This window comes from Arachis hypogaea, chromosome 9, assembly GCF_003086295.3.
Source record: "Arachis hypogaea cultivar Tifrunner chromosome 9, arahy.Tifrunner.gnm2.J5K5, whole genome shotgun sequence".
Lineage (NCBI taxonomy): Eukaryota > Viridiplantae > Streptophyta > Magnoliopsida > Fabales > Fabaceae > Arachis > Arachis hypogaea.
In genome coordinates, this window is record NC_092044.1 from 14,563,279 (window position 1) to 14,624,226 (window position 60,948).

A 60,948-nucleotide genomic window follows, 5' to 3' on the forward strand; every position below is an offset into this window, starting at 1 on the left:
CTTGTTGATCTTCATTAGTCATGAAACAGATTTGTGCTCTATCTTCGGAGTCTTCTTCCTTATCTGAGTCAATCTTGAGATCCTCCCAAGGAGGCATAAGTCCTTTTCTTTTTTGGTTCCTTTGAGTTGCCACCTCTGCTTCTTCCTTTGAGTTTCATCATCCTTCTAAGTTTTCTAGCAAAATATGCAAACCCGTAATCTTATAAACAGTTATTGGATTCATCATCTAATAATTCAGTGCAAGATTTAAGAGCCACTCTCCCCTCTTTTTTTTTATCATTTTTTTTCATATGCTAGTAACTTTTCTCTCAACTCATTACAGGTTATTTCACTTTCCACTCTCTTGTCAAGCTTCTCAAGATTTTTCTCACTAGCATCTGTTCAGAATGAGCAATCCCATAGCTTCCAAGCTATTACTGATGATAAAGAATGTCATCAATTGATTCTCCTTTTTTCATAGAAAACATCTCATACTCTTTACTCAACATGTCAATGTTGGTTTCTTTTACTTGTGTGGTGTCCTCATTTGTGACGTGATACTTTATCCCAGATTTTCTTTGTTGTTTTGCATCTTGAATCCTTCCGGTATTCTTTGAAGCTGATTACACAGTTCAGCATTTCTTTTGTCATCTTCATACCATTTTGCTTCCATTTGGGGAGAGACAATATCACCAGCGCCATCTTTCATATGGATTTGAGGACCATTTATGATTATCTTCCACATGTTGTAATCCACTGACTGGGAAAAGATCTTTAGTGTTTCTTTTCAATGGTTGAAGTTTTTTTTTGAAGAATGGAGATCTGTTGTTGGACTGTCCTTCTATCAAAATATAAGCCACTGAATTTGAACTCATGTAGTTCGCCATCAGGATCTTTTCCTCCAAGCTGTGAAGCTTGATTTCTTTGAGACCAAGCTCTGATACCAATTGATGGTTATCAGTGGCTAAGAGAAGAGGGGGTTGAATCTTAACCATCTTTTTCTGAATGTTACTTTCTGCTTTTAGAATTGCTCCAGGAGATATTTCTGCTTTTTGTCTCATAATTGGTTAAGAGACATTTTCATTTTGTCTCGTAATCGGTTAGGAGATATTTTTCAATTTTGTCTCCCACGAACAGAAACAGTAAAGGAGTAGAAGAGAAAGAGAGAATCACACCCAGAAGTATCATGGTTCAGCTGCTCAGTGCAATGCAGGCTACATCCAGTCTCCATCTCAACTGTGACAGAATTTCACTATAATTAAACTGATTACAGACACCAATTCTTCCCTAGGAACTCCTATCCAGGACAAGTCCAGAATCTATTCCTAAAACTGAACTTGACTTGGTCACCTACCAAGCTTTCAACTGCTAAGTGCTAACCCAACTTGCAAAGGGATCCCCTCAGGATCATGATAATAAAATAGAAATACATACAAAAAATTTCTGAGATAATAATGGCTTTTTCTTTAACTCTCTGCCTTTTTTCTCTCATTGGTTTTTTTCTTACAAAATCTCACATTTTGTCTTTTACTAATGAAAGACAGACAGACTCACTGAGAAAAAGAAATATTCAATGGAAGCCATGAAAGAGAAGAATAAACAGCTCCAAGAGCTATGGGAATCCAAACGTGTGCTCTCACTCCTTGTCTCAAGCCTTGGCCGTTCACCCTTATTATAGATGGGGAAGCTTCCAAGGTTGAAACGGTTGAACCGAGCCAATCTTTTTCTTCATCAAACTAAAACCGGTTCAGCCAGAGAGAGAAGAGAGGAAATTGAATGCTATAACCAACATGCAATTACCTCTGTGTCATCCCTTCTCACCAAGCTTCATCAATTCGAGCCTTACATCTTGACTTGCTTCCCAAGAAGGATTCATGGCCCTTGATGAGTGCTTGATGCTTGACAGCTCCTCCTGCTCTTATCTTCTGCCTCTTCCTCCACGTAGCTACAGTAGCTACCTCCTATGGTGGTTGATCAAAAGTAGAGACAAGCCATGCTTCCAAAAGATTTTCTTCCTCTAACCGAAGTGATCTCTTCTATTTTTGGGTATGGAGAGCTTGAGACTTCCTCACCACTTCTTACCATAAGTGGCAAAGATCTCAGCCACACCATACTTCAGATTTTCTTTTTCTTGATGCCATCATCACAATGACTTCTTGCTTGCTTGTTGCTTCACTGCTACAGTGCCTTATCTCTGATAGCTTGTTTGTTCTTCTTCTCTGTGACATGACCGAAACTGATTAGGGAAGAGAGAGAATGCTTTCAAAAAAATAAAGAAGGAAATTAAAACAATTACACTCAATTAAAACCCACTTCGCTCTTTCATGCTTTGTAACGTGTGGAAACTTTAGTTGCCATCAAATCAATTACAATTTCTCTCTCCTGCTACCAATGCATTCATTAAATCCATTTAATCAAAATTTGAATTCCACCCAAGTGAATAGGTAACCGAACCATGTTTCATCCAAAATGAACCCCTTTGTTTTGTGATCAACGTATGGCTTCCTTGGATTCCTTTTTTCATCATTTATTTTATCAACGTGGACTTGAGGTTTGGGCTTTTCTTTATTTCAAGATTCAGCCACTTTGTGTTTGAATTAATTTGCTAAAATAATATTTTAACTAAAGTGGGCTGCTCTACTATTTTTGGCCTAATCAACATAATAATAATTCAGCCATAATGATTAAAATATTTTTGTACCAAAGGCTGAATATTTTTTCAACTTATTGGGTTTATTTCAATCTCAAAATTCAGCCACTTGATCTATTTAATTTGCACAAGGCTAAATTAATTCATTAATCAAAGTGGACTTGATTAGCTTTTTGGCCCAAATAAAATAATTCAGCCACAATGTCTTAGAACATTTCTGAATTTCTTCAACATATTAGGCTTGTTGAATTTTTAGCCCAAACACAAAATCTGCATAACAAAATTATTAATCAACAAATGTGAATTAAGATTTAATTTAATAATTTTGTAATTTATTACTTTTAATAATGTTTGTTCATCGTCAACATAATTTTAGAGTTTTCCAAACTCATCACTTGCCATTGTAAAATACTTCTCTTCAACAGCTTGAATCTCACTCATATATATATAGAATTTTTCTCTTCATAAACTGTGGCAAGTAACAAAGGTTTTTTGCATTTACATATCTCTTCATAAACCGTGGGAAGTAACAAGGTTTTACGATCAAAGTTCTCTCTTCATAAATTGTGCTTAGTTACCACGGTTTATACTCATCTTGGTCAATTCATAAACCGTGCTTACCTACTACGGTTTATGTGCAAAAAGTAAAACGTGGTAACTTACCACGGTTTACATAATAATGAATTAAGACACGTAAATAAAGGAATTTTAATTGTTGTATTTGAGTAAAGATTTTTTCCAACCATTTTATTTAGATAAATTGCCCTAATAATAAATTTAATTTTGATGTACTGATAGTGTAAAGTAGTTTTAGACGCACGTGCATCTAGTTATGTAATATCACATCAATAAAAATAACTACCTTTCATATTAACCACATGAATAATCATCCAAAAAAACGAATGTGATTGTATGACTGCATAAAATATTTTATATTATCAGTGTATCGAAATTAAAATATATACCAATATGCCTAAGTTTTACTAAACTGATTATCTGAAATTTGAATTTTCTATCTCAACTTCTTAAAGTATCTCCAATAGAGTATTTTTAAAGTATTTTTATTTTTGATATTTTTAAAAAATGAATTGATTTAAAATTAAAATTTATATTAGAGTTAATTGATAAAATAAAATTGATATTATTTTAGATACAATATTACTTTAATAAAAAAACTAATAAAATTTTACAATTTATAAAATTTTGTTAATAAAATAATTAAAAATAATATAAAATTTTAATTAAACTAAGATTAAGCATCAAACAGACAACTTTTATTTTTAATTTTAAATTACTATCTATAATAATTTATAGTTTTATAAATATTTATATATAATTTTATAGAACTTAAAATAAAATTAAAATTAGATCTAATATTGGATATGCTCTTGGTATTTAATTTATTGAATACCCTAATACTTGGTCGATAGCTATTTTATATGCAGGTTAAATAGTATTATTCTTTATTAATGAAAGCTTGTTTCCATGAGTAGTACCCATCTATACCTTATCTTATTTTAGGCTCCCAGATACGTTGCTGAAGGACATTCATAGTATCTTGACTCAATTTTGGTGGGAACAGCATGGAGAGGAAAGACGCATGGTCTGGATTAGCTGGGATAAGATGACAAGGCCGAAGAGCGAGGGAGGTTTGGGAGTGAAAGACCTGCGAGCACATAATCTAGCTTTGCTAGGCAAGCAATGTTGGAGACTCATAACCCATCCTAACTCTCTCCTAGCCAGAATTTTAAAGGGCAGGTATTACAGGTATGGGGATTTACTAAGTGCAGATAGATGAGTATTACCTTCCTGGGGATGGCAGAGTCTTCTCCACGGACGGAGTGTGGCAGAAAAAGGCACAATCTGAAAAGTGGGGGACGGCGAGTCCATTCGGATCTTTAGAGACCCCTGGCTTCCTTCAACCTTCCCATATAGAGTTTCATGCGACATCAATTCCAGCCAAACATCAAATCAAATGACACTAGTCAAGGACCTTTTCTCTGAAAATAAAGAATGGAACCAAAGGCTTGTCTCCGAGGTCTTTCCCACTGAGGTAGCACAACAAATTCTAACAATATTCCCAGGAGAAGGACCAGACAAAGTTCAGTGGCTATTCAATAACTCCAAATGCTACGACGTTGCATCCGGATACCGAATTTCTTACCTGTTCTTTCATGAACCAATTGATCTATGCCCAGCTTATATGCAACAAAGAGGTATTTGGGCCCAGCTATGGAACCTGCTCACACCCCAGAAGATTACAATTTTTCTTTGGAAATGTCTTCACGGAAGAATTCCAGTCATGCAACTGACCCATCAGAGATTCTCCAATACACCTGCAACATGTCCACTGTGTCAAGAAGAGAGCGAAACAATAACTCACTGCCTATTTCTATGTCAAAATGCAAAATTAACATGGAGGAAGATAGAAATGGAAGCATGTGTACCTTTCTCTAACTCAACCACCTTCTTCGATTGGTGGAGTTCAACAACAAGCCTTCTGGATAAGTAACCAAATGGGAGTAGCAAGGTTCTCCTTGTAGCAATTTTATTGTGGCATATATGGAAAGACCGGAACCGAAGAGTGTTTGAGCAAGGTGCTGGTGCTACCCCTCCGAAAGAGATTGCCACTAGCGTTATTAGAGATCACCAAGAAATTCTTGTCTGCCCCCTGCGCCCCTCAAGAATAGATTAGTTTTTCTCTTCCCCTTTTCCATTTAGTGGCTTACTGTTCGTTTACTTACCTGCGCGTGAAGTGAAACTTTTGGGAGAACCCCTTTCTTATGTTTTTACGGTTATGTCCTTCAATTGGGACAATACCTTTCTTTTTTTTATTGGTGAATAAAAGTAAATGACTGTCTTTGAAAAAAAAAAAAAAAGAAAGCTTGTTTCCATGACCAGACAAGAAAAGGAAATGTTTCCCACGTGCACCACGTGCAAATTAATTATTTAGAAGTTAAAACTTATTATAATTCTCTAAGGATAATAACGTGCGTATAGGAAAATTTATCCTAAAAAAAGGTGCATAGGAAAAAATAAATGAGAATCTCTAACTTGCTTCTTTTAGCGGTAGTTCATTTGCATCATTCACCTTTTCTTTAGTTCTACTATCCATTTAATGCGTATTAGAGAAAGTGATCAATTAAATATTCAAGCCATGGCCCCACTAATCCTCACCTTTTGTTATAATTATTGATAAGGCAAGCATAATCAAGTGCTAAACTTTTATTCAAAGATAGCGAAATTAGGATGGTCTAAAAGTTAGTTTATTAATCTGATTAAACAAGTATGGAAAGTTTGAATTCTATTTTATATATGCATATAGTAATTTATTGATTAATAAAAAATTCTTAAACAAAATTTAGTATTACAACATATTAATCATTAATATATCGAATTGAAAGATAGTGTCAAACAAAAATAACTTTTATTCAAAGATAAAGCCAAGGATCCCAAGAGATTTTGTTTAACATATGCTTGAATTTCTTTTTTTTTATTATCTATTCTTTGCTTTTCATTTCTTAAAAGAAAAATAAAGGTTAACACAGTAGGTTGTGCACTTGTGCCTAAGTGCATCCTAGCTAATTGATATAAGAGAAAAATTTTAAACAGATTTTTGATAATTATTTTAAAAGATAACGAGATATTTAAAAATTTTTTTTAGTTTTTTATCTTTATTTTTGTAAGATTGAGTAATTTTTTTATTAATATTTTTTTGTATTAATAAAATAAATCTACATAACATATTAAACTGTTGATTTATTCGTTAAGAACCAATTAAAATTGACAAATTTATTTTTATTATGGCGAATCTTATTATTTTTTAAGGATAATTGTTAGACTCATTTAGTTTTTTTATTATTTTTTTAAATATATTAGTTAAATTTATTGTGTAAAACTAAAAAATATTAATAATTTTTAAATTATTTTTTTATAAAAATTAAATAAAAAATATATTAGTGATTAATCTATTATATAAATATATTTTAAAGAGATTATTAATAGAGAAATTAATTCTAGTTTCATAAAATTAAATATTAAAAATAAAAAAATATTTTTTTATTAAAAATCTTGTGATGCTTAAAAAAAATTATGAGAAACCAAGATGAGTATTCCTCTTAATATAATGATTAGTTTAAAGACATTAATCCATTTTAATGCTTTGTTGGGTAGAAAAAGGAAATACAAATGCCCAAACTCTGACCCACGCATGAATATTCTAGTTAAATTAAAGGAAACGTATAAAACCAAAACAAAACAAAACCGAGAGAAAACTTAGGCACTACTATATATAAAACTTCCTATAAAAAATGTGCATTCTATTTTGTAATATATGTCACCAATAGATCTAAGGGAGAGAAAATAAGGCAAATTTTATGAAAAAGAGTTTTTTTTTTTAAGAGAATGAATAAAAATAAAATAATAATTTTTTTATATAAATTTAATTATTTATAAAAAAATGTATTCTTTTTATTATTTTTTTTCTCTATCATAACATGTATCTATAATTATGGGTTGAGATTTTAGTATTTGCAAGTGATTTTCTGGTGTGATTATTGTTTACACTTGAATCGAATGGCCATCAAATGGATTTATCGATTTTTGGTCGAACACCAATTTGATATCGGTAATATTAAGGAAATAAAAAAACATAACTTAAATTTATTTTATTTAGTATTTATTAATTAATAAATATTAAATAAAATAAATTTTAACTATTTTTTATTAATTTTTTTAGTAATCAAATATTTTCAAATATTAAACATATATCATATCGCATTTATATCCACTAGCAAAATGTGAAAATGTTCCAAGTGATAGGGCAAATCTAGGAGAGTGATTTAGGGGAAAATGGAAAGATAGGTATTAAATTGGCACTAGTGATATTTTGTTAGCGATTTAAGTCTTCTTTATGTATTTGGTACTTCGTTCCTGGAGATAAAATAGAAATGAAGAAATGCGAAAGGTTCATGCTCTGATCTTGGAGTATATTTGATTTCATTGCCGTGTCATAATGTCATTATGGAGTCGAAATATTAGAGATATAATTAATTAATTATAGATTCGTATTCGTTATATATTTGGGAGAATTATCGATAATTACTACCAAGAATCGACAATCGGAAGGCCAGAGCAAGGTATAGATTTGGCCCCATGCTATGAATTAAGAATGCTGTGTTACTTAGAAAATAGTAAAGAAGGGTTCGGTATAAGGAAATAGAAATATATAATGATTATTATCTTTGAGGATACAAATCGTGCCACGTGAATGATACTATTTGATGGAGTGTAGATTTTGGCTGTGAATGCTGATAGCAATTATGGAGATGATTGACATGAGGCTCACTAGAAAGATATATATGGGTGTTCCGATAATTAAAGAGAAGAAAGGTGTAGGCATAGACACTAGCGAGTGGTTTTATTTTTTTATTTTTTTTATCAAAAATGAGAAGACTTGAACCAATAATTTTTTAGATAAATACGAAGAAACTATACCATTTGAGATATAATTTATTGGCATGAGTGATTTTATTTAGATTTAATTATTTTTTATCTTTATAGTTTTATTAAATTTATAATTAAATTTTTATATTTTTTTAGATTAAATCTTTATATTATTTTTTATTTTATAATTAAATTATTTTTATGTTAAAAATATTAAAATTAATAGAATATTTTTTTAAAAAAATATATAATTAAAGATCTAATTAAATTATTAATTACGAATATTTTTAATTTATAAAAAAATATTTAATTAATTCTAATATTTTTTTTATTCTAGAAAAAACTTAACTACAAAACCTTTTAGTTTGGTAAGAATTCAATTAAAAAAAATAAAAATATAAAAACTTAACTACAAATTTAATAAAACTATAAGAATCAACAAAATAATTAAACTTTTTATTTACAAGTAATTTTAAATTTTTCCTTCGTTTTCTTGTTTCTATTTTATATTATTCCGTGTACTCATCATTTTTAATTTTTTTTCACATTTGTGAGTAGTGTGTTATTTTGATACTTAAAAAAAAAATTAACTATACATAAAGTAGTGAGTGTAGAATTATTTTAAAATGGAGTAAATAATTAATTTTGTCCAGCGTTAACAAAATTGATAATAAAATATTTAAATTCATATTATATCTATAAAATATTAATTTTATTTGACAAAAATATCTAATTATTATGAACTATTTTTTAGATTAGGTTTAATGTTTTAGCCGATCTAAAAATGTCCTATGTGTACAAATAGAAGAATCATTTAAGAAAAATTTGATCGATTCGCTATTCATCTTACTACAAAAAGAAATATTTTGGTCAAGTGAAAATCCCTCTCCCAAGTGAATGGATCAAGATCAACATAAATAGAATCTTTGTTAGTAACTCGAGACTAGCATGATGTGGTAGAATTTGCAAGAATGATCAAAGCAGAGTTACAGAGTATATTTTTTTTGGTCTTATACATTACATAACACATCCACTCACACACTACTACTACTAACATAAATTTTGGTCAAGTAAAAAATTTTGGTCAAGTGAAAACCCCTCCCCCAAGTGAATGGATCAAGATCAACATAAATAGAATCTTTGTTAGTAACTTGAGACTAGCATGATGTGGTGGAATTTGCAAGAATGATCAAAGCAGAGTTATAGAGTATACTTTTTTTTTTTGTCTTATACATTACACAACACATCCACTCACACACACTATTACTACTAACATAAATTTTATATTTCTCATTGAAGATTCGAACCTGGGTGCAGCTCCCAACAAGATAAGTGATGCTGCCATTGATCCAAAGCCTCTAGCTGCAAATTATAGAATATTCTTAAAGGACTACACATAACATGAGATTTGAGCTTAAAAAAAATTATACTAGACTTGTTCTAATATTGTTTTCAATCTTTCATTTGAACTAGAAAAAAACAAGAAACATCCCAATCAACTGATAAAAAAGATCCTCCTTATGATATAGAAAGATTGGATATTACTATTCAAACATATGTATATGAAAGGAAATAAGAAAGCTGAATTCCTTGCTAAAAAGAGTCTAAGCATGGATCTTGGTTCTCTTTGTACAAAGTTTTGAGGTATCATTGTAGATTATGAGAGAGGGATCACTTTATTCTGATGAGTTAATACTCAAAATCGTTCCTGAAAGATATTCTGATTTTCATTTTGGTCCTCGAAAAATAAAATTAATCAAAATCATCCCCGAAAGATACATAATTTGGTCACGTTAGTCCTTCCGTCATTTGGTTGATAACGTGTCACGTTAAGTGCCACGTGGCACATGATAACATGGTGGGTGATGCCACGTATCACGACATGATTGGTTGACGTGTCAGATCAGTGACACGTGACATGCCACGTGTCAGGTCAGTGATACGTGGCATGCCACATGTCACTTGACATGTAAAAAAGTTATTTTTAATCAAAATAGTCCTTGAAAGTTCAGACGTAAGTCATTTTCATCCCTAAAATTTTAAAAAATAATCAAAATTAGTCCTTATATATATTTTTTTTAATTTTTTCTTGATAATATTAAATTTGAAATATTTTTTGATATTACTAATTTTAATAGAAATATAATTGACAAACAAAAAATTAGTAATTATATCTTTTCTTCTTAAAAATTTTGTCAATAAAATTATCTCTCTCCTTTAAATCTTTTCAAAATCTCTCTTATTCTTTTCTATTCTAAAACTTTTTTCTTACATTATCACATTTTGCTAGAATATATATATACACTCAAAATTGAAATGTATGTATGTGTTAACCTAAATAAAGTTATATGCTCAAAATCAAAATTTATGTATTAAAAAAATGAAAAAACTACCATTTGTACCCATGAATTTTGCGAACGTTGACAAAAGTACCCATCAAACAAGAAAACTAACGTTGTACCCATGAAAGATGGGTTCCATGTAACAATAGTACCCAAATCGTAATTTTTCGTTGACCTTTTAATAAAATTCCCAAATTACCCCTTCTATCTTCTTTCCCAAATTCTAAATTTCACAACTCTCATCCTTCATCTTTCTCTGCTGCTGCCAGCCACCAAAATATTAAAAAGATTAAAAACTGTGGATTATTAATTATCTGAGATTATTGTTCAAATATTATGAATTTGTAGATCTGGTGCAGAAAAAGAAAAAGAAGTTTGAAATAAAATAAAACATACATTTGGTTTCTTGGTGTCACTGTGGGAAGAAGAGGCGCAGAACCAAGAGCCTTTGGGAATGGAAGGAAGGATATGTCGGAGATAGAAGATGTGATAGCGTCGGTCGCATTTGTTGCATAGGAGAAGTTTTGCTGGGAACTCACTGAGGAGCAGCACTTGCTGATGATGTCGAAGGTGAGCTTGGGAGTGTGGGTCCTTCTTCACCCTGCATTTTCTTGGCCATTTCTTCGATCATAATTGACATGTTCAGAAGCTCATCCTCATCAATGTACCCCGCCACCATCATCCCTCCTTGTTCTCCAATACTCAAAGTAAAACAAGATCCTTCAACAATAACGTTACCACCACAACCCTTCTTCTACAGATTGACGACGTTGAGAAGTGTTTGGAGTCACCGTTGGAAAGAGAACGTGGCACTGGCCTCTTGTTAGCTCTGGTTGCTGAATTCTGCTACTTATTGCTTTGGAATAAGGAGAACAACAATATTCAGGTTGAAGAGGTTGAAGAGTTTGACAAGGCTGTGCTTTCTTAGTGTTGTTGTTGCATCCGAAGAAGAAAGAAACAACAATGGTAATGATATTAAAGTTGATTTGGATTTAGATTTGGAGAACAAATTAGGATTGGAATAAAGAGAGATGGAGGTTGAGGATAAAGGTGGGAGAAAAACATCAGGTGCTTGGATCTTGAGAGAATGGTGACTGGCGGTGGTAGAGGAAGACGAAGGATGAGGGTTGTGAAATTTGGAATTTGGGGAAGAAGATAGAAGGGGTAATTTGAGAATTTTATTAAAAAGTCAACGAAAAATCACGATTTGGGTACTATTGTCACAGGAAACCTATCTTTCATGAGTACAACGTTAGTTTTCTTGTTTGATGGGTACTTTTGTCAGCATTCGCAAAAATTATGCCTACAAATGATAGTTTTTCCAAAAAAATTATATAATCTATCTCAAACATATGGAACATACAAAAATTATATAATCTTTTACTATTATAAATTTAAACTAATTAAATTTAGAAAGTTCTAAGAAAAATTGAATTTATTTTCAAATTCCTTATTTAAAAAAAGTAAAATGACACTTCTTCGACTCTTGAATAACATCACTTATAAATTTAGATGCGATAATCACGTAATTAGTTTAATAATTTCGTTTGTGCTTTTTATAGTTGTTTCTTGTAAATATTTAAAAAAAAGAAAAGATTTGGATCTCTTAATAGATCTATTTGACTCAAACCAAATAATTTGACAACTAAGATATTAACGCTGGTAACGAATATATATTATGACCAGATTAATATTTTCTTTAGTACTTTCATATAGTTAAAAATATTTAATATTTTGTGTGTTTCATATGTTTGAGATAAATTATATAATTTTTCTTTTAATACATAAATTTTGATTTTGAGCATGTAATTTTGTTTAGGTTAATAAATACATACATTTTAATTTTAAGTATATATATTTTAACAAATGTGATAATGTAAGAAAAATATTTTAGAATAGAAAAGAGTAAGAGAGATTTTGAGAAGATTTAAAGGAGAGAGGTAATTTTATTGACAAAATATTTAAGAAAAAAAGATATCATTACTAATTTTTTGTTTGTCAATTATATTTCTATTAAAATTAGTAGTATCAAAAAATATTTCAAATTTAATATTATCAGGAAAAAATTAAAAAAATTATATAAGGACTAATTTTGATTATTTTTTTAAATTTTAGGGATAAAAATGACTTATGTCTGAACTTTCAAGGACTATTTTGATCAAAAATAACTTTTTTACATGTCAAGTGATGCCACGTGTCACTGACCTAACACGTGGTGTGCCACGTGTCACTGATATGACACGTCAACCAATCATGTTGTGACACGTTGCATCACCCACCACGTCATCATGTGCCACATGGCACTTAATATGACACGTCATCAGCCAACTGACGAAAGGACTAATGTGATCAAATCGTGTATCTTTCGAGAATGATTTTGATTAACTTTATCTTTCGAGGACCAAAATGGAAATCGAAGTATTATTCAGGGACGATTTTAAGTATTAACTCTTATTCTAATTTGTTTCTTTTATATAATTTTTTTAGACACTTTAGTCCTGTTTGTATACCAAAAAAAGAATATTTTTAGATTTTTCCAAATCCTTCCTTCAAGTACTATAAATATAGAAGTTAATACACTTTTAAAGTATCTTAACTAACTTTAATCCTTACACCTCTTAAATTATATTGAATTGCGCGTTGAGTTTCTTGTAGATACATTTCACTCTTGTGAAAATGCTACTCCGAAGTTAGGAGATTTGCCATAGCCTCATGTTTCGATTCAACAAATTTATGTCGATCACTATGAGAAATAATCCTAATATCCCGTACAAAAAATTAAAATGAACATTTTAACACTTAGAAATATAAATTAATAACGAACTACTAAATAATATTTTTACTTCTCATGTCACGAATATCTGAAATATATACCATTCTCTTTCTCTTCCGAAAGATTCATCCTCGAATCTTGCTATTGGAAAAGATAGGGATAAAAATAGAAAAGATGTAATAATATTTTTTTATTAGGACATATGAAGAATAAATACAGAATCTGAAACCTAAAATCTGATATCAAATATGAAACCAACGATAATCAAGAAGACAACAATTAAAATTGAATAAAAAAGATAATTAAAAATGGATAGATTAAAATTGAATGAGAAAGAATCACTCTACTTTTTATATAGTTTCTTGATATAATAAGAAAGTGACTCACTTCACCTCACTTGTACACACTATAGTCCGTGATAAATTGAAGTTGAATTGAAGGAAATCACGACACATTCTATTCAATTTTCTGAAGCAATAAGTGAAGAACTCACTCAATCTCACTTGTCCACACACCATTATTTTATCTTGAAATCAAAAAGTGATTTTTCATTCCTCTCATTTTTTTATGGTTACAATAATTTAGGAGGTATTTATACACCTCATATTAGGTTAAAGATAAAATTCATAAGCCCACTAAAATGAACATTCTAATACATAAAAATATAAACTAATAGCTACAAAATAATATTTATACTCTTCATGTCCAAATATTTGAAGCATGTATCACTCTAAGCTCCATAATTCACTTCTATCACCACCTTAAAAATCTCAATAACAGACACACAACCACTATCAACATCTCCAACAACATCATCAAAACAATATAACACAACAGAAGAGACACCTCACCTTCACTAACACCACCAAGAAGTTAAAATTAAACAAAAATGGTGAGAAATTATCACCTAGGTTGCTCTCTTCTTCTCCTTGGTCAACAACCTTTACCTCCACTCCTGCAAAGTATCTCTTGGCTTTGCTTTCTCTGTGAATAGAAACATCCCTTCCTGTTCACTTTCAATTTCTATACCATACACTGACTCTCAAAACATCCACCTTTTCTTCTCCTTCATCCTCGCCTTCGAGCTTCACACCTTCCTTAAATTTATATTCAGATTCAAATAAAATTAAATTCAAGAATTGTTACAATTATAGTTATAGTACGGAGCCGTAGCGGTGGTTGTTGTTGCTCATGGCAGCAGTGTCGTCGAGGTGGGGATTGGAATTGTACTCAGAATTTCCTCCTCCAATAATCTTCTTCTTCGCTAGTGACTAAACCCTCCCACCTGCTCCTCGTGATTGTGTTTCTCCTTCCTTTTTACTTTGCTCATTCGACGATGGGGGTGGCCGTGGTCCCCTCTGTCATGGTTGTCACCCTCTCCGGTAGCCCTTCTTCTCCTTATCCTTCTATTTCTCTCTGTCTCTTCTTCACTCTCTGTCTCTCGCTCCCTCCCTTCCCCCTTTTATGTGAATGGGGTCTCAGCACCTGAGATAAGAGCAATTGTTGTGGATGGGAGTTCAGCATCCGAGATAAACTCACATGTGTATATAAGTCATAGTATTCAAGAATTACATGCATTACAACCATTTTTTCCACTTTTGTGACTTTTTAGACGCGTGAATTCGAGTTCCTTCAGAAAATATGGTCCCCCGACAATATGTCTACAAAGGAGACATCAACAGACTGAATGCTACTTGGCACGTAACTAGAGCTTTAGACTTTGAGGTTAGTAGTTTAACCTTTTTTTATTGTTAGTAGATAATAAGTTTAGATGTTTAGTCTTTAGTAACTTAGTTAATGGAGTAGGTATAGTGAGTTAACTAAGTTAGGAGATCTACATTTGTTTCTTTGGTATACCTAGGATCGTTGTATAGTTTGTATAATTGATTGTAATTACTTAAGTTAAATAAATAAAATAGGTACCTAATTGCGAGTTAAGTTAAATAAATAAAATAAGTGTGTCTCATTTAACCTGTTAGTCCAATAAATAGGTATCTGTTACATTTAATATAAATGCTTATCTAGGTGAATTATAGGTTTTAGCAATGTTTAGCAACAATTAATGGTTTAGATGTAATTAATACACACTAGTAAATATTTTGGGAATTGCAGAGACCACTGTTACTATTGTCATGCCGTGTGACCTTGGATCTCCTGCTGCTGGTCATCCTGTTGCCCTATATAAGAGAGGCTGGATTTGAACATGCAGTAGAGTTGAGAAATTTTATATTTGACAATTCTTTGATCTTTACATTTGTCGAGTGGTGGAGGCCCGAAACCTACACGTTTCACCTTCCATAGAGTGAGGCTAGCATTACGTTCTAGGATGTTGCCCTCCAAGATCTCTGTAATTGTGATTAATTTTGCTTAGTGTTATACAGAATTGCATAATGTTGATTTAATTTTTCTTAATTTTAATACTTATATCAGTTAATTTCACCAAAGATGATGCTAAATTTGACGGCTAAGAATAATTTGGTAATGTTTTCAATGTGTGAATTCCTATTTCTCTTCCTCCTCCTTGTCCTCTTTCTCAAAAACTAATATGTCAAAATTAGTGATAGAATTGATACTTTTTTTTGTTGGATAAAGGCCACTCATCTAGCTCTATAGCATCACCAACTTCTTATGCATCAAATCTTTCTTATGGTTTATTTATTCTAGCAGCTATTGTTTTACATTTTTAGTTTTTGCTTTCCTTTGGAATAGTAATTTGTTAGTTTAGATAGGAGATTCTTATGTTTTTGCTTTCATTCATCAATTAAACTATATATCTTTGAGTTTTGGCCTTGAGATTTTAACTAACGTACCTTCTATAGTTGTTATAGTGTTATGACAAACAAAAAAGACAAAACTTTAAGGTGAAACATCTCAATGAAAGAAATCTCTATGGACAAGAAGAGCAAATTGGATTAGGGTAATTGTTTTGTTATATTTGCCATAAGGTAATTGATTTCAAAAAAGTTGGGAAGTATGTCTTCTGGAGCGAGCAACATGGAAGCATGATCTTGCATGATATTTATGTATTAAGGACCATATGTTAAGACGTGTTATTGAAAAATCATATTATCTTTGATATTTTATTTTTTTATTATGACTTTTGATTTTTGATGACTATGTATGTATGAATTATAAAAATTATTTGTTCCAACCGCCATTTTAAATAAGATTAAGCTGTTATTTTTATCTGATAAAAATAGCATAAAATTGTCAATTTAATTAGATAAAAATGACAATTAAAATTATCATTTTGAATGATATAAAAATACTATTTTAATTAGGTAAAAATAGTGGTTTTAACTACCATTTTAAAAAAGCAAAAACTGCCATCTAATGGATAAAAAGATGGCGTTTTAGCTACCACTTTAAACAAAAAATTACTATTTTACTCAGTAAAAATGGCAGTTTTGACCGCCACTTTAAACAGAAAAAATTGTCATTTTATTCGGTAAAAATGACGATTTTAAACTGCCGTTTTAAATAATAAAAAAAATTGTCATTTTGTCTAGTTAAAATGGCGGTTTCGACTGCCGTTTTAAGCATAGAAAAAATCGCCATTTTAACCATGAAAATTGTGGCACTTTTTCAAAAATTGTTGTAATAACTAAATGACGCTTAGAATTATGGTGATTTTTCTTAGCCGCCATTCAAGATAATAATGACAGTTTAAACTGCCATAATAACCCAACAAAACTGGTATTTTAACCCAAATTTTTTGTAATATACTATGTGGTGGTGATGATGATGATGATGATGATGATGATGATGATGATGATGATGATGATGATGATGATTATTATTATTATTATTATTATTATTATTATTTTTAATATTTTTGTTACTATTGTGATTATTATTATTATTATTATTATTATTATTATTATTATTATTATTATTTTTTGTAGTGTACTACTATTGCTACTATTATTATTGTTAATATTATTATTTATTATTATTATATTATTAATTTTTTTGTAGGATACTTGAAATTTATTGTCCAAAAAACTTAATCCGTCAGAAACTTATAATGAATTCCATCACCTTTTACGAATTGGCGAAGTGAAAAGATATTCTACACTGTTGCGTGCTTTGGAGGAGTAATGGAGGTCGAAAACTCATACCTTCTACTTTCTTGTCGGCGAAGTGACGGTCACCCTAAAATACGTCACACATATTCTTGGCCAGCTGGTTAATGGCGAGCCCATGACGAGCAGAATGGATAACAATCACTCGTTCTTGGTGGAGAACTGCTTAGCAATATTTGGTAGGCAGTCCGGTCCGCACGATCATACGTTGGAGAAAGTAAACCTAGCATGGGTTCGGCAATGCAGAGACACCGAACCATTAGACACCCAAAAGTCTATCGAGCGGTATATTTGGACTCACATATTATGCTTACTTGAAGCTGTTGTGACTCTAGACAAGTTAACCAGTTTTGCCAACTCAAATTTTTTACCTCTTCTTTGAAATTTTTATCGCATTCAAATTTACTCTTGGGGAGCAGCTAGTTTGGCACATCTATACAGGACGTTATATTGTGCATCGTGATACAACTGTAAAAAATGAATGGTTCTCTTATTTTGTTTTTTTTTGGCACGGGAGCTTATGTTGTGGATAACACCCGTTCCTCGCGATGAACTTCCATAGTTGGTGTTCCAATTGGGTAACGGTAATAGTTATCGTCATTATTATATTTAGGGCCAGTCTAGTGTACAAATGAAAGTTGAAAAATATTTAAAGAGAATTTGGTTACAAGACACGTGTGACATTTATTTTGCATAATAGAGGAGGTTGGTAGCATTTTGATTTGGTGCAGGCTTAGCTTGACTGAGCCTACCTGACGCAGTTATGTAGTCTAAGTGGTTGATAATGAGTTGCATGGGTTGGTGGGTTATGTTTTGGGTCTTTTTTTACATGGGTATTTTGGGTCGTTATGAATTTTTCTGGTGAGAGGCAGTTTGGGTTTTTATTTCAACCTCAGTCTGCATAGGTAATGGTGGCAACATAATTATTGGGCTTGGAGGAGTGGTGATTGGTGTTATGTTTGGGCATTGGTTGGGACAAAATTTAAGAGAATTAAAAAACATATGATGTGTTCTAAACGAAAAAAAAGATGTGATCTTAATATGGAAAAAAAGAGAAGGTATAATGCTATGAGGGAATGGTTTATTTTACCTAGCCGATTTGTTAAAGGTGAGCAGCTGCAAGGTAGGAAAAGATTCATTGTGACTGATGATAAGCCAAACGTTTGTCTAGAATTTCTAAAAAAAATTGCTTCGTCAATAGTATAGTTCTAAACCAGCAAATGACCTTAATCAAAGTTTAAATGATTGTCACAATTCAAATCAATAAAAATCGGGAGTTTTAAGTCCCAAGTCATTCTCCCATGAAATCGCAGTGAGGTGTACATATCATTGGCTATGAGGAAAAATGGGGTTGTGATAGCAATTGACAAGAAATTAAATTACAAGAAATTAAAGAAGTAATAAAGGTAATTAACTAAGAAAATGAAAGGAGATTCAAATGCTAAAAAGGGCTAAGAGTCAAGGTTTTCTATTTTTGTCATTGACCTCAAACATAGTAATTATGAAGAGTTAATCCCACTTAGTCAACCCTAATATTGAGGATAAGTCAAATAGGCATAATTGATCTTAATCCATAAATCCTAACCAACTCACTAATTAGCTTAGTGAAAGACTAGTGTTAGTGGAGACAAAATCAACTAGCAATCCTAAATCACCAATCAATATTGGACATCAATAACTCAAGGTCACCTAAGTACTCAATCCCGAGCCGAGAGGGTGAAAAACCACTCAATAACTAAAAGAGGTATTTTATCAAACACTTAGAGGGCATATAAACAAAACATCATAAATTGCATGAATTATAAAAGCTATAACTATCAAACTCAAGAAAATAAGAAAGATAACTCAAGTAAGCATTAATAACATGAAAAATATCAAAATTGTATTAATAAAAAATCAAAATTCACAAGAGTGCATGAAACTAAAATAGAATAAAATAAAAAACTAACAATAAAATCTAAGTGAATTAAGAGAGTAGAACAAGAAAATATAAAAAAAACTAAACTAAATCAAGATTAAAACCTAAAACTAGAGAGAAAACTAAGCTAAAATCCTAGAATTCTAGAGAGAAGACATAATAAAAAAACCTCAACTATGACTATTTGGTTCATCCCCATTCAATCCTTGGTTCAATAGCATAAGAAATGAGTTGGATTGGGTCCAAAATGGGCTAAAAATCACGAATCACGTGCTGCATTAAATGAGGCACGCGCTCAGACGCGTGCGTACGCACACAATGGTGTGTGTGCATGCACAACTTAATGTTCAATATAGACATACGCATATCATTTTGAAGCCTCGAATGTTAACTTTCTAATGCCACTGGAACCACCTCATTTGGACCTCTATAGCTCAAGTTATAGACATATGTCTTGAATTCTTCCACTTTGCATGTTTTTCTTCCACTTCTTCAAGTCATTCTTGCTTTCAAAATATTAAATCACTCAAACAAACTTATCAAGACATCAAATGGGAGAAAAGTGAATTAAAATTGGCAATTCTAAGAAAAAATATGTTTTTACAATTAAGCACAATTAAGAAGAGATTCACAAAAACATGCAATTTCAAGGAATAAATGCAAGGTAAGTTGATAAAATCCACTTTTTTCAAGCAAAAAAAATCATACAATATGGATTTATCAGTGACACACAATTAAGAGAAAAAATATAAGTTTAAGATCCGGATCAAGTCGGGTATGGGAATTCTGTTTTGGGTTTAGGTCTGGGCCAGATTGGTACCCCGGGTCGGTAACAAAAAAAAAAAGAATAATGGACTCGGAATAAATGCTTCCTAAATATTGGTGTGTATTTTTTAAGGTGAAATAAATGGGTTCTGAATTTGAATGGAAAAAAATTGGAATAAGGTTGTTATTAAAGTTGGAAGGAAAATAAAAAGTGGTCAGGACCCTAGGTTGCTCTGATGAGTTGACCACTTTTTCAGATTGTTGCAATCAATTGTTTGTTGTTGTAGCAGGTCATTATTTTGGATTGCTGGCAGTGCAAGAGTGGAATGTAACCTCGTTGTGGTGGTGTTGTGGCTTTGCGTCGGTTCGACGTGGTGCTGGCGACGTCAGATGCGATGGTAGGAGCAAAAAATCGGTAAGCCAAAAAAATTATTCATGTTTATGAGTACAACCACTTCGTATTTCCAGTACAATGCTTTCATTGTGGATTTCATTGTGGATGCATTTAGTTGTAGGTACTTGAGGATTTACATTATTGTAGGGTTCGGCCAAAGTTGTGTATTTTTTTATGGTTGAAAATATATGGTTATGACTATGTATATGGATTGTTGTTGGTAGGGTGGGTGATGTATGATTTTCACCTTTAATTTGGAGTATCTAAGATTTTCATGGGTGTGAAAAAATGGTTTGTTCATTACAGGATAGATACTTAGGTTGGGTTCGTGTAGTTTAGGATCTTTAATGGTATTCGATCTGGGAGAATAATAGTTTGGTTGGTCTTTTCTCTGTTTAAACAGTTTCTATTCAGTAGTTATGCCTTTTTTGTGGACTAAAATATACCCTCCTTTGGAATAGTTGTGGTTGATATTTTGAATGTAGAGTTGGAACAATTATTTTGTACAATACTCTGTTTTATATGTTATCAGGCCAGAACGTTGCACAGATTATTATGATGGATTTCGAGTGTATGTTCAGCATTGAGGTGGAAGACTGGGATGGGAGTAGTTCCAACAATTGTCGCAAACATTATTGTGCGAGTGACAACGAAAATGACAACGACAAAGACTTTGAGTGTCGTAGAGGTCATGATGGTAGCAAAAAAGGTGACAAGGAACTCGAAGATGGTAAAGGATCTAGTGGTGCAAGTGATGCAGGAGATGATGGGTTTAGCCGGATACTCATTGCAGAGGACTTATTGGGTAGAGAGTTTGCTGCAGAGGATGATGTTTATGCTGCCTACAAGGAGTTTGCTAGAATATGAGGTTTTGGAGTTTGGAAGGGAGATGTAGGACGTGTTAATGGGATTTTGGTTAGGAGACACTTTTTTCTGTAATTGACAAGGTATCGAACATCCTAAACACTATGACTGTCCTGAGCGAGTAAAGGAGGAGAAGTTGGAGAGTTAACCAGACTGCAAGGCCAAGTTGAAGATCTACTATGATGTGTAGCATAACGTGTGGAAGGTCAGGACCATCATTGACGAACACAACCACAAGCTTGCTCCGATCATGTTTACACATTTCCTTCCTAGTTATCAGAAGATGAGTGATGTGACAAGGCACAAGCAGTGTGGTGGGTATGACATGCTTTGATTTACAAAGCAGGATTTGTATAATTATGTGCACGGGCAAAGGCTTGCTTGAATCTGTGATGGTGATGTGTAATGGTGATGCAGCAACAACTATCAGTTACTCGGAGGGTAAGGCAAATACTTATTTGAATGACAGTGGCACGCTACACACGGACCCTGGATAATCATTTGGGAAGCCTATTTTGGGCTGATGGTGAGATGATGTTAGATTATTAGTTATTTTGTGATGTTCTGGCATTTGATTTGACGTATTAGTCTAATAAATACAAGAAACCACTTGTAGTTTTCTCCGGGTCAAATAACCACAAACAGATACCCATTTTTGGTTTCGCGTTGCTAGAGGATGAAGATGTTTGTACTTACAGTTGGGTGTTGTTGAACCTACTCGATGTTCTGGGACAAAAGAAGCCGTGTGTAATGGTCACAGATGGGGACAAAGCGATGCACGCTGCAATTATGGAGGTGTTATCGACGACGAGACATAGACTGTGTGGTTAGCACTTAGAAAAGAATTGTGTTCAAGGGTTAAAGATTCAGAATTCCGCAAGGTTTTTAAGAAAGCTATAAATGTAAACTTTTAATTAGAGGACTTTAAGGAGTATTCGAAGACGTCAATTGAGTCACTTGGCCTACATGATAACAGTTGGGTTCATAGCACATACAAAATTAGAGAAAGTTGGGCGATGGCATACCTTAGGGGAACATTTTGTGCGGGATACAGAACAACTTTAAGATGTAAAGAAATCAATGCTTTCATAAAGGATTTTCTTAGATCAACTGATAGCATTTTAGAGCTTGTGCACATCTTATATTGGGTTGTAAAAGACTACCAGAATAATGAAGTGACAGCCGAATTCTATTCCACCTATTATACTCCGGTTCTGATGACTGGATTTGATTCAATCGAGCTGTTTACATCAAAGTTGTATACACAAGCAGTTTTTAGAGATGTAAAGAAACAAATTAACGGTGTCGCAACATTATTATTGTGGGGCAGGAACAGCATTAGCACGATGAGTGTGTACACATTTTCAAAGATGGGAAAACCTAGTAGAGTACATAAGGTGTTGTATGACCCGAATGAGCAAAAGATTGAGTGTGAGTGTTTGATGTGGAATAGTAAAGGGATCCCCTGTAGTCATATCTTCTGTGTGATGAAGTATGAGGGCTTGGAACGAGTACTGCAGGGTCTTATTTTGAGCAGATGGTGCAAGGATGTAAAGGATTGGAGATCGACACCACTTCAACGTAAAGAGGGGAATGAAAGACGTTTGCTTAGATATGGCACCATTTGTGCAGCAATAAGTTTGGTTTTAAAACTTAGGTCTGAAGTGGCTGCAGAGTTTGTAATGGCTAAAGATGGCACTGCGAGTTTCGCTGAAGCACTTCAGCGGAGATTGTATGAGAAGGTCGAAAGACAACTTGGTCTGTTGCCACTGTCCGAGATCAAGGACCTAGTGGTAGCAAAAACAAAGGGAGCTCTCAAGAAGGGCAAGGAGTCTGAATCGTGTAGCCAATGTGAGATTGGAACGAAGAGACGATATTGCACCAACTGTGGTGTTGTTGAACATACCAAGAGGACATGCACGTGGGACCTGGGACAAGGTGTTGGTGGCACTTCTGATGGAGCATCAACCAGGTTCGGGGATTGTTCGTCGCATGACCTAAGTGTCGTATCGCATCACTCTCGACGGATTATTGTGAAACCGCTGTGCTTAGTAAGTCGAGTTACTTCGTTGTTGGAACCACTGGGTTAATTACTATGTGGCATATTCGTAAACTTGCGCTGATTTTGTATGAAAATATTCCTATTAATTCGGATTATTAATGTTGAAGCTTTGTCATAGTCTCTTATACAAGACATATATAACACTAGCACTTCGACATAAGGGTGTTCATGGTTTAGTTTTAAAATATAAACTCAACTGAAAAATATAAAGTAACTTGGAACAAGAAAAACTAAATTACAGGGGTTAAAATATTTAAAAAAGATAAATAGATTAAAAAATAATAAGAATAGAAAAAGAAAAGAAAATGGAGTTTGTATCAGATTTCATGAAAATGCAAAGTGAAAATAGAGTGAGAAGAGAAAATCTGATTAGTAATTGAAGTCAAATGAGAAACTAGTTTTGTTTGTTTTAACACCAAACTCGACTATAAAAACTGGTTTCTCATTAACTATTTTTTTATAAAAAAGACTATAATTTCAATTCAGTTTTTTACTTAAAGGAACTACTTTATTTAGTTTAATTTTAGTTTAGTTTGGTTAAACTAATTTTTTGAACACCCCTGCTTTTATATTGTCATGTCAATATGGATTGCTGAATTGTAGGGCCTTTGGTCAGAGAACGAAAACTCTGATCACACTATTTTAACTGTAGTAGATGGGAATACATCGTCCATCATTCATGGATGTTGCAGTCCATTTTGTCGTCCTTCTACTGGTGTTGAGGTAGTGGGGGCAACTTCTTCCTAGTATGGCAACACATATCCAGCAATTTTATGCTTCTCAAACTTGATCGGGGCACATAGAGGAGTCTCTTACACATGCTGCCACCCCTAATATATCGAATCCTACAAGGTCCACAAACGAAGAATTGTTTGAGCAGTGGTTGTTACAGGTATAGTTTGAGAATTAAATTTAGTTGTATTTTTAATGTCCTTTTTTATTGATCGTGAGTTGTAATAATTATTGTTTGAGCGTGTGTTTTTTTTCGCCTTGTTACAGAATGTGGTTGGTAAGTCTTCTTCTAGCAAAAGACATGGGGGCATCCTCAAGTAGTGAGAAAGATTGCATCATGAGTCAAACACATGGTTGACTTTCTTTTGAAAGGATGGTTTGTTACAATACATGATGAAGATAGCATACATGAGTTGTGTCAGGGTGAACCTCTTTTATACTATGTAAGGATGGATGTCGACTGAAAACCCAATATGCAAGCATGTTTAAAGTTACTTGTGTAAGACCCAACTTGGTTGGAGGTGGCATAATGTTCTGGTTGACCGATTTTGAGTTTGTATTTTAATATAGGAAAAAAGACATATAGGTCCCTGACTTTTTAAACTTTTGACAAATACATCCCTGACAAAATTTAAATACAAAAAAGTCCCTGACTTTAACAAACGAAGGACAATTTAGTCCTTCTGTCTATTTGCCTCTCATACACCAAACAGAACTGGCTGACGTGGCTGAAACGGTGTCCAGGTGTCCGTTACGGTGCCACACTGGAAGGGGAATAAAGTTTGAAGGACAAATAGGTCCTTGAGAATTTTTTTTTCAAAATTAATAAACTCCTTTCCTAAATTCTCTCATTTACCTCTTTCCATTTTTATATTTCTCTCTACTATTTTTACTCTATATATAATTATATTTTATATTAGTAATTTGATAAATCAAAATATGTCATTTGATATTTTTACAATTAAAATATTTTAAATGTAAAAGTTTACACATTAAATTATTTTAAATTTTAGATAACGAATGTTAAAATTAATTATTAATAAAAAATTAGACTTTTTCATATAAAAATAATAACTAAAAATCTTATTATTTAGTTTTTTATCTACGGATATCTTGGTCTTCTTAGTCAGAAACTTTTGTCAACTTACGACTTTTTTGTAAAAGTAGTTTGATTTTATAAATCTTTTGTGTCATGCATAATTTATACTGTTAGAACAAAGTGAACTATAATTTAAAAAAAAATATTCTCGTAATGTTATTATGGATAAAAATACTAGTTCTAATATAATACACAAATGCATTAATGCTAACTTAATACATGAATGATGCACAAATGAACTAATGTTAACTTGATGCATAAATGAACTGATGCTAACTAATGCCACTGGTATGATAAAAAATGAACTAATGCAATTTAACAAATTCTAATATAATACACAAATGCACTAAAACTGAACTAATGCAATTTAAGAAAAAAAACTAGAAACAGAACAAGCCCAATTTCTGCAATTTTAATACAAATAATTTAAATTGCCGAATACAACAAGTTAACTAGATTTCAAATTACAGGCATAATTTTATAAACTAAATTCTCATAATAGAAACATAATAGAAGCATAATAAAAAAAATTTCTCAAGGACCTATTTGTCCTTCGAACGTTATTTGCAAAATGACGTCAAGGACTTATTTGTCCTTCAAACTTTATTTTCCTTCTAGCGTGGCACCGTAATGGACACCTGGACACAGTTTCAGCCACGTCAGCCAGTTCCGTTTGGTGTATGAGAGGCAAATAGACGGAAGGACTAAATTGTCCTCCGTTTGTTAAAGTCAAGGACTTTTTTGTATTTAAATTTTATCAAGAATGTATTTGTCAAAAATTTAAAAGGTCAGGGACTTATCGGTCTTTTTCCCTTTAATATATTTGGGTTTGAGTTTACATCGTACTTTATATATTTTTGAGTTGAAATATCATGAAATTATTGTTTGATTAGGGGTTTTAGTTTTTTTGTTTGATTAGATTTAATATTGTTAGTTAATCTGAGCTGATAATGGGCCTTGTCACCTTTATAGTTTTTGTATGTATTTTTATAAGGCTTCCAGAACCAGACTTCATTAACATACAAAACAACACCATGATTATTATGCAGTCTTGTCATAAAGGATCCTCTGATCTTTAACAAAAAGGACATCTGATTAAAACAGTGACAGGATAACAAAAAAATAATGCAAATAAGCATAGTGTTTGAATTTGCAGTAGATTATGTCTTTTAACCAAAGAGAACATAAAGATTTCAAAGGCATGCAAGAACTTAAGTGTCGCGATAGTGTTGTATCTTATTTTGGGTAAATTCTGTTCCAATCAAAAGGCTTCGTGTATACAACGAAGGATCGTAAAGTTATAAAAAAAGATGTTATAATTACAAGTATGAATGCCAGTTTCTCAGTTTTTCTTCCACCAGTTGCGTATAGTCTTCTTTTCAAGAGTCTACTGAAGCAATCAGTGGCCGACCAAAAAAACCAAACACCCTAAAGGATTCTTTAAAAAAATTACTTTATGGGTTGTGTTTAAGCTAAAAAAAATTTTTCAAGGAGCCCTCTGTTGCCAATGTGCAACTGCTTTGGAGACAACTTCCCATGCCATTTCGTTGTGTGACTTCAGAATGAAATCCACAGCTAAGCGCATTCGCATAGCATTGTTGGTGTGCTAAAACAAACATAGAGTTACCAAATAGATTAACAATTACTGAGAATGTAGTTCATGATGAGTACAATATTATTTAAACTTGTGTTTGGGACTGGATGACAGCATATACCTATACTCCATAATCTTGCCATAAGTGCTCTCAAATTATCCATTGAGCAATCCAAACACCGTAGTCATGTTGTTGAGGCAAACATTTTAGAAATGGTGTTAATATTGTTAGTTTAACCACTTGAAAAGAGATAAGAGGAATGCTATATATAAGCATGTATGAACAACGTATGAAATATGAGGTAACATCTTACGAGTCCCCTTCTTGTTGAGGCACCTTCGGCTCTTCAAACTCAAATGCGAAAAATCTAGGACGTGGCACTCCTCAAAGTATAGTGCCTATAAAATGCGTTGAGGTCACACAGTTTAGGTTACTGTAGAACTTAAGACGTGTGATTGCGGGCTCTTAGAAAATGTGTAACTTACGACACGCATCATCCCTGTCTTCCTTGCATTGGCTTCAACCCGATCCTAAAGTGAGTCAAGGTAGATCCACTTCATGCGTGGCATGTCAATGATCATAAGGTAACGGTTCTGGTCGCACCACATCAGCTGATAAATCTATCCGTATAGTCGTTCCAAAGTCTTTGTGTAGTCCTCTACACCCAAGTTATAAATGTACAAAAGTGAATACCGTGTAGGTACCCTCATTGCATGGTCAACCTTACATCGCATGTATTTATTCCATAAGGATGTCAGGTTCCCAGACGTGAGGCATCGACCGTCAAGTGTTGCTTGCTATTAAGTAGAAACACAAAAGTCATTAAAATATTTGTTCATCATGGGATATGACAGACTGTTAGATACAGAATTTTAAAATATGACTGACCATAATACTCTAGGGAGGAACCAACAATGTCGTTGCGAAGTACTTGTGAGTATACAAACACCAACATTTAGTACCTGTAGTGTAAACGCCACACAAAAATCGAGAGAATAGAATTTAATTCCATAACAATTTCATATTTTAAATGGATGGAATGACATATAAAATTGGCTACGGGCACCCACATCATCAACAACCTCCCTTTTTGGGACAAGAGTCAAGAGTGCTCCCTGGCTAGCGATACAGTCACTGACGCCAATCAAAATCTCGCTGTCATTAACATGAACACATACAAAAATCAACAAATTTAAGCATGCATTATAAATGTAATACTTGAGATAGGGTATGTGCATCAGGGTTATATTAACAAAAAAATGTGTAAGGGTTTAACCGCTTGCATAGTGTGTGGTGGGTTACCTCTTCGAAAGATCTTTGCAAAAGATGTAAGTAGCCACCGCCAACTCTATTCCAGATACATTCATGTCATTGTCAGGACAAAAAGCAAGGTTTAGGAACTACAATATGTATAGCAAAATAATTACGACCACAGCCAGAATGCAACATAATTCGACGATGAGAGTACTGATGGTATGAAAAATAATTACCTATATCATCGCCTTTGGAATGCCTCGACTTTCATACTTAGCGAGCTTCCGACGTTGACGATACTGTCTAATTCTGTCGAAAGTACGTCACACTTTTGCCTTTCGGATAGTACCCTGAGCTGCATCTCAGTGTCGACACTAGTGTGCAGTGGGGATGTGCTTTGAACATTGTTTGACATCATATAAACCTAAATTAGGGCAAAGGATTGTGTTATGAGAATGACGTCGGATAGATAAGGGCTAAGTGCTTTAATTGTAAACAAATCAAAGGTCGTTGTATCACACACCACTTCTGGTGAGTTAATCAATGGGACCTTCTTGCGAGTTGGGTAAGGATGCATTGAGGATTTATTCTTTCTCTTGGTGATAAATGGAATGTGGTCGACGGTGAAGATTGTGTCAATTGTGGGATGGTATGTCAGATCGCGCATGCGTTGTGCCCTGGCAACGACTGTAGTTGGTTGGCTTCTTGGTCATCAGAGTCCCTTTCTTGTCAGCGGCAATGAAAATTTTTGTCGTGTGAGAGTATTGATTACATCTCGCATCTTGGTCACAACCGCATCCTGCGAGAAATGTCATCCAACAATCTTCTGATTTCAGAGTGCATCCCCGATACACTTGTTACCATGCTGATTGCTACGGGACTGCAATCCTTCAATTCATTGTGCATTTCAGTTTATAAAGAGAGAGGCCTCGTTACTATAGACTTTGATTAAAAGATAAATGACTATGCTAAGTTGGTTGTGTGCTTGAAATGAAGAGCCGTAGCTGGCAGCCGAAATGATTGGTTCATCGTCGTCCTGAGGAGAAACCCTGCAAGTTCATTTTCAAGGGAATTTGTCAACTGGTTTATGCATATTATCTGAAACTAACACATAGAACCAATCAAGGAAGATTGGAATGACCTAAAAGTGCATGGCTTGCTACTTTTTTGTGCATAGGACGTGGAGCATTTTGAACTTGAACAATGCTAACGCAATGGAAACCCATTTGGTTTTTCGCCCTCTTTGTCACTCGACTTCTCACCAAATGAGAGACGACAGGATTGCTTGCATCAAACATGAACTGAAATGTCAGCCAACATGTAGCACGATAGTTTTTGGAATGGATTCCAGGGTTCGTCGGACATTACTATTATGGTTTCTATCTAAGTGGATTCGGGAATGGCATGTGAGGCTCCTAACCCAGTGGGAACCCCAATACCTCATTCGATTAGGGGAACACAATATCTCAAATTCTTGTTTTGAATAGTTTTTGGCCGTAGGCCTAAGTTACTCAATGGGTTCATATGGTTTCTGAAATAAAATTCAAATTTTATCGGGCCATGCCCTACTATGAAAACCCTACGACGGGTTCAAGGATAACATTTTTTGGGTCCAAAATTTTTTTCATTCAATTGTCTTCACCCATGTTACCTTAAACATTTCTTACTTTTCATTTGGACCAATCGTCAACTATGCCCACAAAAAGTCCACAGTCGCTTAACCATTATCAAGGAAGTATTGTGTCCAAGGGCTACTGGAAAGACGTGACTGTTGCAAAAAAAAGGCATTAACATGAGTGTGGACAAAAGGGTAAAGAATCAACTCACATGGAGTCAATGCACGCGTGACTTTTTATGGAAGGGTTTCTGCCAACGAATGATCAACGTGCCGTGCCTCACGAAGCCATTACCGAAGCATAAGACTCTCCCACCTAGCACAACTTGTCGTCTTGCTTCATTAGATTTCCATGTGACAATAAACAGTTCTTTGCATTTTCAATGTCAGAAGGGGTTTCAAGTCTTCCTTGCTATTGTTACTGACTGAAAGAGGAGGAGAGAATAAGGATATTCGTCCTCCTCTGTGATATGTCCTCACGCTATTTTTACCCTATTTTTCCATCCCATTAGGTGACCACAATTTTACTTTAACAAGAAAATTCACACCCTTGGACTAAATTTTCCCTTCACATTTCTGTAAATTGGCACTTACAACCGTGTAGAGCCAAGCCAATGTATGGATGTCCAAAATCATCTTTTTAATTGGCCTATTTCTCGAGTACAGCTACAATATGAAGCTTGTATTGACAATCAAATTGTCATGTCATCCTGGCTTGAATGGAAGAAGGAGAGTTGGCACAAAACCATATTGTAGGGGTGTAAACTAATACGACATCACATATGGGGGCATGTTCTAGTTTAAGCAAAATTTTTTTGTGCATCGTTATTATTGGAAAGCCAAATTCATCATTGCAGCAAACGATATTGAGGTTGTTTGTATAAATACCGAGTCTCTGCTACCAAACCACAATGAAAGATAATTAGGCTTAGCTCCATAACATCTCACCACCCGTATAGGCTTACAAAATGGCAAGGACGAATAGAATAACCAAGATGGCAACTATTAAACCTCCTATACATTATGTGTGAAGGTCTACGACACAATTTAGGCAATTAGATGACATGAGTGCAAATGACGTATATTTTAACAATTTTTGTTAAGAAATTTTTTTATGCTTAATAATATAACTTATTGTTGTCATATATATTAATGTGCAATTTATATGACGGTCATATATGGGAGTTATGGTTCCTGATGACCTATCCTAAAATCTGTAAATGGGTTCCACAAAGTCTCTGTTGTTGTTATTCGAGTGTATAAAATGGCACCCAACAGACGAGTGAGATGCCAATTCAGGCTTGTACAACTTCCATCAGAGGAAGCATTCTAGATTGAACATCCATATTTTCTACAGATAGAGATTATTCCCCTGAAAAATACACCTCATCGTATCATTACAAGAAAGTGAAGAAGTTGCTATAGAAGAAGTAGCCTATTGCATTTGTTTTGTATTTCTTGTCTTTATTGTTGTATGTTTCTTTTTTACTTTTGTGCCTTTGATTTTATTTTTAGACGTTTCTTTTAATTTTTGTACGTTTGATTTTATTTTATTTTTAATGTACGTTTCTTTTTCTTTTATTGCATACATAAAAAAGTTAACATACATAGATATGTAAAAAGGTTATATAAAAGGTATACAATACACTAGTTATCCTATTAACCCTATTGACCTCCAGTAGAGCTTGGACCTACGTGTTGAGGACATCGACTACGGCTATGTTCCTCTCGTCCACATAGAGCACACCGACAAAGAGCGCGTATATCTCGCAAATCCATATCATTCAAGTAGTGGCTTGACTTCGGTTATACTCTAGTCGCGCACCTCAATGTCCAATTGCCCATCACCTTCGCTTTATCATATATAGGCCATGTAGATGGGTCACCCATCGATATAAACTCTCCTCTATAGACCTTAAAAATTTCTGACATCTTGTACATGTCATGTACATATAATTGGCAATCAAAATGCTGGTTGGTTCAACATGTAAGAATGTGGCGACATGGAAGTGACTCGACCTAGAAAAGATCATAATCGCAAAGTCATTGCACAAGATTAATAATGTATATAAAATCATCTCGCATTTTGCTAATCTCAAATATCTCATTGTGCCAATCGAATTGGTTCACAACTATGTTTCCTGCACATTTAAAACTTTCTCAACTCATTGAGTGGCAAATTTTAAATATGTGAATCTGTCGCTCATGAGCGTCGACAATCTATGTACTCTACCAAATTCGTGTCATATGACCCCAATGATGACCCTCATCAAATGCCAACACCCATTTCTCAACACCGATCTCATCGCATCATTAAGTATATGCCTCACCCCATTATTTGAGTCTTTGGTAGTTTTTTTATATTCTTGCTCCATCGTAGAATAGCCTGTAAAACAAACGATGTTATTATAAGCAGATACTACAAATTACTAAGAATAAAACCATAACAGTAAATTCAAATACTTATATTAACCACGAATTTATGCAAGTATGGAGTCTTAAACCTCCTTAAGAAGTTGGATCCAATGTGTCTGATACAAAACATGTGCCGTGCTCTTGGCCGTAACCAAGCACCATTACTACAAGCTACTGTTGCATTGATGGAGTTATGACGGTAAAAAATAATGCCCATGCTGACTCGAGTAAGAACATATCTTCGCAAATTAATAAGAAAAAACTCCCACACATCTTGTGTCTCACCCTCCACGATGACAAAAGTAATCAGAACAATATTTTGGTTTCCGTCTTGTGCCACTGCAACTAAAAGTATACCTTTATATATTCCGTGAAAGTGTTTGCCATCAACTTGCACCGATGACTTGCTGATGTATGAAAAACGATCCAACACAAAACTCACCAGTAAGTGTACCGGGTCGCATCAAGTAGTAATTACTCACAAGAGTGAGGTCGATCCCACAGGGATTGATGGATCAAGCAACTTTAGTGGGTGATTAGTTTAGTCAAGCTAACATTGGTGAGTGATAATTAATGCAGCAGAAAGTAAATGACAAGAAGATTTAAAGTGCAGAAAGTAAATTGGACAGAAACTTAAAGAGCAAGAAATGTAAATTACAGAAACTTAAATGACAAGAAATGTAAATTGCAGTGAATGTAAAGGGGAGTGGGTTCTGGAAATTAAAGAAATCAATAGATCAAGCAACTGAAAATTTAAATTGCAGGAAGAATAAAGGAAATTGGGTGCTGGGATTCAAAACTGAGCAAGAAAATATAAATTGCAGTGAATCAGAGAAATGTAAGATGAAGGAAATTGCAGAAGAACTAAAACAGAATTTAAAAATTGCAAAAGAAGTAAAACAGAAACAATTGAGATTATATTTTTAGATTCATGAAAACAGAAACAAAAGAATCAAAAAGAAACTCAACGATGGAGAGATCCAGAAGAATTCTCCAATCAGAGTTCCAAAATCACAACCAGGAAGTGGAAGTTGCAGAAGAAAGTAAAATGAAAATGGAAAACAATCTCAGATTTGATCTCCAATCCTTCAAATTCAAAAAGAAAAATTAAAAGAGAGCTCTTTATTCTACTCCTACTGCTCCCTATTGGAGCCAGCCTTCTTACAAAAATGAAAATGATGCCTTATATAGGCTTTTTACAAAAATGAAAATGAAATTAAAATTGAAAACAAATTACAATTTAAATAAAATTCCTAATCTAGCTTGTTCTTGTGCCTTTGGGTGATGATGTGGCCTTTGCTTGCTTTGAATTTGAAGAGAGATTGGTCCGGTTGGCCTTGGTTCAATTGGTTTGGAGCATGGGTCAAGGTTGCTTGGTTCAAGTTGGTTTGAGGCATGAGGCAGCTCCCAGTGCCATGCTCGGTTAACTAAGGCAACCGAGCACTCAAAATTGCTGGTCCCAGGCTTGTTTTGGTTCATGTCAGGCATTTTTCATAGCGCTCGTAAGTAATTTAACTTAGCGCTACAAGTCTTGGGGAGGCTTCCTCTTCGAACCATGGTGGCTTCAATTTGAACCAATTTCCTCTTCAAAGTAGCGCTCAGTTGACAAAGCCAGTGCAGTGCCCTTGCTTGGAATTTGAGAGTCCCTTGTTCGAGCCTTGGTGGTTGCATTATCCTCTCCATTTTTTTGAACACTTGAGAGAATAAAGTGTGATCTCTCACTTTTAATTCTATAAGTGGGACCAAAATTAAATAGGAGAGAGAGAACAATGAATGGTGAGATTGAACACTGGACACCATCCAGTTTTTTTCCCACGGGAGAGGATCCATTCCCCATTTAGTGTGCTGCGCCTTGCATTTTTTTTGGGAGAGAGCACGATAAAGTTAAAAAAGTTAACTGAGCGCCCCTTTGAATCAAGCTTCCTTGTAGCGCTCAGTTTGGTTTCTCAACGCAGCGCTGTGGCCTTGCTCCCTTTCTTGGGCGCTCCGTGAATTCAATGAACGTAGCACCCTTGCTTTAATGAATGCTGGGCTAATTTACTAAGTAAATTTCATGCATGCTTCCATTGGTGTAATTGATTAGTAATGCCAATTAATTCATTTAACGCCTTGGTTCATCCATTGGCATTACTAATGAAATGTTTCATGCATGCATGCTTATATTTACTTAGTAATGCATTAATGTTGCATTCATTCAATTATTTCTCAATTAAATGCATGCATGCTTTGTTAATGCCTTGAACTAATATTACTTGCATGCATTCATTAGCTTTATTAGCCAATTGATGAACGTTAGTGTTCACTTGTGCAACGCCATAGTTTATTGGCTTATATGCATGCATAAGGCATTAATGCATGCCATGGCTTCATGGTCATGGGACATGCTTTTAAAAGCATGGCCTAAGGTATCAAAGTGTGTTCTAACTTCAAAGTGTGTCCCAAAACTCTTTTTTTCTCTTTTTTAGTTTATTTTGTGCTCTTTTGATTCTTTTTCTTCTTATTTCCTACAAAGTTTATCAAATCAAAAGATCAAGGAAATATACCATTTAAACACAAAAGAATGCAATATTTAAACAGTAATTATCAATTTCTTGTATGAAAAAGCATAGAAAAACATGACATGATGACATGTCATCACATGCAGTGTATAAATAAATGTTATAATACATGGATAGAAGCTCCAAAGTACCCGATGGAGAACTCTTACACCATTCATCTCATCACTCTCATGATAAACAGGGAGAATTTTTATTTGAATACGAGACCTGGACATCTTGGCGCACATTGATGTTAACCACATTGGCAAAATTTGATAAGAACTTCCCAATCATTGGAAACTTTTGCTACAGACTTTTGCTTTGTCAACCAAGTCTTGTGGTAACTTACAGTGTAGTTGAACCTAGATTGAACTGCTACAATAATATATTTCACCTTTATCGATGGGTTTGCTTCAACCAATGGCTTGCTAGCATCTGCAATCATGTCAAAGTGCAACTTGAGATGATATTGTGAAATCATCACCATGGTGCACGTTTAGGGTTTTAATCACATTGGCAAAGTTTGATAAGAAACTTTCCAATCACTGAAAATTTTTGCGACAAACTTTTTCTTAGCCAACCAAGTCTTGTGGTAACTTACAGTGTAGTTGAACCTGGATTGAACTGCTGTAATAATATATTTCACCTTTATCGATGGGTTTGCTTCAACCAACGGCTTGCTAGCATCTGCAATCGTGTCAAAGTCCAACTTGGTATGATCTTGTGAAATCATCCCCATGGTGCACATGTGTTTGTCATTATATCTCTTGATTTTTTAACAACCTTTCTTTCGAATCAAGCTAGTTCGGATAAGCCAATCACATCCTATACTATACCCCTTGCATTTTGCGTAGAATGTTTGCGGTTCTGACTCATACACAATGTAATCAACTTCTTTAGAGATAATGTAGCTTTTGATTGCAGAGATCGTCGATTCTGTAGAACCAAATTCTATTCCGATACTAAACTCACCATCTTCTGCCGCAACATTACCTTCACCTATGAAATGCGAACCACCATTAGTCAATCATGGCTGAATAAAGAAATGGTAATGGTAACTTTAATTAATAAACATAACATACCCATATTCGCATATTTAGGAAATTTTGGAGCATGAATGGTTATGAGATCTAGATTTCGCATAAAAGATAAAACACTAAAGGGGTGCTGGTTGACAGCTATATATGCTTCATTTGCATTGCCGGATTGCTTGTCACGTCTCCATCATCGTTGTCGTCATCAACTTTGTAGTTGGCTTCGAATTTCTCTTCATTGTCATCGTTATATTCTTCCCAAACTATATCCTCGAGTTCATCCATATTCACCTTCTCGCCAACCACGTCCAACCCCATATGCTAATGAAACTCAACGTACAAATTTATCATCGGCACGTGAAATCGGGTTTGTTGATAAATATAGAACATCTAGTTCATACATACATCGTCAGTGATGGACATTATTTGAAACTGTATTAGCCCAACAAATACTTGTATAAGATTCTTGTATAAAATATTGCTCAACTTCTTTGAAATGTGACTTTGTATGTTATCACAAAGACCATTTTGTAACTTCACAAAACTCATGGTGCATGGAATAGCTAAAAAAAGGACATTCACAAACAAAAATAATTCTTTCATGTGTGTTTGGTATGATCTCACCGTTATAATAGACTTGAAAATTTGCAATACCTTTCATAACCTTAACCTCACCTCACCCAATTTTTTTTGGATATTACTAATTCTCACAAAAAAACAATCGCAAGTACAAAAGAGAGATAAATGAAAATATTACTTATAGGCAAGGCTCTCGAATTAAAATATTTTATTTATCCAAAATATAAACCATGATTTACAAAATAAACCTACGTTTTGCAGGTTTTGAAATAAAATAAATTAAAATTTTAAAATACAATATACGTTTGTGATGTTCAAAACATAAAAAAAAAGAAAAAAAGGGGTAAAATGCAATCTACGTTTTTGAAGGTTGTATATTTAAAAAATATTAAAATGCTAAACAAAACCTGCATTTTATAGTATTCATATTTTAAAAAAATAAGAAATCAAATCACAAGCTGCGTTTTGTACAAACATCATACTAGTGCAAATAATACACATCCATTTCATGGTCTAACACTAATATTTTTTCATATGTAAAAAAGTCAACCTAAAAATACACCCAAAATTATTTTTTTGCTGACAAAAATACCTCTAAATTTTATTATAAATAAAAATATTCGCAAATTATTTAAAAATGTGACAAAATTGCATACTCATGAATTAAAACGTTCTATGTTAACAGGAAACAATAATATATCAAACAATTTTTTTTATGTGACAAATAAGACTCTAATATTAACAAATAAATCACATTACACTTTTAAATTATTTAAAAATATTTTTATCAATAATAAAATTTAGAAACACTTTTATGTGTGCCAAAATTTTTGGATAGTTTATTCGTTCACTTAATTTAAACAGTATAATTTTAGGTACTCTTTAAATATTATCTTTTATTCAATATTTAGATGAGAGAGAAAATAAAAAATAAATAATTTTTCTAATTTTTTAAACAATTAATATGTGAAAGCACTTTTTAATTTTATTATGGAGTGGGAAATGGTGTAAAACGGCGATATGGGGTGTATGAGTGATATACGTGTTTGTGGTGTCAGTGACTTAAAATCGGACGGTCCGATTTAGGAGTGGGTAATCAGGCGGTTCGATTAGGGTGCACAAATCGGACCGTCCGATTTGCTTCCTCTAGTCCATGTGTCGCGCATGCAGCGTCCCCCAGCGATGGTGCCCCTTAAACAAACATGTTCCCTTGCTGAGCCCACTCTTCCCTCTGAAGTTACTTTCTTCGTTACCCACACACACAGCCAGCATTTTCTTCTTTGTTGTTCATCTTTATTTTTTGAAAAATTTTTTTCTTCTACAATAAATAAAAAATTACAATGACAAAGAAACAAAAATGTAAAGATGTTGATCATCTTGAATTTCATATTATCAATTATCTCTACCACTCTGATTATGTAAGTTTGTTTTTTAAATTTTTTATATTTCTGAATTATTATTATTATTTTTAGAAATTTAAAAATATATATATTTAAAATGATATATATGTAGCTGTAATTGTTATTAATTTATTATTGTTACAAATATTATAGAATTATTATTATTATTAAAAATTTAGGAAAATATGTTTAAAGAATAGTTAGAAATATATATATATATATATATATTTAGATTTAGTTAGTAAATATTTTAATTAATATTAATATTTGAATATTTTAATTAATAGTAATATTTGAATTTGTTAAAAATATATGTTTAGAATTTTTTATAATAATTTTAAAAATTATTTTTTTAGAGTTACGATAATAATATGTTTTGTAATAATTATATGTTTAGGTCTGGTAATAATAATTTATTTATTGTTATATATTTAAATTAATAAAAATATATTATTGTAGTTGAAGTCTTAATAAGTGGAACATGATTAGTTAAAGAAGAGTTGGATTTATTTAGTTATTAGTAATTATTAACAGTTGAAGTATAGTCTAATAAATTAATTACTATTATTAGAGAATTATTAACTTTTAGCAGTGGATTAACATGTTTTGTGTAGTTAAGGTTGTAATAATTTTTTTAATAATGATAGTTAAATTATTAGTAGGTTAGTTGTATTTATATGCATGTATACTAGTTACTAAATTAGCATTAGTCTAATAAATTAGTTACTATTATTAGAAAATTATTAATTTTTAGTAGTGAATTAGTAATTATTATTAATTTACTAATAGTTTGTTATATTTTTGTAGAGTTTATAAAATTTGACATGTAATCACCTACTGTTTTTAGATCGGTATAATTATGTTGTGGAAGAGTATTTACGATTTACTGATTTTTATCATGTTTCCCAAATTTGAATAGTTCAATGCCAGAAATTACTGGTAAATGTTCTAGTAGAGAGGTGGCACTCAGACACACACATATTTCACCTTCCGATTGGTGAGTGTGCTGTGACACTAGAAGATACGGCTTTGATTCTTGGTCTTCTGAGAAACGGTCTTTTAGTGACAGAAGTGACTATGAGTAGTCACGAAACCTTAAAGGCTGAGTGTTTGTACCATTTTGGGGTTACATCGAGAAAGTAAGACTGTAGAGGAAGCTGCATAAAATTGACATGACTTCGGAATTTAAAAGAACGTTTATAGTGTGTTGACGAAGACAGTATTCATAGGTATGTGAAGTGCCACATTATGTTGTTATTTGGTACGATTTTATTTGGAGACAAGTCTGGGACAACTGTGTACTAGAAGTTTCTGTCTTTACTTCGTGATTTTGGCAGTATCGGACAGTATAGTTGGGGATCGGCATGCCTAGTACACATGTATAGGTCGTTATGCAGGACTTCTCGTTTTGACTGCAAGAAAATCGACGGTCCGCTAACACTTATGATAGTTTGGGCTTGGCTCTGTCTACCACATCTTGCGCCGGTTCCTAGGAAACTCCACAATTTTTTGCTTGCAAACAGGTAATATTGTCAATTTACATTTTACATTCATATTTAGCATCCTATTGTGTTAATGCAATAAATTACCTTAGGTGGCGTAACTGGGACCGTGGAGGTGACGCTATAGATATCTTAGTCTTGCTCACTTTAGGAAGTCATTTGATGATCTTCAAGAAGGCCATGTTTGTTTTCATTAAAGGAGTATTTGTTTATATTTTAGTGTAATTATTATTTGGCTTGTAAGTTTGTTTCTTTTATTGTGTATAATTTGTGTGGCAGGCCTATGCTGTTAATCGCATTGAGCCAGACATAATTCCTGCAGAAATCTACATTGATTAGTTGTGTGGAGCGCTACGGAGCCATTAGTATCATTTGGGTGCATTGAGTGGCATGCTTTCGATTGGATTAGGCGACAGTTCGGTTTCATTCAGGGAGTTCCTCATCAAGAACAGAGTTTGGATAAGGCACACGGAAAAGTTCTGACTAGTCCTAAGAATCTTGAGTGGGCCATAGTTACGAGTCATTCATTTTGGGTGATGCAGTGGACAAATAGGTATAATCACATTCTTACTGAGATTTTCGTGCCTCCACAGCATCCCTTAAAGATTTACATGCATTGGTACCATACAAAAGATGGCAACCACTTGAACTTGTCGGATCTTGTGGTGCAAGAGAATGATTAGGGTAAACCAGTTAGGGATGATGACAACCAAGAGCAGGAGAATGATGACTATCAGTCACTGCCACCCTAACCTCAACCTCTAGAAGAACAACCACAGTCTTCGATTCCATATGTACCTCAAACACAGTTTACCCCGTTATACCCATTACATCAGTAGTACTGGAGTACTCCATAGTTTGACACAGGAAAAGGAGCTTTATTTAGCCAGTTACTTGTGTTCATAGATGCAGATCCAAGCCCATCACAATCTAGCCATCAACCTGATATGATGATGGGTAGGTAATTCCTTGGACGCGAGGTTTCCATGCCGCACTTCCTCGGGCAATTCTGGAGGGGTAGTATCTAGAGACTCTAGTAGAAGTGACGGTGGTCGAGGAATTCTTAACAGCCAAAACCCACGACATGTTTCAATTGGTCTAATTGAGGAGAATATTAAGGCAATTGAGCAAGAGGCTAATGACTATCTAGTAGATGAACCAGATGACGAGGACAATATAGAAGATATGGATGATGATCAAGAATTCGAAGACGACGAGTCTGATCATGGTAATGATGCAAGTCCAGGTAAAAGTTTACTTTTTTGTTGTTTGATTCATCGAGTACTTGGATAAAATGTAAAATACATAACTCTACTGAGCATTGTTGCCTGCAATTGCACCTCTGGATTGACGGCATCTACTACGGATGTGGCCCTCGGCCCCACATTGCCTACACTGCCTAGGACCACGTAACATTCGCGTGTCCATCTCGTTCAAGAAACGCGTCATCCTTGGGCAACCTTTGGTAACATGTCTCAGGAACGGATTTGGTACGAATCGATGCCCGTTATAAGCAGGCCATGTAGTAGGATTCCTTAGTGGCTTAAACCTGGCTCGGTATACACATTGAACTTGATCCATCTTATAAACATCATGTACATATACTTGCCAATCTAGCCGTTGATTCGCATAACATGCAAACACATGTCGACAAGGAATTCGGTCTACCTGAAACTCACCACAGTCACATCGGTATCGACAGAGGTTGACGGCATACTCCATCCCACTTGGCATCTCATGCACTTCAAAGACCTCATTCTGTTTGTCAAAGCAATTAACTTGGATGTTTCCTGATGCAAGTTGATTTGCATGCAATTTGAGTCACAAGCTCAGAAAAAACATGTCCAGCATTAATCCAAGCCTCCGCCTCGGCTCTTTTTCGTGTGAACAATTCTTTAAGCCTGTAAAATGTTACTTTCACAAGTGCAGTGATAGGGAGATTGTGTGCACCCTTTAAGACTGAGTTGATGCATTCCACTAAGTTCGTGGTCATGTGACGTTCATCAGTAACCACCATCGAATGCCAATAAATACTGCTTGTGGGGTATTCGGCTTAACTAGTTAGTGTAAGTCTCGCCCCGTTCTCGTAAACGCTAGTAACGCAACTCATACTCGCGGACTGTCCTCGAATATCCTACGCAATAAGAAAAAACAAAGAAAAAAATAAATAAGAAACACTGTATAAAGATAACTCCGTTAATTATGAACTTCGTATTACTCGATGTTACCTATATTGACGACAAGTTTTTGTAGGTATGGTACCTTGAACTTTCTCAAAAAATTTGACTCTATATGCCTGATGCAAAACATATGAAAAGCTCTAGGAGACGACTAAGCTCTGTTACTGTGGGCCACAACTGCATTGATGGATTTCTGTTAGTCAGAGATCAGTCCCACACCATCCCGAGTCACTACATGTTGTCGTAGGTTACTAAGAAAAAAGTGACACCCATCAGAACTCTCTTCCTCCACAATAGCAAATGCAATTGGGACGATACTGTTGTTACCATCTTGTGAAACTGCAACCAACAGAAAACCCTTATACTTTTCGTACAAGTGGATCTCATCCACCTGGACAACTGGTTTACAATGTCTGAATGCTCTAATACATGGGTAATAACTCCAGAAGGCTCGATTCAACACCTTGATATTAATAACCAAGTCATTACCTTGATATGCAGGCGTAGTCTCAAAATGGACAACTACTGATGGCTCCTTATGACACATGGCTTCAAACCATATAGACAAAGTTTCGTACGATACTTCCCAATATCCAAATATTTTTTTCACTGACTTTTGCTTAGCCAACCATGCTTTCTGATAGATGATGGTGTAATTGAACTTTGACTGCACTTCCGCAATAACTGATTTCACCTTTATCTAGGGGTCAGCCTCAACCAACGGCTTTATCGCTTCTACAATTGTGTTTGAATCTAGTTTCGAATGATCCTGAGAAATGGTTGCTCTGGTACAAGTGTGACTACTATTATACCTCCTTATAACCCAACAGTATTTTTTGCTGATCATGTTAACCCTGATAAGCCAATCACAACCTAACCCATACTGCGTACACTTGGCATAAAATGTCAATGGCTCCGACTTATACACCCGGTAGTCTACACCTCTTCGGATAACATAATCTTTCATCACCATAATAACAGCTTCCCTGGAATTGAATTCCATTCCCACGGCAAAGTCACCATCTGCGATAATAGGAATTTCTACCACGATGACAGTCGTACCAAAAATATTTAATAAACAAATATTTAATAACTGAAATTAAAAGTAAAATCTATCTGTAACTTATAAATCAATCATACCAAAAATTTGTTACTAACATAAATAAATATTCATATGCCGAAGCAATATTTATAGTATTAATTTATAGTTTAATATTAATATAAAAATCAATACTCACTACATTATATTAATATAAATAAATTTTACATCAAGTAATTATCTCAATTTTACATCACGTACTTGCATTCACATATTCAGGAAACTCCGGATCATGCATGGTTTTCAAATCCAAAGCTCACATAAAAGATGGCTCCTCAAACGGATGTTCGTTTGCCAATGTATTTGTCACGTCTGTCACATTTTCCTCTATAGTGCCGTCACCTTGAACTTCTTCTCCCTCTGGACCAACAACTTCGTAATTGCTTTCAAACTCTTCTTCACTGTCACTATTGTAATCTTCCCGTTCAATATTTCGGTCGGCCTCAAATTGTTCAAACTCAATATACAACTCAATGAACGGCATCTGAGCACGACTTTCAATATACATTGAAAACATCTCTTGCATGTTCGCTTCATCAGTCATATATTTGGTTTGAAAGTGAACGAATCCGCCAAATACCGATATAGGATACCTGTATAAAATGCATGATATTTTTCTTGACATTTCAGAATCTATCTTCTCACAAATCACACCTTTTAGTTTCTCAAATGAGATTGTGAATGGACTAACAATATCTAACGGATTTTCACAAACAAATTTCACTCCTTCAGATGTTTGTAACAAAATCTGACCAAAATAATATATTTTTAATAGGACTCTATCATCTATATTTCTCACTCACATAAATATAAACTCCAATATCAATTTTTTTGCACTCAAACGAAACAATGGAGATAGAGCTAAAGGAGGAAGAAGAACAGCACGAAGGAGAAGAAGATATTTGTAAACTCGTAACACACACACACACACATATATATATAGACACATATAAACATAACACATCGTACCACTCGATTTTTGTTTGTCCATTGAAATAATATATATTATACTGAAATCGGATGGTCCGATTTACATTTCTCGAAAAAAACCTACTGAAATCGAACGGTTCAATTATAATAACCAAAATTCAAAATTTTTTCTCCACACAAATTAAATTATCCGATTTGTGACTCCAAATTTTTTAATAAAAAAAATGGGACAATCCAATTTTACCATGCTTGGATTCAGGTAAAGCTGCTCCACACTCTTTTATAGGACCCTACAATTTCATAACCTGACACAACACACACCGTTTCAATATAAAAAAATAAACCTACGTAAAAGTAGATATTTAAATTAATTAAATAATAATAAATCCTTAAAACAATTAACTTAAGACTGAAGTTAAAAGACAACTATATTTCTCTAATTTAAATTGTTCCCGTGGGTTGCTCACGTGCTTCGCACGGAGAATGGAAGGTAGTTTGTCCTCCATTCTTCGGGTATACAGTTAGCTGAAGAAAGTTTCTTCTTCGCTGGTGTCGGTTTGAAAACACCTTGTACGTAGGATCATGTACACACGCCACGTGTCCCTTAAACCCATAGAATAATGAAAACAGACTGTTGTTCCTTATTGTTTCTGCGCTGTGTTTTTACGTTCTTTTTCTTCAAACAGAATATAAGACTTTAAAAAACAAACGTCAGCAGGGTACTTTCATTTGGTTGGATTACTGTTACATGCTTCATTACAATTTATAAACTATCAAACTTTCAATTCAATATGTTTCCTTCAATCTCTTCGTTTTCTTTTTCCCTTTTGTTTCTTCTGAAGTCACGTTCGTCAGGTTTGTTAACTTTCGTTTGTATATTATATACTTTCTTTTATAAACTTTGTGATTTATAATTATTAGGGTTTTCTATTGCAGCTTTTTTTTTTCATTTTTTCAGGCTGCTGCAATTTTTTCTCCAATCAAATTAATTGACTTGATCGCTTATTTCCGACCTCTGTTTATTGATTAACCGAATGAATCGAACTCGAAGTTCAAATTTTATTGCCAAATAAAAATGTTAGATTTACCTGTTGAATAGTAATATTGAAAAACCTCAGTCTTTTTCATATTATGTGTTCTACTTTATGCTCTTTTCTCTAATTTTCTTTATTACAATTTTGATTCTTATAGTTTTAGTTCCCAATTTGATAAAAAAAATTGAAAATCACTATTTTGGTTTAATTTATACTGTAGAAATTGACAAAATGTCTTCCAGTTTTTTTTTTTTCTTATGTAATTCTTTATCATATCTTTTAGAGTTGTTTTGTTAATAACTGAGTTATTGGTATAGGAAATAGGGATAGTGGAATCATGTCAACTACAACTATGGCTACTGCAGTGGGTGCAGCTGCTCTTTTGTACTACACATTGAATAGGAGATTGCAGTCTCATGAAATAGACAAAGATGAAGATCACAATGGCAATGATTCGCAGGATGTTGTGCCTTTGGGTATCGAACGTGTTTCCCATAGATTAATCCAAGCCCCTGCAACATGGTTAGAGACGATCTCGACGTTGTCGGAGACTCTCAGGTTTACATATTCGGAGACGCTTGCTAAATGGCCTATTGGAGATTTGGCATTTGGTATCAACTTTCTAATGAAGAAGCAGGTTATAGGGACTTTGCTTCTTTAACCAACAGATAATAGTTAAGGAAACTGTGGAGTTGTGTTACAGCTAGTGACTATTAATTTTTAACTGTTTAGAGTTGTTTTTATGCTGTGCAGGGAAAGTACCATGTTGAAAGTGTCTTTGCTGATAAGGACAGTTTACAACTGAAAGGATCTGATATTACTGCTGAACTTAAGCATCTCTTAACCTTGTTGACTCTGTGTTGGCATTTTTCAAAAAAGCCCTTCCCTTTGTTCTTGAAAGAAACTGGCTACAATGATGAAAATGTTCTTTTTCAGGAACCAAAAGCAGGAGTAAGTCTTCTCTGAATTTATGAGAAAAGCACTATAAAAACTTAATATCTGTATCATTTGTGGTTGGAGGGAAGGCTGATATAACATAACAGAAGATGTTTACTTTAGACTAACAAATCAGGCGCATATTTGATTAATAGAATAGTTTTTGCCATATCGGTAGTCGTAGTTCATTTCGTGAAAAGCAATATATGTGTAAAGTTGTCTTTTCATTTGTCATGCAGATTTTGAAACCGGCTTTTACAATAATAGTTGATCATGAGATGAGATGTTTCCTATTATTAATTCGGGGAACACACAGTATCAAGGATACTCTAACAGCTGTTACAGGATCTGTGGTACCCTTTCATCATAGTGTAGTTCATCAGGGAGGTGTTAGTGATCTGGTATTAGGTTATGCGCATGGTGGAATGCTTGCAGCTGCTCGATGGATTGCAAAGCTATCAACTCCATGTCTGCTTGAGGCACTTAGTCGTTACCCTTCCTATAATGTTAAGGTGAAGATTCCTTTTTCAATATGTATTTATTAATAAAAGAATTTTATTGAGAAGTAGACAATGAATTTCAAACGTTTGGGAGAAGAAGAAGTTCAAAGTCCTTTCTTGCATGCATTCCTTGTTAGAAAGCAAAATCATCTTTTTCACATTAACTTGTGTTTTTATGTTCAAATAGCTACTAATCATGATAGTAGTTGTGGATATGGAAGTTATATTTGTTCCTCTGTAGTCATATAAGATAATCTTATAGGTCTTGATACCAACCAGTTTATAAAATTATTTTTTGTTTTCTATCCATCTATGTTGGATGTTTAGCTTTCAATACTGGTGTATGATGCTTGGTGGTTTTTTGTCTCACTTATTGAAGTGGCTTTTTTTATGCAGATTGTTGGGCACTCCTTGGGTGGTGGCACAGCAGCACTTCTAACTTATATTCTAAGAGAGCAAAAGACACTGTCTACTACTACATGTGTTGCATTTGCTCCAGGTCAGTCTTATATATATTAAAAGCTATATTCTTTTTGTAAATTAGATTTTGCATCTTTCCAAATTTAATGGATATATTCAAATATCTTGGAAAGTGAATGTTCAGTTGGAACTGACACCTTTTTATTCTGTGCAGCTGCTTGTATGACGTGGGAGTTGGCAGAGTCCGGCAATGATTTTATCACTTCTGTTATAAATGAGGCAGACTTAGTGCCTACATTCTCAGCTGCTTCCGCAGATGACTTGCGTTCTGAGGTTTTGATCTTGAGAATTTCTAAACAAAATGAATCATGCATCTTGTATTTGAGAATATCTTATAATCTGATTGATTAGCCCAATATATATGCTGATATTTTTGAGATCTGCCAACTCTGGATTCTATCAACTAAATAACACATGGGTGAGCGGTTTTGTTAGGTTTATATCAACTGAATTATTTGATAAGTCGGAAACAAACAACAACAATTTCAGCATGAAATATACTCTGGGAGATTAATCATGTAATTATCCTATAGCTGAGGGTTTATATAGGACATGGACTACATTGTTGAAGTTACATTTTGGAGATTTTCTGAGTCTCATTTTTCAACATGAACTTTAAGGTCTTACAATGTATACTATAGAAAATGCAAAGTATTTCTTATAGTAGTCTTTATGCTCTCGTTTTAAGTCAAGGCTTTAAGATAGAGTTTGCTGAACCTAATTTAGTTTGGTTGCCTTATTGGAGCTTCAATTAACATCATTTTTGGGGTTTGATGTTTTTGTGTTTCATTTTAGCTTTACTGCATCACAAATATTAAATAATTAATTATGTTAAGTTTATAGGTTATGGCGTCAGCATGGATAAATGACTTGAGGACTCAAATTCAGCAAACAAGAATAATCAGCACTGTCTGTCGATCTGCTTCAGCACTGGGTTCTCGTCTGCCATCCATTGCTGCTGCTAGATCAAAGGTTGCAGGGGCTGGCGCAATGTTGCAACCTGTTTCTAATGGCACCCAGGTACTTTTTCTTCTCTGATATAATTTTGTGCAAAGGTATCATATATAATACAACAATTATCTTGAAAGGCTGGATATGATAAACTGCACAATATAACTAAAAGAGGGCTAAAACAAAAGAAAATCAAAGAAATCCAGTTGTGTGTCCTGTTTTGAGCAAAAATTTTTTTGTTGTTGCAATCCAGTTGCCAGAAGAGTGTCAAAACCATAAAATTAAATTTCTAAATTTTAATAATTGGTACCTGGAAATGCAAGCACTTTTTTTCTCCAGTTTCTGAATTTTGAACAACTATAGGTGGTTATGAGGAGGGCCAAAAGTATGGCTCAGGCAGCATGGATGCGTCCAAGTCTTAACCTGTCCTCTTGGTCTTGCATAGGGCCTCGTCGTCGAGCGATTTCTCATTCAACCTCCAATGATGAAGCAAACTCCCCCACATGTTCAACCTCTAACAATGAAGAAAGTTTGGATCAACCTCTTTATAATACCAAGAAAGGGGTGAATTCCGAGAATATGAACATACCTGTATCTTCGTCTATAGAGGAATGGTATTCCGAAATAGGATGTGCCGATGAAAGGAGTATGATTGATGAGAGACATGCTGATCATCCCAGTGACATTTTGGAAGACGGCCGATATGTGGACCACGTGAATGAAGTGTTATTGTGGCATGAGCTGGAGCATCAGTTGTATGAAAGCTCCAACACTGAAGAGGGTAATGTAGTAAAGGAGATAAGGGAAGAAGAAACAGAAATAACAGAGGTTTCTGGTGGGCAAACCCAGAGCTCTACTTCAGAAATGAAGGAAGTTCACAGGTTTTTCCCTCCTGGAAAGATAATGCACATAGTTACACTTCACTGCAATGCTTCTGATAATGAAAACAATAGTAGCCAAACCTCGACGAGTTCGGATGGTCGCGAGCCAGATGAGACAAAGATTGGGATATTTCAAACTCCAAGGTCTTTATATAGCAAAATTAGACTCTCACAAACCATGATCGCTGACCACTTCATGCCGGTTTATAGAAAGCAGATCGAAAGACTGATTCAAGAAGTGGAGGAAGAGGAGGAGGAGGAATAATCTAACTGCGGATCATAGTTCACAGTAGTGTTATAGTTAAAGGACATGTTAAATTTTGATTCATTTGTTTTTACTGTCATGTATGTCATTGGGTGTTTTTTTTTGTCCCATTGGCATTTCGACTACAAAAACAGTTTTTGCGTTATGCTGCAGAAACTGATGGGTGGGACTGGGACCAATTCGGATCAATGGATGGCTTTGACATTGATTTTTGCCCGGGAAAAGCAAGTGTAAATAATGTTGTGGTAATTATACAAGCGGAAGAAAAAAAAAAAGGATCAACCTGACTCATTGATGCTAATGTAAAAATGCAATCATTTTCTGAATAAATGTTTGTAAAGAAAGATTAGTCCATGGCCATGTATGTATGAAGCAGCAGATTCCATTGCCATTGAAAATTGAATGGTTTTTGTAATTATTGAGTTTGGTAGAGGTCACCCTCACACATGATGATGGGGTCTCTGCTGCAGGCTCAGTAATTGAGGTGGACCCTGCTGTCTCTGCCACTTGAACTATAGATTGAGAAAAGAAAAAAAAATATTTTTATTCATGAATTTTACAAATGTTAATAAAAGTATTTATAAAAAAAAGTTAATATTATGTCTATAAATAATATGTTTTGTGTGATAAAAATACTTAAATATTAAATTGTTGATTTTTTAAAAAATTTCTAAATCACATTCACTCTTTATTTTTAATTTTAATTTCACCACCATTTCTTTTTTCATATTTCTTCTTTCGCAGATCTCAAATTTTCATATCCTTTCATTATTATTAGGGGTGGCAAACAGGCCAAAATCTACTGAGGTGACCCGCATAACTCGTCAAAAAATACAGACTGGAATGAAAATTTGAAATCAGCATAATTAAAAAGCTCGTCTAATTCGCACTGCCTAACCCACGGGCTTTGGCGGATTTCAGCGACGAGGGACGGACTTTTTCGGTGGTCTATTGTTTTTTTTTGTAATTGAAAATGTTCTAAGTTATAATTTAGATGATGTTCTATGTTTGATTGATTAGAGCTTCAAGATGTTTAATTATATATTTTTGACAATTATTTTATTTTGTACAAGGTTGGTTTTATTATTTTATTTCAAAAAATTTGGTTGATGAATGATGATTATGTTTATTATATATTTAGAATTATAAAAACTTTAATGTTTATGAATTTAGAAATTATAATTTTTTTATGTTTTTAGAAATTATAAATTTATTGAAATGGTTGTGAAATTATATATATTATTTAATATGTAATGATTTATTAATAAAAAATAAAAAAAATTAATAAAAAAAAGTGAATTGGCAGGCCTAGCCCGCTATCCCGCCGTTAGGCGGACAGGAGAGGAATTTGGAACCGCCTCACTAGGCGGGGTGGGTTATCCCGCCAAATGGCTGATTTTTGGCGAAGCGGGGTGGAATGGGTGGGCCCTAATTAACACCACCTTCCCACCACACGATGCAATTTGTCCTCGTCACCCTTTTTTTTTATCACTCTCTACCACACTCACTTTAACATCAACTCTAACATCGTACTTCACTACTCACCGCATCACCTCACCACTGCTACATCTCATACACATTAACTAACAACAAGAATAGAAATGAGAAAGACAAAGAGAAGCAAACTAAAGTTAGAAATAGATCAAATTAGAGGAGAAAATATAAACAACAATGGAGGTTGCGTGTGTGTATCAGAGAGAGAGAGAGAGAGAGAGAGAGAGAGAGAGAGAGAGAGAGGGAGGGAGGGAGGGAGGGAGGGAGAGAGAGAGAGAGAGAGAGAGAGTCACCCCTAATTTTTGTGACTTGATCATTATCCTTGTCCTTCACAGCATATTGATATCGATCGCTCCTCCGTTAACATCAACATTATCAATGGTGCCATCTTCTCTAAGGTGTCCAAGATCTTTTGATCTCTCTTCATCGTCCTTCCCTTTTTTTTTTGGAAAAAAATCTGAATATTTTGTGGTTTGATTGCTTGTAGTTGTTGTTGTTAAAAGATGATGTAATTATAGTTGTGATAATGAAGAAGGGAGAAAGGCGGGACTGATGGGGGTGAAAGGATTGAGGTAGTTGATGTCGATTCCGTCATGGTAATGGTGGTGGTGTAGCAGAAAAGAGAGAAGGTGGTTAAGGTGATGGTAATGGATAATTATAAAATTTGGGATCTGAAAAAGAAGACATAGGAAAGGAGTTTAGGTTGAAGATAAATGGTGAGGATAATTTAAAAATTTATTAAAAAAATCAACAAAAATTTAAGATTTAAGTATTTTTTTCACACAGAATCTATCTTTTATGGATAATGTTTGTTTGTTCTTTGATTGGTACTTCTGTCAGTGTTTATAAAGTTTATAGCTACAAATAGTTTTTTTTTTTTGAAAAAAAAGCATTCAACTTCATTAGAAATGAAAAAAAATCCATGTGAAACTTGACGTTGATGATTAATTTAGGTATAATCATATTAATAGGTAGTAATGACACTTAAGTAAAGGGTATAAAAAGTTTTACGAAAAAGCTCTACAATTAAGTAAAATATCTAACCAAGTCCAACTAAGTATTGTGTGCGCTGTTACACTCTTGCTGCTCCTTCTTTTTCTTCTTCTCCTCTTCCTTTTTCTTTATCTTTTTCTTTCGTTATCGTTGTTGTCATCACCACCACTAGCACCTTCTCATCCTCCTCCTCCTTCTCTTTTTCCTTCTTTTTTCATTTAATTTCGTTTTTTCTTTTTTTTCCCTCCTCATTCTTCTTGTCATCATCATCTTCTTTCACATTCTCATCATTCTTATTTCACCCTTTTAATAAGAACTTGTGTTACGCTTAAGAAATTTCAGTGTCAAAATAAAAAATTTCTTATGTCACGATTAAAAAGTTTTGGTACTATTTTTGTTATATTATTTTTTTACTTTTTAAAAAAGTTAAAGATAATATTCATGAATACTCGCGAGTAAGAGTGGTAACGAGCTGAAGTCCGTCAGGTTGGCTCGCATAACTCGTCAAAAAAGGCAGGTTAGACTAGAGTTTTGAGTCTTCCAAAATTAAAAAAAAAATTGTCTAACTCGCATCGCCTAACCCATGGCCCTTGGTAAGCTTTGGCAGAGTGGGGCGCACTAACTCCACCCACCATTTTATTTTTTTTTAAGGCCTAAACCAAAAACTACCCAACCTATAAATTCAACTACTTAACCCAACCCATAAACACAATTCACTCCTATTAGTCTCCTTACCTACCCCTAACCCTACTCACAAACTCACAATTTTATATTTGGAATGTTCATTTATTTTACTTAAGCTATATTGAGGGAGGGAGAGAGAGAGGACCACCTCACTAGGTGGCAAGGATGTGCTACCTCGCTTGCCACTTTTAAAGTATCTGCTTTTCCTGCAAAAATAATTAAATGGGGACCCATGACAAGAATAAAACGGAAACGATAAACATTTTTCTAAACCAGGATTAAAAGCAAAAGAAGGGTACCGCGTAAATACTGTGGTCATCCCAAGTTCGAAATATTAAAAGTACTTCAAACAATTATAATCCTATTCCCAAGCTATATGACCAAATTAGTTAGTGTGTCACGTGATTTAGTATTATTAATCTTATTATAATTATAATTACAACTTTGCTAGGTAATTAACTAAGATACTAGCTAATTCTGTCAACTTTAATGTAGAGTCCAACAACAAAGTCCAATAACATAAAAAATCATCCCACCATTTTCACCCAAGACTAATCTTAGCTTACCTTTTCACTTTCATACGCAGTAAAATTTATAATTCACAAAACAATCGCACACTACTCTCCTCTCATTCCCACCCATGTTAACGCCGGAGTCCACCCAGTTGCGTTATCGCCTCCCAACCAGTTCCGGCCACACCACCGCTACATGAAGAAGCCACGTGTCAGCTCGACAACGCCGACAACCATAGCTCCCAAGAAGGCAGTCTCGCACGCTGTCGCTGCCTCCGCACATCTTGGCCCCTCGCGCCATTGTTGCCCTCGTGTAACCCGACCCTACGATGTTGACCCGGTGCTAAATGTCATTCCCATGAAGTAACTGCTTGCGTCCTCCGTCGCCAAAGACCACCACAACACGCATGCGAAGGATCACCAGTAGTCCGTGGTTGCAACACGCCAATTCCGACCCTAAGTTCCCTTGTTGCTGACTGCAACGAAATCCCTTACAAGGTAATGCCACTTGTGCCCGATATGTGGGATTTTTTTTCTTTTGTTTAAACTCTCTTTATCAGAAGGAAACAAAAAATTCATTTAATTTGGTGATTATTCGGAAGTTTGTTTCTTTGTTAAACATATGTTTCTTAGCTCTTTAGATGGATGCTTCTTAATATAGAATTGCGAATGTTCCTTCTTGTTTGATGGATTTTTTTTGCTCTTAGTTGGATATTTCTTTGTATTGTATCTAGATGTTTCTTAGTATATGATTGCAGATGTTTTTTTGCTGGATGATTTTTTGTATTGTAGATAGATATTTTTTAATATAGGATTATGGATGTTCCTTCTTGTTTGATTCAGAATGGTTGTAGAGTTGATGCCATCGCTTCCTCCGACGGCATCTAGAATCAACGATGGTGTAGAATGGAGACACAGCAAGAGCAACTCCAACACAGATTGGTGGAGGACGACTGCCCCAGCCAGCGCACTCTGCGACGATGAGAATCCGACGTAGGTCGGTCTGGCGCAACGACAGATAAGGTGATACGTGCTTCAAATGTTCGAGATATGAAGAGTTCAAGTATTATTTAAAAGATATTAGTTTACATTTTTAGAATATTTTAATTTAATTTGATGTATTTTGATTTTGTTTATTTGATTACTAGATTGGGCCTTATGTTTATGGGCTTAGGGTTTTATATATTTTAACCTAATAAGAGGTTATAAATACCTCACAAACTAGGATAATGGTAGCATAGAATTATTTAGAGGTTTGAAAACCCCTTTTTCGGTTTCATAATGAAACCATGATATGGACAATTGAGGTTGAGGAGTCCCTCTTTTGTTACATTGGGGAATTGGGTAGAAGTTTGAGGAGTCTCTTCGATTCAATTCCCAAACTATGGCATTGACAAGTTAGGTTGAGGAGTCACTTTCTTGTTGCGTCAAAAAATTGGATAGAAAGTAAAGTGATTCTCTTTGTTCTCAATTTCAATCTATCTTTTTTTTTTATTTCAATTTTTGTGTATCTTTTTTATTTAGTTTTAATCCTTATCTTCTTGTTTATCTTTTATTTCTTTATTATTTAGTATCAAAACTCCAGTATTAGATTAATTCTTAGTAATATATATTTATTCTTCTTTTATCATAAAAAAAGAGTCCAGTGTCTGTCACATCTTTCTTTAAATTTTTGTGTTCTTATTTTCTGTTTGTGTTTCATTATTGTTTTGTCATCATTGTTGATTTTATTGTTTAAAAAAATAAAAAAACATACAGTGCAAAAAAAAAGAGAAAAAAAGAAATATATACAAAAAAAAAAAAAGAAATTATCTTCCTTGTAATTATTGTGCTTTTCATATACTATTTTTTCACCTACAAGATTTGAGGACGAATCTTTTTTGAAGAGGAAGAGAATGATATGTGCTTTAAATGTTCGAGATATGAAGAGTTCAAGTATTATTTAGAATATATTAATTTATATTTTTAGAATATTTTAATTTAATTTGATGTATTTTGATTTTGTTTATTTGATTACTAGCCTTATGTTGATGGGCTTAGAATTTTTTATATTTTAACCTAATAAGAGGTTATAAATACCTCACAAACTAGGGTAGTCGTAGCATAGAATTATTTAGAGGTTTGAAAACTCTTTTTTTAGTTTTATGATGAAAACATGATGTGGACAATTGAGGTTGAGGAGTCTCTCTTTTATTACATCGGGGAATTGGGTAGAAGATTGAGGAGTCCCTTCGATTCAATTCTCAAACTATGGTGTTGACAAATTAAGTTGAAAAATCCCTTTTTTTGTTGCGTCAAGAAATTGAGTAAAAAATATAGTGATTTTTTTTGTACTCAATTTCAATCAATATTTTTTATTTTTACTTCAATTTTAATGTATCTTTTTTATTCGATTTGAATCCTTATCTTTATTGTTTATTTCTTTATTATAAGATGTCAGCAATGACAGTTATGATCACAAAATGGTATGTTTGTTACGCAGTAAAAATAAGAGTTACTTTATAATTCTATTTTTAACAAATTTAAAAATCGAATTTTTAAAAAGTGGTTTAAGTTAGCTGGTGGATAGTTAGTTTCCTATACTTTCTTTTATAATTAATTGCAGAATAATAAAATGTAATGCTAAGCAGATTACTATATACATACAAACTAAATCGTTGTGTAGATTACCCAAGTCGAGTAATCAAAGGAAATAATCGTCGCATACAACAAACTACTCTACATACATGTACACAAGCATTGTCTCATAACATTCAAACGATAATCAATAATCATCTAAGAACCATACCATGATCACAAATAAAAATTGCTTGATCATTAATTTTTTACTTGCATTACATGCGCATTGTCTCTTAATGCTTTTCGTCAAAGACGTTGAAATAAAACGGCACTTTCTTCTTCAACAAAATATGCTCGGACTGAAAATTACCAATGAAAACTTTAATGAAAACCATAATTTTTTTTTGTTTTATTCACGGTATTTTTCAACCTGACAGTTAACGATCAATTTGTCGTATATTTGAATTTCTTTTCAAAATTTGCTGCTAGCTGTATGCACAAAGTAAAATTCGAATCCCGGACATTTGCTAATCACTCGAACAAATCAAATTGGTTACAAAAACTGTAAATTTCCACTTCCCAATTTGCTTCTTCCTTCAAAATGCCCACCATTGAACAACTCGTTAATTTTTTGTATAGTATAAATTCATTGGGCCTATCTGTCTAAAACACCCCAGCATATTTTTCAACTACATCCTTCCATTCTGACCAAAAAAGCAAAAAACTACATCCTTCCATGGCAGCAACCTTTTCTTGTCCCACACATAAATCATATGGAATTGTGATATTTTCTATATATAAAAGGAAAAATTGAAGACATTATTTTAGCACTAATTCTATTTATGAACTCTAGTTATTTACACTAGAATACTAAATCTTAAATTTCTCTTTTTAATTAAAAAAAAAATTCAAACTACAAATAACATTTTCCTTCGAAGTAAGAAGATATGCTAGAAAAGGCAAGACAAATTAAAATGTCATTAGCATTTCGGCTGATTCATCATAATAAATATGCAGTCATGCAGAACCACGGCTATTTTTTCTATCACTATTCTAATCAATGCCATTCATCACTTCATGTGACTTGATCCCATCATAACTCATTACAAGTTCATCTTCTGGTACTTCAAAGCTAGCATTAAAATTGCAAGACAGAGAGTACCCAGCAATTATTCCATACTTTTGTACAACAATAAGCAAGCATAAATTACCAACAAAGAAACTAAAACCATAACCTGAAACCTCTGCTGCTAGATCCGTGTAACACTCGAGTTCACTCAAATGGATGATGAGAGTCCTTCTCTCCATCTTACAGCAATCGGGCTCCTCACACTGTGGCTTCCATCACTCCACTCAATGGACCCAAAACTTGAAGAAACCGTATTCCCAACCCCTCTAGTAAACGTTACCTCAAATGCTTGTGTCTTGTTTTCAGCACTAAACACAAGCTTGCTTGGTGACACTACAACTTCGACACCAGGAGGAGCAACAACTTTCACATTGTAAACAGCATCAACCGAACTCCCCACGTTAGTAACAACCCGTTTGTACTTAACCTCGCCATGATCCGCACCAAACTCAACCGCGAAAGACGGGTAATTCAGATCACCGGGACTAGTTAACTTACCAGTCCTAGCTACTTTAGTTTCGCAAATGTCTGAACTAGTAGCCTCCCTAACAAAAACAGCAATATCCTTATTGTCATACCCAATTGAGCATAGGAATGCAACGTAGTCATCAATGTCCAAATCATAAACCAAACCAGGATTGAGTGCCCTGTTTGGATCAACATGTCCAGCACCATGAATGAAAGGGTTTGACTCTCCACCAGTTCCAAGATCCTTAATTTTACCCCCCGAGTTATCGACATTATAAGCGGTTGTCATCAAAGCAGATTTTATAGCAGCAGGTGTAAAAGATGGATATGCCTTCCTAAGCAATGCAGCGATGCCACTAGCATGGGGGCAAGACATAGAAGTACCCGAAATAATGTTGAATTCGACTCGTCTAGGATCAATTTCTAAATCAGTAGGTCCTATCTTCCCAGTCCACCCTGCCAAAATGTTAACACCAGGGGCTATAACATCCGGCTTAAGAATCTCCGGCGTGAGATGGTTCGGTCCGCGGCTAGAGAATGAAGCAACTTGTGGAGCAGAAGGTGAAGAACCAATGACAGTGCCTCTGAACTCTATTGTTGCAGTTGGAGATTGGCTTGTTTTTATGTATTGCTTGATCTTGTCTCCTGCGGTTTGACCCACCATGGTTGCCGGAATAAGATGTGCATCCGCGAGAAGCTCCTCACCATTCTCTTCAGTGTTGGCTAATATCATTCCCAACCCACCAGCAAGCTTCACCGCACTACCTTTCTCAACTCTAGCATTCACTCCCCTGTCACAAACAACTATTTTTCCTTGAACCTTGGAAGGTTCTAGAGACCCAATGTAGCACAGCCTGTTTCCACAATCCGAGGCATAAACCAAAGGAAGCTTAAAATCAGGCAACTCTTGGCCGTAGTACAAAGAAACCCCTCCAAAAACACTCCCATCTCCAAGAACCACGTCAGCAGGAAACTCCCTGTCAACGGTAGAAGCGCCAACGGTCAAAATCCAGGGAGCAATGTTCACGGCAGTGAACGGACCGGGACCGGAATTGCCGGCAGAACAAGAAACAAGAACGCCGTGCTGCGCTGCACCGAACGCACCAACGGCGATCGAATCATGAGAGTACGGTGGCGCATAACCGTTTGCACCAACAGAGAGGGAAATTACATGGACTCCATCAGCAACAGCTTGATCCATGGCAGCAAGAATATCAGAATCAAAACACCCCATTGACCAGCAGATCTTGTATGCTGCAATTCTAGCCTTTGTAGCCATACCTCTGGCTTCGCCCTGTGCATAGTGGAACAAGCTCGCATTAGAAACGACGGAACCAGCGGCGGTTGAAGCAGTGTGCGTTCCATGGCCTTCAGTGTCCCTAGTAACAGAGCAAGGATATATATAACATAAGAATAGATTTCTCGTAATTAAAATTCAAATAGTAACTATGTTACGTTATTGTTAGCTTTTGATTTAATTTTTATCACCTAGCAGACTTGGATTCTGTGGATTCATCGATGGGCTTCTCGCGGAAAGCCTCGTAGCCTTTGTAGAAGGCTCTGGCGCCTATGATCTTCTTGTTGCATGAGGAAGCGGGAAAGTCGGAACCAGTTTCGCACACGCCTTTCCAGGAGGAAGGGACGGCGGAGAGGCCGTCGTCGGAGAAGCTTCGGAGCTCCGGCCAGATCCCCGTGTCGAGGACTCCGATGATGACGTCGTCGGCATAGTCGGAATCTGGCCATATCCCGAAGGATTCGGCGAGGCCAAGGAAGCGAGGGGTGTGGGTGGTGTGGGGGTGGCGGATTTGGTCCGGCACGACGGAGAGGATGGCTGGGTTGCGCTGGAGGGAGGCGGCCTGCGCGGCGGTTAGGCGAACGGAGAAGCCATGGAGGGCGTAGTTGTAGGTGTATAGGAGGGTGGTCTGGTCAACGGAGGAAGGGAGGGAACGGAGGATAGAGTGGTACCAGTGGTGGGGAGAGGCGAAGTGAGATGGCTTCTGTGATTTTGACACGTGGATGATGTAGGTGTGTGGAGCGTCGGATGATGATGCGTCAGAAGTGGAGGATGAGAAAGAAGCTAGGACACAGAAGAGGAAGAGAAGAGAAGAGAAACATGAAGAGAAAGAACGAGTTAAAGCCATTATTGTGTTTTCTTGTACCCGGAGAAATGGGAGGAACTGAAGTGAGCAATATTAGGTGGCGTCGATTGGGCGTTGGGTTTAGTAGCTTAGCCAGTGAGTGGTAGGCAGCTGTTGGTGTGATGAAGAAAGATGAAGAATGTATCTGACCTCCAAATGGGGGAAGGTGTATGGTTGTTTAGAGATATTTGCAGCATGTGATTAGGAGGATCTGTTATTAAATGGTAGTGTGGGGCCCATGTGTGGAGACGGGGCTGCTATGGGTTTAAACTTTAAACCAAGTTCTGAAATCAGACTCATGGTTGAACCATTCTAATTATTGATTTATTAGTCTAATTAATTTAACATAATTTAATAAAAATAATTATTTTATAAAATAAAATATAAATAAATTCATTAAATTTTATAGTTTAATTTTAACTTCAAAATGTCGTCCATATTTAAAATTATAATTCATAAAATATATTAATAACTTTTGTTCGTATTAATTATTAATAATTTATTATATCATATTTAAGGATGGATGCATTCATATATAATACATATTTTATAAAAATTAGGTATATAGTGAAAGAAGTGAGAGTTAAATTCATAATTTTTTTTTATGTAATGACTTGTAATAAGTGAACAATTATTAAATTAGTTAGTTAATTTAGTAATTTAGAGTATTAGTTTTTTATTTTTTATTTTATTAATATATATAAAATTTAAAATAACTGAATTTTAAATTTTCTTGAAAAATTTTAATATTTCTACAGGTAAAGTAGGATTTAGAACTTTAGAGTATGGATAGAATTAAGGTTGACAATCGAGTAAAATAAGGTAAAATTTTAATAAAATTTTTAACCCGTGAGTAAGGTTAAGGTAGGATCCAAACCCTACCCTACCTTATTCATTGCCAACTCTAATCACACTATTAAACTCATCAACATCGTGACAATAATTTATGCACAAATTTTATAAGGTTGTCAACACAAAAATTAATGAAGATAAACTGATCATAATAACCAAGTAAAAGCTCATGTTTCATTGTACAAATTTCATTAAAACTCATGGAATATTTTCATTGTGCAAATCTCATGAAAGATTAACAAGTTTTGCCAACTAACTATACACCATATTAGTATTTGCAAGGTTTTCCAATAGCACAACACAAAAAGCATAGTAGTGAAGAAATAGAGTACTAGCAATGACTAGAGAAGGATAAACATAATAGCTGTGAGCAGAGCTAATCAATAATTATTTAAAGTGGCTTCTGAACAAAAAATAAAAAAAAAATCAAAGAACAAGCACTAGCAGTGAACATAGAAGAACGAGCACAGCAACAATGAGCAAAGTTAATCAATAATCATTTAAAGTGGTTTTTGAAAAAAAAATAAAGAACGAGCACTAGCAGTGAACATGAAAGAACGAGCATAGAGACGACAATGAGTAGAGCTAATCAATAATTATTCAAACTGGTTTCTAAATAAAAAATTAAAAAGAACAAACAACTACTACAGCAACAATGAGTAAAGTTAATCAATAATTATTCAAAGTGGTTTCTGAACAAAACAAATGAAGAACAGGCAATCAAGAGATCTGAGCAAAGTATGAGGGAAAGCGGTTGAGCGCAACAGAAGACGGCAACCAGGTGACGAGCACACCGAGCACGAGGAAGGAGCTGCAATTGGTAAATGAGGAGAAGGGTTGGAGCACGACGACCGGATGAAAATGAAAGATCCTGAGCATGATCAATGGTGGCAGTGAGAGTAACGGCTGTGGCGGTGGTGGAGGCTAGAAGGCTAGGGTTTCTTTTGAGTTTTGAGGAAATTTTGTGCAGAGGAGAAATGGAGAAGGGTGTTGGGCGTGTTCCTCAGCCCCTGTTTTGGCTCTTCTTTTCCTAGCAAAACCAAAACTACGTTGTTTCACAAAAAACAGCTAGGTTCCAGTTTGATCTGATCGGTCAGTTCTTGACTGGTTCAACGGTTTTAAAACAATTTTTAAAATAGCTAGTTAAGAATTACGCATATACATATCACTGATATTTATATATTTGGGTAGCTAGTTAAGAATAAATCAATGTTAATTATTTATGCAAATAATAGTTGACTCAAAGGAAGTTTATTGTTTGGCCAAATAATAAACATTGAACCTTATATTTATTTTCTATTTAGTTGTGCAACCATTAATTAGCCCAAAGAAAAGTTAGTGTTTGGTCAATTAATAAAAAATATATGTGGTAAGAAATAGACATAATTCTCAAGTTTTTATGTGAACAATGAGTTGATCCAAAGATAGGCTTATTGTTTGACAGAATTTTGTAGAGAATATTTAATAAGTCGCACTAAATAAATTTATGTTGCATAGTTTATGTGAGTACATATTGGCCCAAAAGAAGTTCTGTACTTAGCTAAATTATATGCTTATTTTTAGTAATAAACATGTGATGCTTATTTGGTTTCATATGAATAATAAGTTTGTCCAAAAATAGACTTATTATTTGGCAAGATTTATTATCAATGTTTGATTACCGTATTAAAATACTGCTTATAAATTAATGTTTCTGTTCAAAGACTAAATATTAATATTGTGCTAGGTATTTGTGAAGGACACACCATTATATGAATTTTATTCATAAAATATGTAACTTTTGTGAATATATTATTTAGCTTTAAGGTTATATTTGTCAATATT

The 60,948-nt window shown here is 34.2% G+C and overlaps 3 protein-coding genes and 2 long non-coding RNA genes across 7 annotated transcripts; 1 reads left to right on the forward strand and 4 right to left on the reverse strand.

Moving 5' to 3' along the window:
• Positions 1–4,062: 4,062 nt before the first annotated feature.
• Positions 4,063–5,291, reverse strand: LOC140174943 (uncharacterized). The gene is made up of 3 exons (XR_011865094.1): positions 5,077–5,291; positions 4,794–4,965; positions 4,063–4,697 (listed from the first exon to the last, which is right to left on the reverse strand). It is a non-coding gene; the product is annotated as an uncharacterized lncRNA (long non-coding RNA).
• Positions 5,292–40,350: 35,059 nt separating this feature from the next.
• LOC114924428 (uncharacterized) lies at positions 40,351–41,056 on the reverse strand. The gene is made up of 2 exons (XM_029288982.1): positions 40,880–41,056; positions 40,351–40,797 (listed from the first exon to the last, which is right to left on the reverse strand). The coding sequence occupies exons 1-2, from the start codon at positions 41,054–41,056 to the stop codon at positions 40,351–40,353; spliced, it is 624 nt and encodes a 207-aa protein (XP_029144815.1).
• Positions 41,057–43,686: 2,630 nt separating this feature from the next.
• Positions 43,687–48,639, forward strand: LOC112710490 (uncharacterized). Of its 3 annotated transcripts, none has more exons than XM_025762729.3 (8): positions 43,687–43,818; positions 44,600–44,919; positions 45,036–45,233; positions 45,458–45,730; positions 46,115–46,217; positions 46,353–46,471; positions 47,042–47,218; positions 47,513–48,639. In XM_025762729.3, the coding sequence occupies exons 2-8, from the start codon at positions 44,620–44,622 to the stop codon at positions 48,293–48,295; spliced, it is 1,953 nt and encodes a 650-aa protein (XP_025618514.1). In that variant the 5' UTR covers positions 43,687–43,818; positions 44,600–44,619; the 3' UTR covers positions 48,296–48,639. The 3 variants fall into 3 exon arrangements, with proteins under 3 accessions (XP_025618514.1, XP_025618513.1, XP_025618515.1); XM_025762728.3 differs by having other exon boundaries at positions 43,724–44,103; XM_025762730.3 differs by lacking the exon at positions 43,687–43,818 and adding an exon at positions 43,861–44,103 and having other exon boundaries at positions 44,607–44,919.
• Positions 46,626–47,593, reverse strand: LOC140175281 (uncharacterized). Its single transcript, XR_011865421.1, has 2 exons — positions 47,460–47,593; positions 46,626–47,232 (listed from the first exon to the last, which is right to left on the reverse strand). It is a non-coding gene; the product is annotated as an uncharacterized lncRNA (long non-coding RNA).
• A 6,865-nt stretch (positions 48,640–55,504) lies between the features above and the next one.
• Positions 55,505–58,570, reverse strand: LOC112710492 (subtilisin-like protease SBT1.4). Its single transcript, XM_025762731.3, has 2 exons — positions 57,623–58,570; positions 55,505–57,513 (listed from the first exon to the last, which is right to left on the reverse strand). Exons 1-2 carry the CDS (start codon positions 58,273–58,275, stop codon positions 55,815–55,817), a joined length of 2,352 nt encoding a protein of 783 aa, XP_025618516.1. The 5' UTR covers positions 58,276–58,570; the 3' UTR covers positions 55,505–55,814.
• Between the last annotated feature and the right edge of the window lie 2,378 nt (positions 58,571–60,948).

Coding starts and splice junctions, on each gene's coding strand:
- LOC112710492 (XM_025762731.3), bottom strand. CDS start 58,275: ATGGCTTTAACTCGTTCTTTCTCTTCATGTTTCTCTTCTCTTCTCTTC. Junction 57,514..57,622: donor ACAGAATCCAAGTCTGCTAG/GTGATAAAAATT, acceptor CTCTGTTACTAG/GGACACTGAAGGCCATGGAA.
- LOC112710490 (XM_025762728.3), top strand. CDS start 44,040: ATGTTTCCTTCAATCTCTTCGTTTTCTTTTTCCCTTTTGTTTCTTCTG. Junction 45,731..46,114: donor ACCCTTCCTATAATGTTAAG/GTGAAGATTCCT, acceptor TTTTTTATGCAG/ATTGTTGGGCACTCCTTGGG. Junction 47,219..47,512: donor CTGTTTCTAATGGCACCCAG/GTACTTTTTCTT, acceptor GAACAACTATAG/GTGGTTATGAGGAGGGCCAA.
- LOC114924428 (XM_029288982.1), bottom strand. CDS start 41,056: ATGGTGGTTACTGATGAACGTCACATGACCACGAACTTAGTGGAATGC. Junction 40,798..40,879: donor CTTGGATTAATGCTGGACAT/GTTTTTTCTGAG, acceptor TTTGACAAACAG/AATGAGGTCTTTGAAGTGCA.